This window comes from Oncorhynchus nerka, linkage group LG14 (assembly GCF_034236695.1).
Source record: "Oncorhynchus nerka isolate Pitt River linkage group LG14, Oner_Uvic_2.0, whole genome shotgun sequence".
In the NCBI taxonomy this organism is placed as follows: Eukaryota; Metazoa; Chordata; class Actinopteri; order Salmoniformes; family Salmonidae; genus Oncorhynchus; species Oncorhynchus nerka.
Genome location: NC_088409.1, coordinates 96,334,737 through 96,406,825, shown reverse-complemented (window position 1 = coordinate 96,406,825; position 72,089 = coordinate 96,334,737). Strand labels below are relative to the sequence as shown.

Below are 72,089 nucleotides of genomic sequence, written 5' to 3'. Positions count from 1 at the left end.
TGAGAACACCATTATTTAACCAGGTAGGTCAGTTGAGAACACCATTATTGAACCAGGTAGGTCAGTTGAGAACACCATTATTTAACCAGGTAGGTCAGTTGAGAACACCATTATTGAACCAGGTAGGTCAGTTGAGAACACCATTATTTAACCAGGTAGGTCAGTTGAGAACACCATTATTTAACCAGGTAGGTCAGTTGAGAACACCATTATTTAACCAGGTAGGTCAGTTGAGAACACCTTTATTTAACCAGGTAGGTCAGTTGAGAACACCATTATTTAACCAGGTAGGTCAGTTGAGAACACCATTATTTAACCAGGTAGGCTAGTTGAGAACACCATTATTTAACCAGGTAGGCTAGTTGAGAACACCATTATTTAACCAGGTAGGTCAGTTGAGAACACCTTTATTTAACCAGGTAGGTCAGTTGAGAACACCATTATTTAACCAGGTAGGTCAGTTGAGAACACCATTATTTAACCAGGTAGGTCAGTTGAGAACACCATTATTTAACCAGGTAGGTCAGTTGAGAACACCATTATTTAACCAGGTAGGTCAGTTGAGAACACCATTATTTAACCAGGTAGGTCAGTTGAGAACACCATTATTTAACCAGGTAGGTCAGTTGAGAACACCATTATTTAACCAGGTAGGTCAGTTGAGAACACCATTATTTAACCAGGTAGGTCAGTTGAGAACACCATTATTTAACCAGGTAGGTCAGTTGAGAACACCATTATTTAACCAGGTAGGTCAGTTGAGAACACCTTTATTTAACCAGGTAGGTCAGTTGAGAACACCATTATTTAACCAGGTAGGTCAGTTGAGAACACCATTATTTAACCAGGTAGGTCAGTTGAGAACACCATTATTTAACCAGGTAGGTCAGTTGAGAACACCATTATTTAACCAGGTAGGTCAGTTGAGAACACCATTATTTAACCAGGTAGGTCAGTTGAGAACACCATTATTTAACCAGGTAGGTCAGTTGAGAACACCATTATTTAACCAGGTAGGTCAGTTGAGAACACCATTATTTAACCAGGTAGGTCAGTTGAGAACACCATTATTTAACCAGGTAGGCTAGTTGAGAACACCATTATTTAACCAGGTAGGTCAGTTGAGAACACCATTATTTAACCAGGTAGGTCAGTTGAGAACACCATTATTTAACCAGGTAGGTCAGTTGAGAACACCATTATTTAACCAGGTAGGTCAGTTGAGAACACCATTATTTAACCAGGTAGGTCAGTTGAGAACACCATTATTTAACCAGGTAGGTCAGTTGAGAACACCATTATTTAACCAGGTAGGTCAGTTGAGAACACCATTATTTAACCAGGTAGGTCAGTTGAGAACACCATTATTTAACCAGGTAGGTCAGTTGAGAACACCATTATTTAACCAGGTAGGTCAGTTGAGAACACCATTATTTAACCAGGTAGGTCAGTTGAGAACACCATTATTTAACCAGGTAGGCTAGTTGAGAACACCATTATTTAACCAGGTAGGTCAGTTGAGAACACCATTATTTAACCAGGTAGGTCAGTTGAGAACACCATTATTTAACCAGGTAGGTCAGTTGAGAACACCATTATTTAACCAGGTAGGTCAGTTGAGAACACCATTATTTAACCAGGTAGGTCAGTTGAGAACACCATTATTTAACCAGGTAGGTCAGTTGAGAACACCATTATTTAACCAGGTAGGTCCGTTGAGAACACCATTATTTAACCAGGTAGGTCAGTTGAGAACACCATTATTTAACCAGGTAGGTCAGTTGAGAACACCATTATTTAACCAGGTAGGTCAGTTGAGAACACCATTATTTAACCAGGTAGGTCAGTTGAGAACACCATTATTTAACCAGGTAGGTCAGTTGAGAACACCATTATTTAACCAGGTAGGTCAGTTGAGAACACCATTATTTAACCAGGTAGGTCAGTTGAGAACACCATTATTTAACCAGGTAGGTCAGTTGAGAACACCATTATTTAACCAGGTAGGTCAGTTGAGAACACCATTATTTAACCAGGTAGGTCAGTTGAGAACACCATTATTTAACCAGGTAGGTCAGTTGAGAACACCATTATTTAACCAGGTAGGTCAGTTGAGAACATGAGAACACCATTATTTAACCAGGTAGGCTATTATTTAACCAGGTAGGTCAGTTGAGAACACCATTATTTAACCAGGTAGGTCAGTTGAGAACACCATTATTTAACCAGGTAGGTCAGTTGAGAACACCATTATTTAACCAGGTAGGTCAGTTGAGAACACCATTATTTAACCAGGTAGGTCAGTTGAGAACACCATTATTTAACCAGGTAGGTCAGTTGAGAACACCATTATTTAACCAGGTAGGTCAGTTGAGAACACCATTATTTAACCAGGTAGGTCAGTTGAGAACACCATTATTTAACCAGGTAGGTCAGTTGAGAACACCATTATTTAACCAGGTAGGTCAGTTGAGAACACCATTATTTAACCAGGTAGGTCAGTTGAGAACACCATTATTTAACCAGGTAGGTCAGTTGAGAACACCATTATTTAACCAGGTAGGTCAGTTGAGAACACCATTATTTAACCAGGTAGGTCAGTTGAGAACACCATTATTTAACCAGGTAGGTCAGTTGAGAACACCATTATTTAACCAGGTAGGTCAGTTGAGAACACCATTATTTAACCAGGTAGGTCAGTTGAGAACACCATTATTTAACCAGGTAGGTCAGTTGAGAACACCATTATTTAACCAGGTAGGTCAGTTGAGAACACCATTATTTAACCAGGTAGGTCAGTTGAGAACACCATTATTTAACCAGGTAGGTCAGTTGAGAACACCATTATTTAACCAGGTAGGTCAGTTGAGAACACCATTATTTAACCAGGTAGGTCAGTTGAGAACACCATTATTTAACCAGGTAGGCTAGTTGAGAACACCATTATTTAACCAGGTAGGTCAGTTGAGAACACCTTTATTTAACCAGGTAGGTCAGTTGAGAACACCATTATTTAACCAGGTAGGTCAGTTGAGAGCAAGTTATCATTTACAACCAACGGTGACCTGGCCAAGATAAAGCAAAGCAGTACGACAAAAACAACAACACAGAGTTACAGACGGGATAAACAGACGTACAGTCAATAACACAATATATACATCTGTATACAGTGTGTGCAAATGATGTAAGGAGGTAAGGCAATAAATAGGCTATTAGTGGGGAAGTAATTACAATTTAGCAAATTACACTGGAGTGATAGATGTGCAGATGAGGATGTGCAAGTAGAAATACTACTTTTTCCAATGGTCACTGCACGGCTCTGGCATCCCCACAACCCTAACTATATCCCTGGCATCTCCACAAAACTAACCCTGGCATCCCCATAACCCTAACCCTGATCCTAGCATCCCCACAACCCTAATCCTAAACCCAGACCCTGGCAACCCCATAACCCTAACCCTATCCCTGGCATCCCCATAACCCAGACCCTATCCATGGCATCTCCATAACCCTAACCCTGGCATCCCCATAACCCTAACCCTATCCATGTCATCCCCATAACCCTGACCCTGGCATCCCCATAATCCTAACCCTATCCATGGCATTCCCATAACCCTATCCCTGGCATCTCCATAACCCTATCCCTGGCATCCCCATAACCCAGACCCTATCCCTGGCATCCCCATAACCCTAACCCTATCCCTGGCATCCCCATAACCCTAACTCTATCCATGGCATCCCCATAACCCTAACCCTATCCATGGCATCCCCATAACCCTAACCCAGACCCTGGCATCCCCATAACCCTGACCCTGGCAACCCCATAACCCAGACCCTATCCCTGGCATCCCCATAACCCTGACCCTGGCATCCCCATAACCCCGACCCTGGCATCCCCATAACCCAGACCCTATCCCTGGCATCCCCATAACCCTAACCCTATCCATGGCATCCCCATAACCCTAACCCTATCCATGGCATCCCCATAACCCTAACCCTATCCATGGCATCCCCATAACCCTAACCCTATCCATGGCATCTCCATTACCCTAACCCTATCCATGGCATCCCCATAACCCTGACCCTGGCATCCCCATAACCCAGACCCTATCCCTGGCATCCCCATAACCCAGACCCTATCCCTGGCATCCCCATAACCCTAACCCTATCCATGGCATCCCCATAACCCTAACCCTATCCATGGCATCCCCATAACCCAGACCCTATCCCTGGCATCCCCATAACCCTAACCCTATCCATGGCATCCCCATAACCCTAACCCTATCCATTGCATCCCCATAACCCTAACCCTATCCCTGGCATCCCCATAATCCTAACCCTATCCATGGCATCCCCATAACCCTGACCCTGGCATCCCCATAATCCTAACCCTATCCCTGGCATCCCCATAACCCTGACCCTGGCATCCCCATAACCCAGACCCTGGCATCCCCATAACCATAACCCTATCCATGGCATCCCCATAACCCTAACCCTATCCATGGCATCCCCATAACCCAGACCCTATCCCTGGCATCCCCATAACCCTAACCCTATCCCTGGCATCCCCATAACCCTAACTCTATCCATGGCATCCCCATAACCCTAACCCTATCCATGGCATCCCCATAACCCTAACCCAGACCCTGGCATCCCCATAACCCTGACCCTGGCATCCCCATAACCCAGACCCTATCCCTGGCATCCCCATAACCCTGACCCTGGCATCCCCATAACCCCGACCCTGGCATCCCCATAACCCAGACCCTATCCCTGGCATCCCCATAACCCTAACCCTATCCATGGCATCCCCATAACCCTAACCCTATCCATGGCATCCCCATAACCCTAACCCTATCCATGGCATCCCCATAACCCTAACCCTATCCATGGCATCCCATTACCCTAACCCTATCCATGGCATCCCCATAACCCTGACCCTGGCATCCCCATAACCCAGACCCCCCATCCCTGGCATCCCCATAACCCAGACCCTATCCCTGGCATCCCCATAACCCTAACCCTATCCCATGGCATCCCCATAACCCTAACCCTATCCATGGCATCCCCATAACCCAGACCCTATCCCTGGCATCCCCATAACCCTAACCCTATCCATGGCATCCCCATAACCCTAACCCTATCCATTGCATCCCCATAACCCTAACCCTATCCCTGGCATCCCCATAATCCTAACCCTATCCATGGCATCCCCATAACCCTGACCCTGGCATCCCCATAATCCTAACCCTATCCCTGGCATCCCCATAACCCTGACCCTGGCATCCCCATAACCCAGACCCTGGCATCCCCATAACCCTAACCCTATCCATGGCATCCCCATAACCCTAACCCTATCCATGGCATCCCCATAACCCTAACCCTATCCATGGCATCCCCATAACCCTAACCCTATCCATGGCATCCCCATAACCCTAACCCTATCCCTGGCATCCCCATAACCCTGACCCTGGCATCCCCATAACCCAGACCCTGGCATCCCCATAACCCAGACCCTATCCCTGGCATCCCCATAACCCAGACCCTATCCCTGGCATCCCCATAACCCAGACCCTATCCATGGCATCCCCAAAACCCAGACCCTATCCCTGGCATCCCCATAACCCTGACCCTGGCATCCCCATAACCCAGACCCTATCCCTGGCATCCCCATAACCCAGACCCTATCCATGGCATCCCCATAACCCAGACCCTATCCATGGCATCCCCATAACCCAGACCCTATCCCTGGCATCCCCATAACCGAGACCCTATCCATGGCATCCCCATAACCCAGACCCTATCCATGGCATCCCCATAACCCTAACCCTATCCCTGGCATCCCCATAACCCTAACCCTATCCATGGCATCCCCATAACCCAGACCCTATCCATGGCATCCCCATAACCCAGACCCTATCCATGGCATCCCCACAACCCTAACTATATCCCTGGCATCTCCACAAAACTAACCCTGGCATCCCCATAACCCTAACCCTGATCCTAGCATCCCCATAACCCTAATCCTAAACCCAGACCCTGGCAACCCCATAACCCTAACCCTATCCCTGGCATCCCCATAACCCAGACCCTATCCATGGCATCCCCATAACCCTAACCCTGGCATCCCCATAACCCTAACCCTATCCATGGCATCCCCATAACCCTGTCATCCCCATAACCCTGACCCTGGCATCCCCATAACCCTAACCCTATCCATGGCATTCCCATAACCCTATCCCTGGCATCCCCATCCCTAACCCTATCCCTGGCATCCCCATAACCCAGACCCTATCCCTGGAATCCCCATAACCCTAACCCTATCCCTGGCATCCCCATAACCCTAACCTATCCATGGCATCCCCATAACCCTAACCCTATCCATGGCATCCCCATAACCCTAACCCAGACCCTGGCATCCCCATAACCCTGACCCTGGCAACCCCATAACCCAGACCCTATCCCTGGCATCCCCATAACCCTGACCCTGGCATCCCCATAACCCTGACCCTGGCATCCCCATAACCCAGACCCTATCCCTGGCATCCCCATAACCCATACCCTATCCCTGGCATCCCCATAACCCTAACCCTATCCATGGCATCCCCATAACCCTAACCCTATCCATGGCATCCCCATAACCCTAACCCTATCCATTGCATCCCCATAACCCTAACCCTATCCCTGGCATCCCCATAATCCTAACCCTATCCATGGCATCCCCATAACCCTGACCCTGGCATCCCCATAACCTAACCCTATCCCTGGCATCCCCATAACCCTGACCCCCCATGGCATCCCCATAACCCAGACCCTGGCATCCCCATAACCCTAACCCTATCCATGGCATCCCCATAACCCTAACCCCATATCCATGGCATCCCCATAACCCTAACCCTATCCATGGCATCCCCATAACCCTAACCCTATCCATGGCATCCCCATAACCCTAACCCTATCCCTGGCATCCCCATAACCCTGACCCTGGCATCCCCATAACCCAGACCCTGGCATCCCCATAACCCAGACCCTATCCCTGGCATCCCCATAACCCAGACCCTATCCCTGGCATCCCCATAACCCAGACCCTATCCCTGGCATCCCCAAAACCCAGACCCTATCCCTGGCATCCCCATAACCCTGACCCTGGCATCCCCATAACCCAGACCCTATCCCTGGCATCCCCATAACCCAGACCCTATCCATGGCATCCCCATAACCCAGACCCTATCCATGGCATCCCCATAACCCAGACCCTATCCCTGGCATCCCCATAACCGAGACCCTATCCATGGCATCCCCATAACCCAGACCCTATCCATGGCATCCCCATAACCCTAACCCTATCCCTGGCATCCCCATAACCCTAACCCTATCCATGGCATCCCCATAACCCAGACCCTATCCATGGCATCCCCATAACCCAGACCCTATCCATGGCATCCCCACAACCCTAACTATATCCCTGGCATCTCCACAAAACTAACCCTGGCATCCCCATAACCCTAACCCTGATCCTAGCATCCCCACAACCCTAATCCTAAACCCAGACCCTGGCAACCCCATAACCCTAACCCTATCCCTGGCATCCCCATAACCCAGACCCTATCCATGGCATCCCCATAACCCTAACCCTGGCATCCCCATAACCCTAACCCTATCCATGTCATCCCCATAACCCTGACCCTGGTATCCCCATAACCCTAACCCTATCCATGGCATTCCCATAACCCTATCCCTGGCATCTCCATAACCCTATCCCTGGCATCCCCATAACCCAGACCCTATCCCTGGAATCCCCATAACCCTAACCCTATCCCTGGCATCCCCATAACCCTAACTCTATCCATGGCATCCCCATAACCCTAACCCTATCCATGGCATCCCCATAACCCTAACCCAGACCCTGGCATCCCCATAACCCTGACCCTGGCAACCCCATAACCCAGACCCTATCCCTGGCATCCCCATAACCCTGACCCTGGCATCCCCATAACCCTGACCCTGGCATCCCCATAACCCAGACCCTATCCCTGGCATCCCCATAACCCATACCCTATCCCTGGCATCCCCATAACCCTAACCCTATCCATGGCATCCCCATAACCCTAACCCTATCCATGGCATCCCCATAACCCTAACCCTATCCATGGCATCCCCATTACCCTAACCCTATCCATGGCATCCCCATAACCCTGACCCTGGCATCCCCATAACCCAGACCCTATCCCTGGCATCCCCATAACCCAGACCCTATCCCTGGCATCCCCATAATCCTAACCCTATCCATGGCATCCCCATAACCCTGACCCTGGCATCCCCATAATCCTAACCCTATCCCTGGCATCCCCAGCTCCTCCGCTCTCTCCACTGGCTTCCAGTTGAAGCTCGCATCCGCTACAAGACCATGGTGCTTGCCTACGGAGCTGTGAGGGGAACGGCACCTCAGTACCTCCAGGCTCTGATCAGGCCCTACACCCAAACAAGGGCACTGCGTTCATCCACCTCTGGCCTGCTCGCCTCCCTACCACTGAGGAAGTACAGTTCCCGCTCAGCCCAGTCAAAACTGTTCGCTGCTCTGGCCCCCCAATGGTGGAACAAACTCCCTCACGACGCCAGGACAGCGGAGTCAATCACCACCTTCCGGAGACACCTGAAACCCCACCTCTTTAAGGAATACCTAGGATAGGATAAAGTAATCCTCCTCACCCCCTCCCCCCTTAAAAGACCTAGATGCACTATTGTAAAGTGGCTGTTCCACTGGATGTCATAAGGTGAAAGCACCAATTTGTAAGTCGCTCTGGATACGAGCGTCTGCTAAATGACTTAAATGTAAATGTAAATGTAACCCTGACCCTGGCATCCCCATAACCCTAACCCTATTCATGGCATCCCCATAACCCTAACCCTATCCATGGCATCCCCATAACCCTAACCCTATCCATGGCATCCCCATAACCCTAACCCTATCCCTGGCATCCCCATAACCCTAACCCTATCCCTGGCATCCCCATAACCCTAACCCTATCCCTGGCATCCCCATAACCCTGACCCTGGCATCCCCATAACCCAGACCCTGGCATCCCCATAACCCAGACCCTATCCCTGGCATCCCCATAACCCAGACCCTATCCCTGGCATCCCCATAACCCAGACCCTATCCATGGCATCCCCATTTACCCTCATAACCCAGACCCTATCCCTGGCATCCCCATAACCCAGACCCTATCCCTGGCATCCCCATAACCCAGACCCTATCCCTGGCATCCCCATAACCCAGACCCTATCCATGGCATCCCCATAACCCAGACCCTATCCATGGCATCCCCATAACCCAGACCCTATCCCTGGCATCCCCATAACCCAGACCCTATCCATGGCATCCCCATAACCCAGACCCTATCCATGGCATCCCCATAACCCTAACCCTATCCCTGGCATCCCCATAACCCTAACCCTATCCATGGCATCCCCATAACCCTAACCCTATCCCTGGCATCCCCATAACCCAGACCCTATCCCTGGCATCCCCATAACCCAGACCCTATCCCTGGCATCCCCATAACCCTGACCCTGGCATCCCCATAACCCAGACCCTATCCCTGGCATCCCCATAACCCAGACCCTATCCATGGCATCCCCATAACCCAGACCCTATCCATGGCATCCCCATAACCCAGACCCTATCCATGGCATCCCCATAACCCTAACCCTATCCCTGGCATCCCCATAACCCTAACCCTATCCATGGCATCCCCATAACCCTAACCCTATCCCTGGCATCCCCATAATCCTAACCCTATCCATGGCATCCCCATAACCCTAACCCAGTCCCTGGCATCACGTAGATCTGTTTCGTCAGACAGAGCTACACAACTCTAGATGTGTCTAAAGATTGAGTTCTAATTCACCTGCTCAGACGGTGTAATAGACCTGACACATTGCTATAGCATATGATGTGGTTAGCTGATATGTAAAATACCTATCCAGGCATAGTAAGTTCAGGCATGTGTCAACAACACTTGGGACAGCGGAATGCACCCTATGTGTTGAGGTTAGATGGGGAGCTGTGTATAGCATGGCCTGACAGACTGGCTGCCATAACAAACACCCCCTTGGCTCCTGTGATGTGGACCAAGCGCAGGACAAACATCAAACATTCTGCTTTGTGGAAAACTGACTGAACTTCAAAGGAGTCAAGCTGATTAGAGTTAAGTGACAATGTGTTAGAGATGAGAGGAGGTCTTGAATGGGGCTCTATACTCACAGTGGAGAGATGACAAGGCTGTAAATTATCTGAGAGTTTATATTACCATCTAGCCATGAAGAAAAAATAGCAATAATGATTTGAACTCTCTACACATTCCTTAACCATTTTCTAATCTTACTCCAAACCAGACAACATCTGGAGGATTGTTACCTCTCCATGTGTTTCAACCTGGTGATTGCGTCTGGCTCTCCACCAGAAACGTCCCTTCTCAGCCGGCCCAGCCGGGAATCTGAGCCCCCATTTTGTGGGGCCCAACCCTCCTCCAGAGGGTTAATAAATGAACTTACCATTTACAACACTCCACCAACTACCGGATCTCAGACTCTTTTTAATGTTTCCCCCTCAGGCCGGTGGTTCCTGGTCCTCATGCTGATGCTGTAATAGTCAGGGTTTAATGTACAGACACCCTCCGCCTCCCCTGGACATCGATGGGTCCCCTGCCCATGTCGTCAGGTCTCTACTGGACTCCTGATGTTGTGGGGGTCGGGTTTAATATGTACAGGATTTGGGAGGGGGGGTCACATGGCACGCCTTTACTCCCGTTCCACATCTCTCTTGACGTACAGGGTCTCCTAACCACTGCCGGTTCTGGCAACCATCATGTACGCACACCTGCTCCCCATCATTACGCACACCTGCTCCCCATCATTACACACACCTGCTCCCCATCATTACGCACACCTGCTCCCCATCATTACACACACCTGCTCCCCATCATTACACACACCTGCTCCCCATCATTACGCATACCTGCTCCCCATCATTACGCACACCTGCTCCCCATCATTACACACACCTGCTCCCCATCATTACACACACCTGCTCCCCATCATTACACACACCTGCTCCCCATCATTACGCACACCTGCTCCCCATCATTACACACACCTGCTCCCCATCATTACGCACACCTGCTCCCCATCATTACACACACCTGCTCCCCATCATTACACACACCTGGACTTCATCAGTACCTTGATTACTTCCCCTTTATTTAGCCCTCAGTATCCTCAGTCTTCAGGCAGTATTAGTTATGTTCAGTACGCTTCTCCTGTTTTGTTTATCTGCCTTATTCTCATTATTAAACTCACTTTCTTCACCTGCTTCCTGACTCCCAGCGTATACGTTACAGGGGTTGATTTGAGGTATAGTGGGTGAGGGGTTGTTTGGTGGGCAGGTCTTTAGTCATCAGAGGGACTTGGGCCTTCAGTCAGAGAGCACGATAGAACATCAACAGTGCTGGTCTCTGCTACAGAGAGGCCAAACAGGTTCCGTCTTCCCCTGCCTGTGATGTGCAATCCCTGGGACCAGGACCCCTGCTGTTCCCTGCGCTGGAGATAGACATCTCAGATGGAAAGCTGGGTTGGGGACAGGGGAGATGGGGACAGGGCTGTACCTATAATAGAAGCTCTCTACAGGTGGTATACCTTAAATGACAAAGATTGATAAACAAAGTCATTGGTGTTTTTTTTGAAGGATTCAGTTTGACTAGTCTACTTTTGTCACGAAGAGCCACTGTCCTCCCACACACCCTCTGAAACAATAGAGTTCACTTTTCAGAAGCTTGTTGTAAAATCCTTTTTAAAAAAATGCAGTTATTTGACATCGGCCCTTCTCTCAATTGTACTTGGGAGAACAGGAACGAATGGGAAAATCACGTGTTTAGGTTCCCTCTTAATGATCCACGATGGAAGATAAACTCTGCAAACACAGAATTGGAAAAAAATACACAAACACTCCAACTCAGTGCCTTGTGGTTAGAGTGTCCACCCTGACACTGGAAGGTTGTGAGTTCAATCCCTGATCAAGTCATATCAAAGACTATAAAAATGGGACCTGATGCGTTTCTGCTTGGCGCTCAGCATTAAGGAGATTACATTGGGGGGTGAGGCCCTGCAATAGAATAGTTTCCTGTCCAGGGGGTAAGGCCCTGCGATAGACTAGTGTCCTGTCCAGGGGGTAAGGCCCTGTAATAGAATAGTGTCCTGTCCAGGGGGTAAGGCCCTGTAATAGAATAGTGTCCTGTCCAGGGGGTAAGGCCCTGTGATAGAATAGTTTCCTGTCCAGGGGGTAAGGCCCTGCGATAGACTAGTGTCCTGTCCAGGGGGTAAGGCCCTGTAATAGAATAGTGTCCTGTCCAGGGGGTAAGGCGCAGGGCCTTACCCCCTGGACAGGACACTATTCTATTACAGACTAGTGATAGACTAGTGTCCTGTCCAGGGGGTGTAGTTGTACATCAAGCTGCCTCACGCTACAGAAACAGGAGATGGACCTCTGCTCCTATGAGCTGTTCTGGCTCACACCAAGCCAAGGCTCAAGCAAGGTTACTGACCAACATAATATGTGGGCATTTGATTGAATGAATGATGAATGGGCTTCAACAACGTGGTACCACAGAAGACATGGATATTTAGTTGCAGATGCCATATTAACCAGTTAACTCTGTGTGATTGTCTTCTAGTACACACATACAGGAAGTACTGGAGGAGATGCACCCTTGTGGGGCCCCCATGTTAAGAATCAGTGCCTACCTTAGGGCAGCCCATCAGGAAGTCCAGGATCCAGTTACATAGGGAGGAGTTCAGACCCAGGCACTATGCTATTATATTATTTTTAGGAATCAGGTGACTGAGTCGGCGTATTCATTGATGTTATCTCCCGAGGCAACCCGGAACATATTCCAGTCCACGTGATCAAAACAGTCTTGGAGCGTCAATTCAACGCTGTACAGACCTGACCACCGGAACTTCCCATTTGAGTTTTTGTTTGTAGGCGGGAAGATGAAGAAAGATGGAGTCATGGTCGGATTTGCCGAAGAAGGACGGGAGAGGGCCTTATACCCGTGTCGAAAAGACGTGTAGCAGTGGTCAAGAGTAGAATTTCCACAAATTAGACAGTCGATGTGTTGGTAATAATTTGGGAGCTCGGTTCTCAAATTACTTTTACTAAAGTCCCCGCAACAATGAACGCTGCCTCTGAGAATGCAGTTTCCAGTTTGTTCAGGGTCAATTGAAATACAACAATGAAGATCTTTGAGAGCCTTTTTGGTGTCGGTCTGAGGCGCCACGGCGATCAACACTGAGAACTCCTTTGGGAAGGTAAAAAGAGCAACAAGTCGTGGGAGCAGAACCTCTCAGGTTCCTGTACATTTCCTTCGTCGCACCATGTGTTGTTGGTCATAAAGCAGAACCCACCACCTTTGTTCTTGGCAGAGAGAGCCTACTTCCTATCTGCTAGAAAACTGTAAAACCCACTGGTTATATATAATCAGTCTGGATCTCGGAGGAAAGACAAGTCTCAGAAAAACAGAGTATGTTGCAGGATCTGATGTCCCTCTGGAACATCCCAGCGTAGGGAGAGAAGCTATAAAGCTTGGGAGCGTAAACCAGATGCCACAATAAACCCTCCCCCTACAGGGAACAGAGGTGCTGTTCCTAATGACCCACCCTACCCCCTCCTCTACAGGGAACACAGGTGCTGTTCCTAATGATCCCCCCGACCCCCCTCCTCTACAGGGAACACAGGTGCTGTTCCTAATGACCCCCCACCACCCCCTTCCTCTACAGGGAACAGAGGTGCTGTTCCTAATGACCCACCCCCTACCCCCTCCTCTACAGGGAACAGAGGTGCTGTTCCTAATGACCCCCACCTCTACAGGGAACAGAGGTGCTGTTCCTAATGACCCCCACCACCCCCTCCTCTACAGGGAACAGAGGTGCTGTTCCTAATGACCCCCACCACCGCCTTCCTCTACAGGGAACAAAGGTGCTGTTCCTAATGACCCCCCTATCCCCTCCTCTACAGGGAACAGAGGTGCTGTTCCTAATGATCCCCCGACCCCCTCCTCTACAGGGAACACAGGTGCTATTCCTAATGACCCCCACCACCCCCTTCCTCTACAGGGAACAGAGGTGCTGTTCCTAATGACCCCCTACCCCCTCCTCTACGGGGAACAGAGGTGCGGTTCCTAATGACCCCCCTATCCTCCTCCTCTACAGAGAACAGAGGTGCTGTTCCTAATGACCACCCCACCCCCTCCTCTACAGGGAACAGAGGTGCTGATCCTAATGACCACCCCACCCCCCCTCCTCTACAGGGAACAGAGGTGCTGTTCCTTTAGAACCCCCCCTCCCCCTCCTCTACAGGGAACAGAGGTGCTGTTCCTAATGACCCCTCCCTCCTAATTACCTCCAAACAGTGAGCACCAAAAACTGCTTTGGGACAAAACCCATAGCCTCCAACCTCATAGTGGCCTGGCTGAAGACCCTATTCCAACTACGTGGACCTCTGGGAGCTATATTCTTAGAAAGTGCTCAAAATTGACCCGTTTGATCACAACTCAAAACAACTCAACCACGTTGCTTCAGTTAGCTCAATTAGCTTCACATTGGACGAAACAGGACAAAACACAGGACAAGAAACACGTTCCATTTTTGGTTTAATTTCATCTCCCAGGTACCATTCATTTACACCTAAGCACCAATTAATTTCCACAAAGTCGTTATTAGCTACAAACGACATAAAAATATTATTTACATGAAACCAATAATGCATAATAACTGTATTTACGTTGAGAGACACTTCGTATAATGCCACTGAATACTGTGTAAATTATAATTTCACACCCATAAAAGTTGGTATTAATGCCCATTAAACCATGATAGGGGAGATAGGGATTAACATGACAAACTAACAAAAGCTCATTCAAAAAGATCCATATTTACAAATGTGAGAATTGTATTATGAAAATCTGTATGATAATCCAGTGTAAAATGTATATGAGAAATATATATTTGGCAGTCCATAAAAATATACTGCCTGTATATAAACAAGCAGTAAAGTCAGAAACATTCTCATAATAGTTTTTTACATTTTTATCTCTCTCTGTTATTGCAGCAAATCTGTCACTAAACAACCAAAAAAGAGACATTGAGGCGGTGTCCAGAGGGAACGTAGTGAGTGAGTTTCTCTGTCTTCCTCTCTCTCCATAGGCTGTAACAGTATAGTGTTGGGTCAGAACTGTCAATATGTAGCCTCACTGTCAGACCCAGTCTCTAGACCCTTTAAAAACACGTAGCCTCACTGTCAGACCCAGTCTCTAGACCCTTTAAAAACATGTAGCCTCACTGTCAGACCCAGTCTCTAGACCCTTTAAAAACATGTAGCCTCACTGTCAGACCCAGTCTCTAGACCCTTTAAAAACACGTAGCCTCACTGTCAGACCCAGTCTCTAGACCCTTTAAAAACATGTAGCCTCACTGTCAGACCCAGTCTCTAGACCCTTTAAAAACATGTAGCCTCACTGTCAGACCCAGTCTCTAGACCCTTTAAAAAACAAAACAAAAGAGAACCAGTGGTGAGTTTCCAGACCTCTGACTATGTTACAATAAGAATAACAGCTAGTCCATCTTTTTTGGAAAATAACAGATCTTTTTCTGTACAGTTTCCCTTTCTTCTAGTTCCCTGCTCCGTTCCCTCCTCCTTTCCCTCCTCCTCCTCTCAATAATCCGGTTCTGCTCTTGGCTGATTGATGTGAGCTGTACCGTGGTCAAACTATTCCACAAACCCCGCTCCTCACAAGTCCACATGTGGAAAACAGTCTGTCCTGACATTGTACATTATAGGACACTGTAAAGTTTCTGTGTCTGTTTAGAGTTTATAGTCCAGGGGTTCTATTTTCCCCTTTAGTCAGCGCTGGTCCTCACAGCACACGCATATACGTGACCCGTGAGTCCGTGCCCAGATGGTTTTTGGCCAGGCACTTGTAGGTGCCAGAATCTGCTGTGGTGGGTCTCTGGATGATCAGCGTGCCCTGTGGGTGGAGCAGCTCGCTGCCCGTGGGTCGCCCTTTCCCCGCCGTGGAGAGCACAGAGCGGTCAGGCAGCTCCCAGGTAATCTCTGGCTTTGGGATCCCGATGGCGGCACAGTTGAGTTGGATGGGCGCCCCCGCCACCGCCCTCACGGTGGGAGGGGGTCCCGCGGTGATGCGGGGAGGGTAGGCGATGATGATGACCTGCACTGTGAGAACCGCCTCGCCAGCGTCGTTCCCAGCCCGACACACGTAGTTTCCCCGGTCGTGGAGGGTGGTGTCCCTGACAACCAGGGTCCCGTTCTCCATCAGCTGGTGGCGTCCATGGACCTGAGGCCTGACCAGGGTGTGGCCTCCAGGGATGGTCCAGTAGATGCTGGGTCTGGGGCTGCCATCAGCCAGGCAGTGGAGGAACAGAGGGTCCCCAGACACACTGCGTATGATCCCTCTGGGCCTGGTGAGGATTAAAGGTTTCTGGCCCACCTCCAGAACTATCAGTTTCTCAATGTAGCCCACGGAGTTCTTAGCGGCACAGCGGTACTTCCCAGCATCCTCCTTCGTGGGGTTGTAGATGACGAAGGTTCCGTCGTTGCCTAGGTGTTGGCGTGAGCCCCGGTCGGGGCTGCCAGTGAAGCGGGTCCCATTAGGCAGCAGCCAGATGATCTCTGGTGTGGGGTGACCATCTGCAGAACAGTTCAGCACCGTGGTCTTGCCCATGCGGGTCACCACCTTCTCGTTGAAGGGGTTCTTGAAGATGGGCCGTTGGAGCATGTCAGTGACCTCCAGCTGTACCACCATCACCGCCTCCCCTCCGTCGTTCCTTGCCATGCAGATGAACTCTGCCATGTCCGTCGGACGGACGTTCCGGAATTCCAGCGTTCCGTTGTGGTGGACAATAATTCTGCTGCCGAAATACGGAGCATTCAGGAAGATGTTATCCGGCATGATCCAGGTGATCTTCGGAGGCGGGTCTCCAGCGGCCTTGCAGTCTATGAACTTCCTGGAGTACTTAGCAGCTGTGTCTTTCACCACGGTCCTGTTCTGGTAGTAGCCATTGATCACCGGAGGGTTTCCGTCAATATCCAGCTTGTAAACCTTGCTGTCATCCCCGGCGGTGTTGCGAGCCATGCACACGTACTCACCAGCATCCCTAAGCTTAACGTCCCGGATATCGAGAGACCCGTTGACGTGCATCAGGTAGCGTTCGTTGGAGGCTGCGATCATGTCGTTGGTAGGGAGCATCCACAGGATTTTGGGCTTGGGCTCGCCCGTGGCCTCACAGTCGAAGCGGATGTCACCTCCAGGCTTCACTTGGGCGTAGGTCCGGCTGGGCGTCCGTATCCGTGGCGCTGCCGTCACCACGGTGATGTGGACGTGCATCTCGTCCTTGCCCAGCTGGTTCTCGGCATAGCACGTGTAGTCTCCCTCCTCCGCCATGCCCACCTGTAGACAGACACAGTACTAGCAGTTCAGAGTCAGAGGACTACAAAGACAGAGAAGAAATACATCTAGCAACGTTGAGTTAGCAACATTGAATTAGCAACATTGAGTTAGCAACACTGAATAGAGCCCAATACTCCTAGCAAGCCAATGCATTAACTAATTAGTGTTCAGGTAGATTTCACACCTGGTTGAGATAAAGCGTGCCATTATCAAACAGGATGTATCGACGTGCGCGTCCCCCTCCACTACTGCTGTCTGCCTGCAGGGCGCTGTTGACCACGGTGCCGTCTGGTAGACCCCAGGAGATCTCTGGCTCCGGGGCTCCAGACGCTTTGCAGTCCACCTTCAGTTCGTTGCCGTAGGGGACCTGCTTCTTGCTGTACGTCTTGGGCTCGATCTTGGCTGGCTTCATGGACACAGTGACCTTCATGAGCTGGAGGTCGTCTCCCACCTTGCTGCGTGCCACACACAGGTAGTCCCCGGCGTCCTTGTCACTCACAGAGTCTATGACCAGGGTACCGTTGTCCAGGACCTGGATCCTGTTTCCCATCCTGGATAAAGAGATGTGAAAAATAATTAGGTACATTGGTTATTTCTTTAAAAGTTACTTCGTACTGCAGCACAGCTTGCGGGCTGCCGCAGAATTCTATGGCACGTTATTTAAGTGTCAGCCATTTTTGCCATTAATGCTAGTTAGTTCTAGTTTGACCCCCAGAAGCCATCTTTGAGAAGCATTTGACTGTTTTAAAAAATTGGCTGTATTAGAGAATTTAAAACCTTTTTTTGCAAGAACATAGTATATGGGGATTGATTTTAAGAAATGTAGTTTCATTAATTTGATTCATATTATTGTGTTTCTATTCCAAGAAAAATGAAACACTTAGGGTTTCCTTTAGGAAAATAAGGCACTGTACAACGTGACCGGTCGGGAGGAGGCTACTAAGTGACTACGAGTGAAGAGCAAAATAATCTTAAAATTTCCACACCCTAATTGTGTGAGTCATAATTTGTAGATGACAACAAATTAAAAAGAGTTGAGTAGAGAAAGAATGTTGCTTTATATGATATTACTTCCTATTGATTTTACAATAACATACAGAAGTATAGTAGGTCATGTACTGGGGGAAAAGTTCTGTTTTAAACAGCAGAAGTCATGTCATCACATCAACAAAATCGAATGACTTTTCATCCTTGTGGAGCTTACAGTATATGTCCTCCTGCTTGGTATTTCCATCAATCTCCATAAAACAAACATGGAATGTGTCATTCTTACAGGGGCCAGACGGGCTTACAGCAGATCACTCTATTTGACCTGGCTGGGCTAGGTGGGCTTAGAGCAGATCACTCTATTTCACCTGGCAGGGCCAGGTGGGCTTAGAGCAGATCACTCTATTTCACCTGGCAGGGCTAGGTGGGTTTAGAGCAGATCACTCTATTTCACCTGGCAGGGCCAGGTGGGCTTAGAGCAGATCACTCTATTTCACCTGGCAGGGCCAGGTGGGCTTAGAGCAGATCACTCTATTTCACCTGGCAGGGCTAGGTGGGCTTAGAGCAGATCACTCTATTTCACCTGGCAGGGCCAGGTGGGCTTAGAGCAGATCACTCTATTTCACCTGGCAGGGCCAGGTGGGCTTAGAGCAGATCACTCTATTTCACCTGGCAGGTGGGCTTATCACTCTATTTCACCTGGCAGGGCCAGGGGGCCAGGTGGGCCAGACAGGCTTACAGCAGATCACTCTATTTGACCTGGCAGGGACAGACAGGCTTAGAGCAGATCATTTCACCAGGCGGGCTGGCAGATCACTCTATTTGGGCTTAGGTGGGGGCCAGGTGGGCTTAGAGCAGATCACTCTATTTCACCTGGCAGGGCCAGGTGGGCTTAGAGCAGATCACTCTATTTCACCTGGCAGGGCCAGGTGGGCTTAGAGCAGATCACTCTATTTCACCTGGCAGGGCAGGCTTACAGATCACTCTATTTCACCTGGCAGATCACTCTATTTGGCACCAGACGGCAGATCACTCTATTTGACCTGGCAGGGCCAGACGGGCAGATCACTCTAGAGGCAGATCACTCTATTTGACCTGGCAGGGCCAGGCGGGCTTAGAGCAGATCACTCTATTTGACCTGGCAGGGCCAGGCGGGCTTAGAGCAGATCACTCTATTTCACCTGGCAGGGCCAGGCGGGCTTAGAGCAGATCACTCTATTTGACCTGGCAGGGCCAGGCGGGCTTAGAGCAGATCACTCTATTTCACCTGGCAGGGCCAGGCGGGCTTAGAGCAGATCACTCTATTTCACCTGGCAGGGCCAGGTGGGCTCACAGATCACTCTATTTCACCTGGCAGGGGGCTTAGAGCAGATCACTCTATTTGACCTGGCAGGGCAGGTGGGCTTAGAGCAGATCACTCTATTTCACCTGGCAGGGCCAGCCAGCAGATCACTCTATTTGACCTGGCAGGGACAGGCGGGCTTAGAGCAGATCACTAGAGCAGATCACTCTATTTCACCTGGCAGGGCCAGGCGGGCTTAGAGCAGATCACTCTATTTCACCTGGCAGGGCCAGGCGGGCTTAGAGCAGATCACTCTATTTCACCTGGCAGGGCCAGGCGGGCTTAGAGCAGATCACTCTATTTCACCTGGCAGGGCCAGGCGGGCTTAGAGCAGATCACTCTATTTCACCTGGCAGGGCCAGGCGGGCTTAGAGCAGATCACTCTATTTCACCTGGCAGGGCCAGGCGGGCTTAGAGCAGATCACTCTATTTCACCTGGCAGGGCTAGGTTGGCTTACAGCAGATCACTCTATTTCACCTGGCAGGGCCAGGCGGGCTTACAGCAGATCATCCTAATTTCAGTGTGTCACTTTTTTAGACTGTGTGATTACGTATATATTACAGATCATGTCCTCATTACCTGTGCCACTGGTCCACCACAGCCTTAGAGGGTAGTCTCCAGATTATCCTGGGTTTGGGGTCCCCGGTGGCCGAGCAGTTCAGCCTGAGCTGGTCACCATACGACAGCACCGTCCTGAGGTGTGACGCCTCAACAATCTCAGGAGCCATCTCCTTCTTCTCCACCGTCAGCATCACCACCCTGCGCTCTGACCCTGTAGAGCTGGTGACGATGCACTCGTACTTTCCACTGTCCGTGGCAGCCGTATCGGTCAGGTGGAGCGTCCCGTTAGCGAACACAGACACTCTGGGGTCCACAGAGGTCTTCATGGGCAGCACCGCCATCCCATCATAGAGGACCCAGTGTACGGTGGGCTGGGGGCTGCCCTGAGCGGTACAGGGTAACCACAGGCTCTGCCCCACACCAGCCTGGACCTGCTGTCGTTTGGCCTCCAGGATACCAGGAGGTGCTGCCACCACCTGCAGTCTGACAGTGGCAGTGTCGGCTCCTGCTGGGTTACTGGCGATGCACTTGTAGTGGCCCCGGTCATACACAGACACCTGCTTGATGAGCAGAGTACCCTCTGGGGTCACTGACACTCTGGGGTCTGAGTTGTGGCCCCTGACTTGGGTGCGGTTGGCCAGGATCCAGGAGACCAGAGGGGTGGGGCGGCCCTCCACCTTGCACTTCATCTCCACTGTCTTCCCAGAGTGGGACTTGATCTCCCGTACCTTGGGCTCCAGGATGCGTGAGGGGTAGGCCACTACGGACAGGGTGACCAGGAGCTTGTCCGACCCATGATCGTTCTCGGCCAGGCAGAGGTACTGGCCACGGTCTTTGATGTTGGCGTTCTGGATGGACAGAGTGCCGTTCTGGAACACCTCAAACTTGCCCATCTTGCCCTTGATGGTCATTGTGCTTCCTGAAAGGAAGGGAGGAATGAGAGAGCGAGAGAGAGTGAGAGAGAGTATTAGAGAGGGGGAGAAAGTGTGAGAGAGAGAGGGGGAGAAAGAGAGAGAGAAAATATTAGAGAGGGGGAGAAAGAGAGTGAGAGTAAGAGTATAGAGAGGGGGAGAAAGAGAGCAAGATAGAGGGAGTAAGAGAGAATATGTAAATACAGTATAACTTCAGTACAACTTCATTCCAAAGTTAGTTTTATAACATGCTAAATATTTATACCCTTTTACCTGTGCTTGAAGAGAAGCGTTTCCAACTGATGGTGGGTTCAGGGCTGCCCACGGCTTCACAGGGCAGGAAGGCGTCTGAGTTGGACAGGACAGTGAAGCTAGCCGCGTTGCCTCCCACAATCCTGGGCTTGGTGAGCATGTCCTTGGTAGATGGCTCAAAGCCCACAATGCTAGCGGTTGTCGTATCATAGCCGGTGATGTGGGTATAGGCGTTGGAGATGGCATTGTCTATGTCCTTGCTGCTGTAGGGGCCATTGGTGTGCCCTTGCTCTGCTTCCAGAACAGTCAGTGTGTCAAAAGTCAGGGTCTTGTCTGGGCTTGGTCTGGTCCTTTTACTGGACACCGTTGGCCTGGTTCTCCTGATCGTGGGTCTCTGTGTGATCTGGTAAGGACTGTCTCTCCCTGACGGGAGCCTGATGTTAGTGTTCACTCTGATGGGGTCGGTGTTAGTCTGTACGTGGGTTGACGATGTAGTGTAAGGCCTTGAGGTGGTGGTTGGATGAGGTGTGTTGGAAGTCATTCTGGGCCTGGTGGTGGAAGTGTAGGCTCGTGGACGGTTAGTGGTGGACTCCAGCTCATCTGTCCAGTTCTCATCTTCGTATGAGTCGGAGTCTGTGGTAGTTTCTCCCACGGAGGTCAAGTCCGTGGACACAGTCACTGCAGACCTTTCTGATTCCCTGGAGGGCGTGTACAGGGGCTTGGAGACGGAGACGGTCCGTGTGGGATATGTGGTGGTCTCCATGGTGGTCTCAATGATGGTTTCTGTTGTTTCTGTGGTGGTGCTGGGCGCTTCGGTAGTTGTTATGGTTTTTCTGAAAGTCCACCTGCCCCTGAAAGGCCTCCTGCCCCCTGACCCTTCATTCGGTCTCCGGTTTCCCCCAAATCTACGGGATAGGTACCCCCCTGACCCTCCGGATTCAGACCCAGAGGATGAGGCCTCATCTGTGTCTTCTCTTGGGGCAGGTTTTTCTGTGGGGGGAGTAGCGATAGTCTGGGTGTCTGGGGAAGACTCTGTGGTGTTGTAGTACCTGTAGTGCCAGGCTGGTGTTGTAGTTCCACGGCTAGTGCCAGGCTGGGATGTGGTAGAGGCCTCAGAGTCAGGCGATGAATCTCCATAGTCATCGTCTGCTGAGCTTTCTGGGGTTTCTCTGTGTTTACCTGCTCTAGACGGTGACTCGGTCACAGGTTCAGCCAGAGACCGCTGGGTGGGCAGTGCAGTTGTAGTTGTAGTTGCGGTGGTGGTGGGTTGGACCGTTGTTGTACCCTCTGTGGTGGTGGAGGGCCTGGCTGGTTTACGTAGCCCGTTGAGTTTCTCCTTCTGCCTCGCCCTGTTCCCAAACAGCCTGTCCCAGTTGATCTTACCACGGACGACCTTGGAGGCGGTTGTGGTTGTGATGGTGGAGGTTGTTGGTTCATCTGTTGTGCTCGTCATAGGATGGTGTGTTGGGTCAGACTCTGGGGCTTCAGAGGAGGTCATGTCATCCCTGGATACCTCAACTCTGGACTGAGAGTCAGTGGAGGTGGGCTGGGTGGTGGTGGTGGGGGCTTCTGTTGAGTATGTGGTGGTGGGAGTGTCCAGTGTTGTAGAGATGGGCCTCTCTGTTCTTCCTAGAGAGGAGCTAGGGACTTTAGGCGATGATTTAGGCAATGTTTTTGGTGTGACGAGCCTCTGACCGCTCGTCTTCTTCTTCCCATCCTCATCACAGTCACAGTCTGAAATAGCAACAATAATAACAATGAATCATCATCATCATAATCCTCATCATCATGATCTTTAGGCTGTTCCTCAAAGCTCAAGAGTCTCACCAACAAAGCTAATGTCAACATCAAAGACAAGAAAAGACATAACACATTTGAACAACATGACAAGTATAACAATATTTAAGTATATAAAAAATGATTTTAAATACATTTAATGTCAATTTTATTTGTATTTCATTAACATTTAATTTGATTAAATACATTTAAAATTATGTAAATTGGGATGCTTTTTTAAAAAAAATCTTAGTATATTAAATAAAGAGCAAAACAAATATACGTTGAATACACTTTTTATTTTATTTTTATATTTTATGTATATTTCTCATGAATTAGAAGTACTAAAATTGTATTTGAATTATATCTCCTGTATTTTCTTTACAAAGAAAGTGCATTTATTTCAATACATGTTTCAAGTATAATTTTACAAATAGACTTTCTTTAACCACATTAGTTATTGTAATTAGCCATGTAAAGGTAACTTTCATTTACCAAGGCATCTTTTCAGCCAGTGCTATTTACAAAGCAGTTGTGGCTGGAGCGGCAAACTACAAGTTACGCTTTTGATAACTTCATCAGTGGTATTTCACACTTTAGCTGTTCACATGGTGATAAATTAACATTTCAATAAAATGTGTAATGTGTCAAATGTGATGTGTAATTAAAAGTACAACATTATTCAGTTATTCAGTTTGAAAATGAACATCAAAAACATTTGAATTACCTAAATATAAAGAACGATATCATATTATAAATGGAAACTTCAGCTGCAGAAAAGGATGCTGGGTAATATGCAAAACATTTTGCAAATGCGTTTTTGAAAGTATATTTTAATATATTTTGTGGACATTTATGTTAAATATACTTTAAAAAAAAAGTATACTTAAGTATATTTACTTGAGATATTAAAAAGTATAGTCTCAGGAAGCATTTTCCTTAGCTGTGCATGCTACCTTATGTGGAATAAACAATCGTTATCATTGTCAACTTTCTATGCACTCTTCTGAACTGGAATTAAGAAAGTATTTCAAAACTCATTATTGCCACTAAAATTACAACCTTGCAAAGTTCTTCATACCCATTGGATTTCTTAAAATGTTACAAAGTGGGATTAAAATTGATTTCATAAAAAAAAAAAGAATAGTCAACAATCGAAGCAAAGATTTTATTTAACATTTTGTAAATATTGATAGATATTAAATAACTAAAATATAGTTGTTGCATAACTACTCAGCTCCCTGAGTCAATACATTATAGAAACACTTTTGGCAGTGATTACATTGGCGAGTCTTCCTGGGTAAGTCTCTGAGAGCCAATCCAATCCATACATGGATTGCCCAATATTAACCCTTTATCCTGTTCATAGTTCTTCCAGTCCTGTCAAGATGTCGGGGATCATGGCTAGACAACCATTTTCAAGTCTTGTCATATATGTTCAAGTAGATTCACTGTCTTCTTGGTAAGCAACTCCAGTGTAAATTTGGCCTTGTGTTTTAGGTTATTGTCCTGCTGAAAGGTGTTGGAAAGCAGACTGAAGCAAAGTCCTCTTCTAGGATTTTGCCTGTGCTTAGCTCCAAACCGTTTCTTTTTATCCTGAAAAACTCCCCAGTATTTGCAGATTGTCAAGCATACCAATGCCATGATGCAGCCACCACCATGCTTGAAATAAGGCAGGAGTTACTCAGTGTTGTGTTGAATTTGCCCCAAACATAAGGCTTTGCATTTAGGCCAAAAAGTGTATTCCTTTGCAGTTTTTTTTAACAGTATTACTTTAGTGCCTTTTTGCATACAATACTATTTTTATTTTGTATATTTGTACTCTTCTTTTCACGTTGTAATTTCTGTCATTATTTTGGAATCACTACAGTGTTGCTGATTTCACCGTTACAGCCATTGAACTCTGTAACTGTTTTAAAATCACCAATGGCCTCAATGTAACATCCCTGAGAAGTTTCATTCCAGCTCATTTCAGGAGTATGACTGTATATCTTTGATGTGTCTGGGTGGTTTAATACATAATCCACAGCATAATTATTAATATCTTGCTATCTTTAAGTGGTTTTAAAACCTCTTGAGTGTAGGGGGCAGTATTTTGATGTTTTGATGAAAAACGTACCCAAATGAAACTGCCTATTTCTCAGGCCCAGAAGCTAGAATATGCATATACTTGTCAGATTAGGATAGAAAACACTGGAAAGTTTCCAAAACTGTCAAAATATTGTCTGTGAGTATAACAGAACTAATATTGCAGGCGAAAACCTGAGGAAAATCCAACCCCCAAAGTGAAGGTTTTTCCTGAAAGTGCTCTGTTCCATTGCATGCCTTCATTCCATTTAAAGGGATATAAGCCAGATTCATTTTCTTATGGCTTCCACATGGTGGAAGTTTCAGGCTTTTATTTTGAAAAATTAGCGAGAAACATCACATCGCGTCATTGGATGGCTGGGTGCCAGAAGCGTTTTGCTTGCGCCAACAGAGTGGAGCAGACATTTTCTCTCTCTCTCCCATTGAAGAAGCTAGAGTCCGGTTGAAATATTATTGATTACATATTGTAAAAACAACCTGAGGATTGATTATAAAAAACGTTTGACATGTTTCTGCGAACTTTACGGATACTATTTTGAATTTTCGTCTGCCCCGTCGTGACCTCTCGAGCCTGTGGATTTCTGAACATAACGTGACAACCAAATGGAGGTATTTTGGATATAGAAATAATCTTTATGGGGCAAAATGAATATTTATTGTGTAACTGGGAGTGCAAACATCCGAAGATCATCAAAGGTAAGCAATTCATTTTATTGCTTTTCTGACTTTCGTGACCAATCTACTTTGCTGCTAGCTGTTTGTAATGTTTTGTCTGCTGAGAGAGATGTCCGAACATAAACGCTTGGTATGCTTTCGCCGAAAAGCTTTTTTGAAATCTGACACGCCAGGTGGATTAACAACAAGCTAAACTGTGTTTTGCTATATTGCACTTGTGATTTCATGAAAATTAAATATTTTTTGTAATTTAATTTGAATTTGGCGCTCTGCAATTCAGCGGATGTTGACGAAAATGATCCCGCTAACGGGATGTGTGTGTCAAGAAGTTTTAAAATGACCATCCGTAAAGAGATATTCAATGTCTGATTTGATATTGTTACCCATCAACCAATCACTGCCCTCTCTTTATGAGGAAGGGTTAGTCATTAAACCCTTATTATTTCTCATAGAGTGAGTCCATGTGTAATTTGTTAAACCACATATGAAATGTAACTCAGTAAAACCGTTGAAATTGTTGCATGTTGCGTTTATATTTTTGTTCAGTATATATTTATAGATATTTAAGATATACCAGAAAAGTACATTTCGCACTTGAATTATATTATTTAAATTTGTTGTATATTTAAGTATACTTTAGCATACGTGTAATATACCACATTTTGTCATTTGGGATAACGTACCTGTGGTCAGATCCATAGTGTAGAAACTACATATCATATTTGAACAACATGACATAAAGTACCTGTGGTCAGCTCCATAGTGTAGGGTACTGTGTTGTTGCCTTGCTTCTTCACCGTGGTGGGCTGTTTGAGTTTGTTCAGGATGGACTGGATGTCTGTGATTCGGTTGGGCTTGATAAACCTCCTCCTGCCAGGATGGTTCCTCCTCCGGCCCCCTCCTCCTCTTCCTCCTCCCCCTCGGCCATTCTTAGGGGGGATGATGTGGATCTGCTGGCGGGAGATGATGGTGGAGCCTGCAGGCAGACGGGGGGACTTGATCCTCTGGGTGGTGTGGAAGGTGATCTCATCCTGCTCTCTCTCGGTGGTGGTGACTGCAGTGAAGGTGGTCTGGCTGTCTGGGTCAGTGGCTGTGTGGATCTCAGGCCCTCTAGGGGGTGACCTGGGACTGTCCATCATGGGGGTGACGTTGGGGTCGGCGACAAGCGATCGCGCCGCCCCGGTGGAGGTCTCTGGTTCTGCAGGTGCTTCTCCGGAGAATAGGATCTGGGTCTCATCTGTGGTGTCGGTCACGGTGAGGCGGAGAGTGACGGGTAGCCTCAGGGGTACCGTCATGTTCCTCTCCAGAGCGTACGACTCAACATTAGACCCACTAGACCTACTGATACTGGGAATGTTTGGTGTGACTGCCTCACTCTGAGTTCCACTGATATTCCCTGTGATGTCGGGTCCGTGGGTGAATGTGGACTCTATGGGTGTGGCGTCTGACCGGCTGTATGACTCTGTCGTCACTCTGTCAGTGTTTTCTGTTGTTACAGTGAAACTAGTCCGAATGTCATCTGGGATCTCCATGGTTGTCATGAAACTGGTTTCACTGTTGTTGGTGGTTGCCATGACATTATTCTGATTGTTTACGTTCTCTCTGCTTGCAGTTACTCTCATCTTTCTTTCATCTGGAGTATCTGTGGTTGTCATGACGCTGGTTGGTAAAACAACGAGTCCATCTTCATGAGACAGACCCTCCCCAGATCCAGCATCCCCGTCCGCAGACATGTCAGTCTCAGAAACTCCTTTTTCTTTCTCCCTCTCTGTCTTCATTGTTGAACCACCTTGAGCCTTCTTCATGAACTCTGCAAATCTCTGGGGGTCTACTTTCCTGGAGGCTTGATCAAAGACCCTCCTGTTGCTCCATATGCGTCTACTGCTGGCTGGGCCCCTCCGCCTCCCCCCTGAGCCTCCTGATCCTCTGCCCTGAGAGGAGGACCTGAGTCTGGGGTACGGCCTATCTGATGTGATGGTCCTGGACTCCTTAATGGTTCTGTCAGAAGGGCTGGAGGAAGGGATCTCACTGTGGGAATCCTCCCTCTCTTCTATGCCCCCGCCAACCTCAAGCTCAACCCCAGCTTCCACCCCTGACCCCTCTCTATCCACCACTGTCACCTTCCTGTACCCCTCCCCAGTAACTGTCACCTGGGAAGTCAGCAGGTCCACCCCCAGGTAGTTAGCACTGAGACACCTGTAAAACCCCCGGTCTCTAGAGGTCAGATCTTTTATTCCTAGAGTCCCGTTCCTATAGAGCTTCCTGTTCCCATAGGATTTATCCAGTACTGTGTGGTCAGGTAGAATCCACTGGACCGAGGCATCAGGGCTGCCTGCGGACCCACAGTCTAGAACCAGGCTCTGGCCCAGAGGCCGTGAGAGCTTGACCCCGTTGACCTCCTCCTCCTCCACATCGGGAGACAGCACGGTGACCCGGAAGCTGAGCACGTCTGCGTCCAGGTAGTTAGTGGCGATGCAGCGGTAAAGGCCAGTGTCTGAGGTGTCTGTTCCTCTCAGGGTCAGCCTCCCATCAACGGTGATCACTATCCTGCGGTCCTCACTGGAGTAGGGCGCCCGCACCTTACTGCCGTCCGATAAGATCCACTCTACAGAGGGCTTTGGCTCCCCCAAAGTCTGGCAGTTGAGCTCCACCACCCCACCTGTAATTACAACAAGAATCATGTGAATAAATTGATTTTATAATGCACATTGCTATATTGTAGCTCTGAGAGTATGTTACATACATCATATGGACACATTTCTGCTCATTCACAACACATTGTTTATTGTAGGACCCACCTATGAGGACTCAGTCATGAACAAGACACGTATTAACCATACATTGCTTTGATGTAGCCCTTTTCAACAAGCATCAAAAAGCATTGTATGGGGGCTGTATCTCTGCCCAACACCCACCTATGAGGACAGAGTGCTCAGTCTGAGTCTGGTTGTCTCGTTTGATGATGGTCCAGCTGTAACGGTCCTTCCTCTGCGACACCTTGTTCTCCACACGCAGGTTAACCACTGACCTGTACTTAATGTGCAGAGTGGAGAATGTGGTCGTGGTACGGTCCAGCTGAAAGTTAACCTCTCCCTGCATCAACCACGCGGGTGAAGTTATAATATCAGCCTCGATATCTGTGTGGATTTCATCATGTCCCTCCATTGGTCTGATCTGGGTGTACTTGTAGATCATGTCTGGGGTCCTGGAGAGCATCAACCCTCGCTCTAGCTTCATGGGAACGTCACTGTACGTAGCCAGGATGCGCCAGAGCTGTTGGATGTGCTCATAGTCAATATTACAAACCAGCCATGTAGAGATGGTGGTGGAGAGCATGGTCACGTTTTTCTCCCCCTCCTCCACCTGGGTTAGAGTCAGGTTCTCCATGGCTGATGGTCTCTGGACTGTGCAGGTAAGGCTAGCGTCATTGTGGAACTGATCTGTCAGGTTCATCTGCAGGGATCCAATGGGAGCGATGAAGTCCCGGGGAGAGACAGGGGTGTAATCCCCCTGGTCCAGGCTGACGTTCCTCTGCTTCAGATGGGGATGGATCCAGGGTTTGGTACAGGTGAAGGAGTCACGGGGAAGCTGGATGAGGCTCCTGCCTCGAATGGGAGAAGGGGTCTCACAGACGGGGCAGGCTTCACCTCTGGCATACTTCCTGTCTCGCTTGCATTTCAGCACACCTGGAAAACAAGGTCATTACTGAATCGATATGTCGTTTTTAAGTCATGATTTATTAAGGGGTTGGTTCCCTATTTCCCATGCTTTCAAATGTTGTTTATGATAATGCTCTAAATCACAAAGTTGGTTTTAAGAAATTATCCAGGAGTGTCTAAATTTAGATTTAGATCCATCTCCATTTGCTTATTTATTACATTTTTGATAAAAACATTAGAGCCTTTGTTCCTGTTTTTTAGTATTTTTAAGTACCACTTGATGCTGATATTGAAAAAAGTGAAAAAGACGTATTTCCAGCAATAAAGATGCATCTGTCTTCTTTGGAGAAGCAGGGTTTTCCTGCTGGAAACTGTCCCACGCAACATCAATTTACTGAAGAAACACATGTTTTCACAGTATAAATTCATGCATGTAGAGAATCCACCAGATCTTTATTTAACTAGGCAAGACAGTTAAGAACAAGTTCTATTGACAATGATGGCCTAACAGGTTAACAATGGGTTAACTGCCTTGTTCAGGTGAAGAAGGACAGATTTTTACCTTGTCAGGTCCGGGAGTCAATCCCAGCAACCATTTTGGTTACTGACCCAACGCTCTAACCACTCTGCTACCTGCCGCCCTGATCTTGCCTGGTTTAATCCATTTTTTTAAAAATGTACATTAACTGTCAACAGGACGTACTCAGTTAAATCAAACATTCAGAACGTTGCAGACAGAAATCTAATGTAACCTTACCTGAATTTATCTCAGCCCACTCTGGGAACCAAGCCATGCGACAGTCGCAGGACCACGGGTTGCCATGGAGATAGATGTTCTCCAGCTGAGAGCAGCCAGTGAAGACATCTTTGGGGAGGCTGGCGAGGAGGTTGTCAGACAGGTGGATGTTCCTGACGGAGGATACCTTGAACACTTGGCTGTGCCTCAACGTGATGAAGGTATCCGGGTGGAGCTGCTGGAGTAGGTTGCCCTCCAGGTGGACCAGCTGTAACATGGTGAGACCGTAGAACGCCTCCGGGTTGATGAACTCGATGAGGTTGTGGTCCATGTGGAGTCGTACCAGGCCCTCCAGGCCTTGGAAGGTGTCCTTGTTGATCTCTTTCACTCTGTTATAGCTCATCTTCAGGACCTGAAGGCACATCATTGAAAAATACAAGTTATAGTCATACATAGAGACCCCTGGAGTGAGAGTCTACCACGGCTAACGTGTTAAAGGCGCTTCATTAGGAAAAACAGTGTTGTAAAAATCATCCGGGCCAGAGGTGATGTGAGGTTGTTCTGCCTGGGAGCACTTCCAGAAGTCAGCTGTTGTGAATGTTTTTTAAATAAGAGTAACTCAAAGCAGTTGTAAAGTGATGCATGTCCAAGGTCTTTTATAAACCCCTTCCTCAGTTAACCCTCAGGGCCTACAAACTTCTTTGGAATAAAATATGAACACCACGGACAAAAGACACAGCTGTTTATTTGGTGATATATTTTCCAAGATGAATTACCTGTGGAGTTGAAAGATGTTACTGGAAGGAAGAACTTTGGCTCCACTAGCTTGGTGGGAAAAAGTCTACTCTGTCAAATAATGATATGAGGTTATGAATGGAGTATGTTATACATTTAACAAAATCATTGTCATGTCTGCCAATGTGGATATGAGCAAATGTGAATCAAATGAGACAACGTATTACAAACATAAAGGATCCTTTGTATCTCAGTTGGTAGAGCATGGTGCTTTTCAATGCCAGGATAGTGGGTTCAATACCCAGGACCACCAATTGTTTCAAAAATGATGTGGGTGTGGCTTTGGATACAAAATGTCTTCTAAGTGGTGTATATATAGGGGTAATAAAAGAAACAACACCAGAAAGTGTGTTAATAGGATGTTGGACCACCACCAAGCCAGAACAGAACACCTTGGCATATATTCTACAAGTGTCTGGAACTCTATTGGAGGGATGTGACATCATAAATCCATCCTTTGTTGTTGGTGGTGGAAAATGCAGTCTCAGGCGCCTCTCCAGAATCTCCCATAAGTGTTCAATTGGATTGAGATCTGGTGACTGAGACGGCCATGGCATATGGTTTACAGTGCATTCAGAAAGTATTCACAGCCCTTGACTTTTTCCACATATTGTTGTTACAGCCTGAATGTAAAATTGATTTTTTTAAATCTTGCTGGCCTACACACAATCCCCTAATAATGTCAAAGTGGAATTATGTTTTTCAAAATTGTTACAAATTAATAAAAGTTCTAAAGCTGAAATGTCTTGAGTCAATAAGTCCCTTTGTTATGGGAGGGAGGTTCTCCAATTCCTTGCCAAGAAGGGCACCTATTAGTAGATGGGTAAACATTTGAACAATTCTGACATTGAATATCCCTTTGAGCATTTTGGATGGTGTATCAATACACCCCAGTCACTACAAAGATACAGGTGTCCCTCCTAACTCAGTTGCTGGAGAGGAAGGAAACCGCTCAGGGATTTCACTAGGACGTCAATGGTGACTTTAAAACAGATACAGAGTTTAATGGCTGTGATAGAAAACTGAGGATGAATCAACAACGTTGTAGTTATTCCACCATTCTAACCTAATTAACAGAGTGAAAAGAAGGAAGCCTGAACAGAATAAAAACATTCCAAAACCTGCTTCCTGTTTGCAACAATGCACTAAAGTAATACTGCAGAAAATGTGGTGAAGCAATTTATTTTTTGTCCTGAATGCAAAGTTTGGAGATAATCCAATACAACACTTTACTGAGTATCACTTTCCATATTTTCAAGCATAGTGGTAGGTGCAACTGGGTCCTGGACTTCCTGACGGGCTTCCTCCAGGTGGTGAAGGTAGGAAACAGCACCTCCACTATGGTGATCCTCAACACAGGGGCCCCACAAGGGTGCATGCTTAGCCCCCTCCTGTACTCCCTGTTCACCCATGATTGCGTAGCCATGCACGTCTCCAACTCAATCATCAAGTTTGCAGATGACACAACAGTGGTAGGCCTGGTTACCAACAACGGCGAGACAGCCTACAGGGAGGAGGTGACGGCCCTGGCGGAGTGGTGATAGGAAAATAACCTCACCCTCAACGTCAACAAAATGAAGGAACTGATTGTGGACTTCAGGAGACAACAGAGGTAGCACGCCCCCGTCCACATCGGACTGCGACATTGATCATCCTAATATTTCTATATTTCTTAATTCCATTCTTTCACTTTAGATTTGTTTGTATTGTTGTGTATTGTTAGATATTACTGCACTGTTGAAGCTAGGAACACAACCATTTCCCTACACCCACAATATATGTCTATGCAACCAATAAAATGTGATTTGATTTTATGGGTATGCTTGTAATTGTTAAGGACTGGTGAGATTTGACGTGACGAAGAAAACGGAGCGATTTCTCCTACACAAAGAATCTTTCAGGAAACCTGAACATTTGCTATCTAACTGAGAGTCTCCTCATTGAAAACATCCAAAGTTCTTCCAAGGTAAATGATTTTATTTGAATGCTTTTCTTGTTTTTGTGAAAATGTTGCCCGCTGAATGCTAACGCTAAATGCTACGCTAGCTATCAATACTGTTACACAAATGCTTGTTTTGCTATGGTTGAAAAGCATATTTTGAATATCTGAGATGACAGTGTTGTTAACAAAAGGCTAAGCTTGAGAGCTAATATATTTATTTAATTTCATTTGCGATTTCATGAATAGTTAACGTTGTGTTATGCTAATGAGCTTGCGGGATAATTACACACCTGCATACAGGTTTTTTTCGTAGCTAAACGTGATGAACAAAACGGAGCGATTTGTCCTAAACAAATAATATTTTTGGAAAAACTGAACATTTGCTATCTAACTGAGAGTCTCCTCATTGAAAACATCTGAAGTTCTTCAAAGGTAAATTATTTTATTTGAATGCTTTTCTTGTTTTTGTGAAAATGTTGCCCGCTGAATGCTAACGCTAAATGCTACGCTAGCTATCAATACTGTTACACAAATGCTTGTTTTGCTGTGGTTGAAAAGCATATTTTGAATATCTGAGATGACAATGTTGTTAACAAAAGGCTAAGCTTGAGAGCTAATATATTTATTTCATTTCATTTGCGATTTTCATGAATAGTTAACGTTGCGTTATGGTAATGAGCTTGAGCTTGAGGCTGTATTCACGATCCCGGATCCGGGATGGCTAGAATCAAGAGGATAACCTCTGCTAGCTCTTATTAACTCAGGTACCACACCTGTGTGAAAGCCCCTGCTTTCAATATACTTTGTATCCCTCATGTACTCACGTGGTTCTATTACCTGTATATCGACAGGTGTTTTATGACAGTGCTGTCATGGGTTATACCTGTAAGGACTTGAGGTCTTGAAAGGCCCTGTCAGCGATGCTGTGAATGGTGTTGCTGTGGAGCATCAGCAGCTCCAGGTGTTTCAACCCAGACAGATCATTCTCCCTCAATGCTGTTAAACTGTTATACCTGAAGACAGAAAAGTGAGAAAACAGTGAATAATTTATTATTTCTCAAAATGCTACATCAACGGTCTAATATATAACTAAAATATACTGTTATGTGCATTCATAGAGGGTGAGAAAACTGAGAGAGAGAAAAAGAGAGATCAGGGGGAGAGAGAGATCCGGCCTCACCCTACTAGAATCTGAATTCAAATGTCTACTGTTTGCTGATGAACTGGTGTTTCGGGTCCTCAACCAAGGAGAGCCTACAGCAGCACCCAGATCTTCTGCACAGATTCTGCCAGACCTGGGCCCTGACAGACCTGGGCCCTGACAGACCGGGGCCCTGACAGTAAATCTCAGTAAGACAAAAAAAAAATGGCGTTCCAAAAAAAGTCCAGGAACACAAATAAATCTATAATAAATAAATCTAGACACTGTCGAAAGGAACATAAATTTCCACCAATTAGGAACTGGCTAAAAATACTTGAATCAGTTATAGAACCTATTGCCCTTTATGGTTGTGAGGTCTGGAGTCCGCTCACCAACCAAGAATTCACAAAATGGGACAAACACCAAATTGAGACTGCATGCAGAATTCTGCTAAAATATCCTCCGTGTACAACGTAAAACACCAAATAATGCATGCACTGCAGAATTAGCGAAACCCACTAGTGATCAAAATCCAGGAAAGGGATGTTAAGGATAGGGCTGACTACTGCCCCCTTTGGAGGAATTGCGTGCCCATAGTAAACAGAAAAAAAATCTGTCCAAAATTGCTAATATATGCATATAATAATAATTATTGAATAGAAAACACTCTAACGCTTCTAAAACCGTTCAAATTATGTCTGTATGTAAAGCAGAACTCTCAGGGCAGCCATTCTCCCAAACTCTCTCTTGTCATCAGAAAAGTTGGCCCAACTTTGACGTCATCGCCCCCACCCTTCCCAAGCAGCTACAGACCTGTCCAAAATTGCTATGTCTTCAGCGCGATGTCTGCTTTCAATGGGGCTTGCCATTGTGAGAATCGCGCGCCCACGAGACTTTTGGCGGGCTGAAACCTTCGGGTCACGCGAAAAAACAAGTACTTTCATGCACGCGTCGGCTCCGGAGCTCCCTTTCTTCCAGGATTGACCAAACGATGTCGGTGTTTCTGTTCGTGCTAAGGATTGTTTTCCACGTTTATAACATGCTAAAGCTTGATTCTGCACTTAGTTTGACCAGTTTAGTCGACATATAATATGTAATTTTGAAGTTTTGGTGCGCATCCACTAGAATTTTGGCTGCATTTCGACCGGAATTTGTCGCGTTTGATAACCTAAAGACACAGACTTCAAAACCAAACAATGTTTTTGGTAAGTATAACTCCTTCCAGGTCTTCTGATGGAAGAACATCAAAGGTAAGGGAATATTTATGTGGTAAATTTGGGTTTCTGTGGACTCCAAGATAGAGGAGACGTAATGCTAATTTCTGAGCGCCGTCTCATATTATAGCCTAGTGAACGAATTCTGTAACGTTAAAAATAAATGTAACACAGCGGTTGCATTAAGAAGAAGTGTATCTTTTCTAACTATATGTAGAACATGTATATTTAGTTAAAGTTTATGATGTGTATTGCTTGTTATCTGACGTTATCTGACGGAGCTATCATCATTTCTCCGGACATTTGAGTAGCATTATTTGAACATGGCGTCATTGTAAACAGAGATTTATGGATATAAATAGCATATTATTGAAAAAAACATAAATGTACTGTGTAACATGTTATATTACTGTCATCTGATGAAGATTTTCAAAAGGTTAGTGAATTATTTTTTATTTTATTTTCTTTTAATCCTGCGTTTGTTGATTGCATATTTTGTTCAACTTGGCTATTCAAATTAGCTGTGTCTTTGGTGGTGGTTTGACATAAATATGTGCTATGTTTTCGCCGTAAAACATTTTAGAAATCTGACTTGCTGGGTAGATGAACAATGTGTTTATCTTTCATTTGAGCTATTGGACTTGTTAATGTGTGGAGGTTAAATATTTCTAAGAATATTTTTGCGTTCCATTGCGCCACGTTCCAGCTGAACGTGGGAGGGTTCGTTCCCAAATGGGTACCATTTGGTTAAATTCTACAACCACCTAGAAAGAAGAGATTCCCAAACCTTCCATAACAAAGCCATCACCTACAGCGAGATGAACCTGGAGGAGAGTCCCCTAAGCAAGCTGGTCCTGGGGCTCTGTTCACAAACACAAACAGACCCCACAGAGCCCCAGGACAGCATCACAATTAGACCCAACCAAATCACAAGAAAACAAAAGATAATTACTTGAGACATTGGAAAGATTTGATAAAAAAACAGGTCAAAGTGGAATGTTATTTGGCCCTAAATAGAGAGTACACAGTGGCAGAATACCTGACCACTGTGACTGCCCCAAAATTAAGGAAATCTTTGACTATGTACAGACTCAGAGAGCATAGCCTTGCTATTGAGAAAGGCCAGCCGTAGGCAGACCTGGCTCTGAAGAGGAGACAGGCTATGTGCACACTGCCCACAAAATGAGGTGGAAACTGAGCTGCACTTCCTAACCTCCTGCCAAATGTATGACCATATTAGAGACACATATTTCCCTCAGATTACACAGACCCACAAAGAATTCAAAAACAAACCCAATTTTGATAAACTCCCATATCTATTGGGTGAAATACCACAGTGTGCCATCACGGCAGCAAGATGTGTGACCTGTTGCCACAAGAAAAGGGCAATCAGTGAAGAACAAACACCTTTGTACTATATACAACCCATAACTATTTGCACATCATTACAACACTGTACACAGCCATAAAATGACATTTGGAATGTCTATATTCCTATGAAACTTTTTTCAGTGTAATGTTTACTGTTTTTTTTGTTATGTTTATTTTAATTGAGTTTATTATCTATTTCATTTGCTCTGACTATGTAAACATATGTTTCCCAATAAAGCCAATAAAGCCCTTTTAATAAACATTGAAAAAGAGAGCGGAGAGAGAACAGAGAGAGAGCGGAGGGAGAGAGAGAGAGGAGAGAGAACAGAGAGAGAGCAGAGGGAGAGAGAGAGAAGAGAGAGAACAGAGAGAGAGCGGAGGGAGAGAGAGAGCGGAGAGAGAACAGAGATAGAGCGGAGGGAGAGAGAGAGGAGAGAGAACAGAGAGAGAGCGGAGGGAGAGAGAGAGCGGAGAGAGAACAGAGATAGAGCAGAGGGAGAGAGAGCGGAGAGAGAACAGAGCGAGAGCAGAGGGAGAGAGAGAGCGTAGAGAGAGCAGAGGGAGAGAGAGAGCGGAGTGAGAGAGAGAGAGAGTCTGACTCTCACCCTAAGTTAATTCTTTCCACAGCCGTCTGGATCTGGCCTGGTATTGCGGTCAGATATCTGAAGGTACAGTGCACTTCGGTGGGAACGTAGCACGCGCACGATTTGGGGCAGCCGCTGGTTATTGGTAGCAGAGCGACCAAGACAAACACAGAGGTCAGCAGCCATCGCCGCAGGTATGAGGGGCCGTAGGTACACACACTCATTCTGGAGAGGGAGAGCGCTTCACACTCAGTCACACACTGCATGGCTCAGGTCCTTCTCCTCTCATTAATGAATGTCAACCTGTTGGAGAGACACAGGGTTGGTTGGTTAGAGAAGGACTAATTACACATGTGCAAAGAATGCAGTGTATTCTGTGTCAAAGAGAACGTGAAGTACAAATAAAATGAGAGACGTGGAGAGAGAGAGAGAGAGAGAGAGAGAGAGAGAGAGAGAGAGAGAGAGAGGGAGAGAGAGAGAGAGAGAGAGAGAGAGTTTATTAGAGAGGGGAGAAAGAGAGAGAGAGAGAGAGAGAGAGAGAGAGAGAGAGAGAGAGAGAGAGAGAGAGGGAGAAAGAAAGAGAGAGAGAGAGAGAGAAAAGAGGGAGAATAGACAATAAGATAGAAAGGAGATAGAGAGATGTGTGTGTATGTCTGTGTCCATATTTTTAAGTTGGCAAATACAAAGCAATGATAAATCAGCACAAATAGTTTTTTGACAATATCTACACAATTGCTAAATCAATGTAGATAATATCCCAACTCTCCTTTTAGATGAAAGGCCCAGGCACTTCAACATCGATGAACATTCAAAGAGTTATGAAAACAAGGTTTGAAATAAGGTAATTGAGAGTCAAATCCTAAAAAAATATATATATATTACATAAAAATGTGAAATATAATCTTTCTCAATGCACCGAGAGAGAAAGGTTGTGCGAAAAGTCTACAAGGTACCACGGTGTTGTAGTCTAATAATCCCCCTCCATTCCTCGTGCTCCTTTTCTAAACCTCATCAACACTTCACCTCTGAGACTTATTTAGAAAATACACTATGAGTCCATGCTATTGAAACACCTTGTTCCATAAATGAAGTTATCTAAAGTCACCAATTAGCATGATGTTTAGATTAGTTAGTTTACTTCCAGGTTTGATTTTTAGGTTTTCTTCTATGTTCAGAAATATTTTCTAGAGACACACAGTAAACAACTGATATGAAATAATATGGTATTTATACTTCAAATTCAAACACTGTGTTTCTAATTACCATATAGTAGTCTGTCATCCAATTAAAAGTTATCCACACTTCACCGCATCTACCTGTGTCAAAGCCAAATGAATCCAAATCCTTGAATCACATGTCACGTTAATCTGTTATTTAGGTAGTGTTGGATCCTAGTAGCCAGTCGTAGGAGAAATTATTCTGGTTGCAAGCCATTCCCGTTACAAGACCACTCCTGTGTGTCTGGAACACAGGGAACTGTGAGTGCTGGAGGATGAATGGTCTGAGTGCTCATGTCTAGCTTCCACCCACCCTTGCCTCCCCCGCTCCAGGGCGAAGATTTCCCTAGGTACAGATCTAGGATCAGCCCCCCACCCCCCTTTCTCTCCAATCCAAGGACATGTAGCCTGGTGGTTAGGAGCGGTTAAGAGCATGGGCCTGTAACCCGAAAGGTTGCTGGTTTGAATCCCCGAGCCTACCGCAGGGGAAAAATCTGTCAATCTGCCCTTGAGCAATGCATTAACCCTTAGTTGCCCTGGATAAGAGTGTCTGCGAATTTAAGAAAATGTTAAATAAGAAAATGCAAACCTGACCCAAGTTCAGCATCTCAAATCAAATTTTATTGGTCACATACACGTGTTTAGCAGATGTTATTGCAGGTGTAGCGAAATGCTTGTAGGGGCAACATCACTCTCCTTTGCATTGCTACTGTGCTTGTAAACTTTCAGTCATTGTGCAAATGCTAGTAAGCATTGGCTCGCAAAACTACGACAAACTTCCTTTATACTGCTTGCAGAGCCATAGTTATTGGCCAAAAGGCAGACAAGCAGGGGAAATATGCTTTCCATCACAATGCTAATGCTAGTCCCGGATGTAGCGCATAGTGTTCAGACAAGCAAGGGAAATATGCTTTCCATTACAATGCTAATGCTAGTCCTGGATGTAGCGCATCGTGTTCAGACAAGCAGGGGAAATATGCTTTCCATCACAATGCTAATGCTAGTCCCGGATGTAGCGCATCGTGTTCAGACAAGCAGGGGAAATATGCTTTCCATTACAATGCTAATGCTAGTCCTGGATGTAGCGCATCGTGTTCAGACAAGCAGGGGAAATATGCTTTCCATCACAATGCTAATGCTAGTCCCGGATGTAGCGCATCGTGTTCAGACAAGCAGGGGAAATATGCTTTCCATCACAATGCTAATGCTAGTCCCGGATGTTGCGCATCGTGTTCAGACAATCAGGATGCAGTGGTGAAAAAACAGATTGCTGCAACGTGATTGGCTGAAAGTACGCATATTTTCCCTGTTTTTTCTTCTTCTCCACGAGGAGGAAAACGATGTCTTCGCAGCCTAAATGAACCGGTCTGTCACACTGGCTCAACTGTACGAAAATGACACTCTGTTTCCAATCTGTTCTACGTTCATCTAATTGGCTTCAAACATGAATTCCTATGGTTATATTGATTACTAGACTATGAACAGCTTTACCCAATTGATTTGTGTAAGTAAGCATTTCACGGTAAGGTCTATACCTGTTTGTTTGTTTCCAGAGCATGTGATAAATAAAATTGCATTTGATCTGGGTGACCTGGTAAAGAGAGACAACCAGAGTAAACATCCACAGCTCAAACACACGACCTACCGTGTGTGTTCAACACCATCATCACGTCTCTCTCCCTGCTACTCACGGCAACATCGCTGACACAACGATCCACTGTATTGGGAAGTGAGACACAAACACAACTCAAACTGCAAACAACAATCCGATCAAACCCCACCAACAGCTTCAAAGGATAAGGGTCCCGGCCAAAGGTGCAAACCGTAGAAATACAGTAAGTGACATCATTGATACAACTTCCGGGTTGGAGCGAGCGGTCGCATCCGAGCGCTTTGGTCTGCAGGTAGTATAACTTTTCATTACATTTCATTATTTCATTATAGTACAACGGTTTGATTTGTCTAATCTTAGCAATTTCTTCTTAGCTAGCTACATAGCCGTCTTTGTATCAAAGATAATTGCGTAATTATCGTATTTCGTCGTCCTAACGTAGTCTACACTGCTATCTGCCCAGCAGCTAGCCAGCTAGCCAGCTAGCAAACGTCCACCGTCTTCCGAATAGCAGCACTGTAAAAACTATTACACTCAACTGAACGACTTGATTGGTGTAGTGTTAGCTAGCTACATAGTTGTCTTTGCTGTCTTCGTATTCAAGATAATTGTGTAGTTTAGAGTGTGTAGTCTTAGAGTGATTATCTTAATTTACCGAGGTTAGCTAGCCAGCTACTTGTCGTCCTTAACGTAGGAGACACTGCTAGCTAGCCAACAGCTAGCCAACGTCTACCGAAAAGAACTTCCTCACTCAACAACCCGGTCGCATTCGCTCCACAGGTAGTATCACATTTTCATTTCATTTCATTACAGTACAACAGTTTGATTTGTTTGATCGTAGCTAGCTACATAGCTAGCTACATAGCCGTCTTTGTATCAAAGATAATTGTGTAGTCTAGAGCGATTTTCTAGGTTAGCTAGCCAGCTATTGTCGTTCTGTGTTTTAACGCAACGTAACGTAATCAACACTGCTAGCTAGCCAGGTAGCCCCCGAATAGCACCACTGTAGAAACTATCACACTCAACGGAACGACTTGATTAGTGTAGTGCCAACAACGCAGCCACTGCCAGCTAGCCTACAAAGTCAACAACGCAGCCACTGCCAGCTAGCCTACTTCAGCAGTACTGTATCATTTTCATCATTTTAGTCAATAAGATTCTTGCTACGTAAGCTTAACTTTCTGAACATTCGAGACGTGTAGTCCACTTGTCATTCCAATCTCCTTTGCATTAGCGTAGCCTCTTCTGTAGCCTGTCAACTATGTGTCTGTCTATCCCTGTTCTCTCCTCTCTGCACAGACCATACAAACGCTCCACACCGCGTGGCCGCGCCACCCTAATCTGGTGGTCCCAGCGCACGACCCACGGGAGTTCCAGGTCTCCGGTAGCCTCTGGAACTGCCGATCTGCGGCCAACAAGACAGAGTTCATCTCAGCCTATGCCTCCCTCCAGTCCCTCGACTTCTTGGCACTGACGGAAACATGAATCACCACAGATAACACTGCTACTCCTACTGCTCTCTCTCGTCCGCCCACGTGTTCTCGCACACCCCGAGAGCTTCTGGTCAGCGGGGTGGTGGCACCGGGATCCTCATCTCTCCCAAGTGGTCATTCTCTTTTCCCCTTACCCATCTGTCTATCGCCTCCTTTGAATTCCATGCTGTCACAGTTACCAGCCCTTTCAAGCTTTAACATCCTTATCTTTTATCGCCCTCCAGGTTCCTCGGAGAGTTCATCAATGAGCTTGATGCCTTGATAAGCTCCTTTCCTGAGGACGGCTCACCTCTCACAGTTCTGGGCGACTTTAATCTCCCCACGTCTACCTTTGACTCATTCCTCTCTGCCTCCTTCTTTCCACCCCTCTCCTCTTTGACCTCACCCTCTCACCTTCCCCCTACTCACAAGGCAGGCAATACGCCGACCTCATCTTTACTAGATGCTGTTCTTCCACTAACCTCACTGCAACTCCCCTCCAAGTCTCCGACCACTACCTTGTATCCTTTTCCCTCTCGCTCTCATCCAAAACTTCCCACACTGCCCCTACTCGGATGGTATCGCGCCGTCCCAACCTTCGCTTCTCTCTCCCCCCGCTACTCTCTCCTCTTCCATCCTATCATCTCTTCCCTCTGCTCAAACCTTCTACAACCTATCTCCTGATTCTGCCTCCTCAACCCTCCTCTCCTCCCTTTCTGCATCCTTTGACTCTCTATGTCCCCTATCCTCCAGGCCGGCTCGGTCCTCCCCTCCCGCCTCCGTGGCTCGACGACTCATTGTGAGCTCACAGAACAGGGCTCCGGCAGCCGAGCGGAAATGGAGGAAAACTCGCCTCCCTGCGGACCTGGCATCCTTTCACTCCCTCCTCTCTACATTTTCCTCTTCTGTCTCTGCTGCTAAAGCCACTTTCTACCACTCTAAATTCCAAGCATCTGCCTCTAACCCTAGGAAACTCTTTGCCACCTTCTCCTCCCTCCTGAATACTCCTCCCCTCCCCCTCCTCCCCTCTCTGCAGATGACTTCGTCAACCATTTTGAAAAGAAGGTCGACGACATCCGATCCTCGCTTGCTAAGTCAAACGACACCGCTGGTTCTGCTCACACTGCCCTACCCTGTGCTCTGACCTCTTCTCCCTCTCTCTCCAGATGAAATCTCGCGTCTTGTGACGGCCGGCCGCCCAACAACCTGCCCGCTTGACCCTGTCCCCTCCTCTCTTCTCCAGACCATTTCCGAGACCTTCTCCCCCTTACCTCACCTCGCTCATCAACTCATCCCTGACCGCTGGCTACGTCCCTTCCGTCTTCAAGAGAGCGAGAGTTGCACCCCTCTGAAAAACCTACACTCGATCCCTCCGATGTCAACAACTACAGACCAGTATCCCTTCTTTCTTTCTCTCCAAAACTCTTGAACGTGCCGTTCTTGGCCAGCTCTCCCGCTATCTCTCTCAGAATGACCTTCTTGATCCAAATCAGTCAGGTTTCAAGACTAGTCATTCAACTGAGACTGCTCTTCTCTGTATCACGGAGGCGCTCCGCACTGCTAAAGCTAACTCTCTCTCCTCTGTTCTCATCCTTCTAGACCTATCGGCTGCCTTCGGTACTGTGAACCATCAGATCCTCCTCTCAACCCTCTCCGAGTTGGGCATCTCCGGCGCGGCCCACGCTTGGATTGCGTCCTACCTGACAGGTCGCTCCTACCAGGTGGCGTGGCGAGAATCTGTCTCCTCACCACGCGCTCACCACTGGCGCCCCCAGGGCTCTGTTCTAGGCCCTCTCCTATTCTCGCTATACACCAAGTCACTTGGCTCTGTCATAACCTCACATGGTCTCTCCTATCATTGCTATGCTGACGACACACAATTAATCTTCTCCTTTCCCCCTTCTGATGACCAGGTGGCGAATCGCATCTCTGCATGTCTGGCAGATATATCAGTGTGGATGACGGATCACCACCTCAAGCTGAACCTCGGCAAGACGGAGCTGCTCTTCCTCCCGGGGAAGGACTGCCCGTTCCATGATCTCGCCATCACGGTTGACAACTCCATTGTGTCCTCCTCCCAGAGCGCTAAGAACCTTGGCGTGATCCTGGACAACACCCTGTCGTTCTCAACTAACATCAAGGCGGTGGCCCGTTCCTGTAGGTTCATGCTCTACAACATCCGCAGAGTACGACCCTGCCTCACACAGGAAGCGGCGCAGGTCCTAATCCAGGCACTTGTCATCTCCCGTCTGGATTACTGCAACTCGCTGTTGGCTGGGCTCCCTGCCTGTGCCATTAAACCCCTACAACTCATCCAGAATGCAGCAGCCCGTCTGGTGTTCAACCTTCCCAAGTTCTCTCACGTCACCCCGCTCCTCCGCTTTCTCCACTGGCTTCCAGTTGAAGCTCGCATCCGCTACAAGACCATGGTGCTTGCCTATGGAGCTGTGAGGGGAACGGCACCTCAGTACCTCCAGGCTCTGATCAGGCCCTACACCCAAACAAGGGCACTGCGTTCATCCACCTCTGGCCTGCTCGCCTCCCTACCACTGAGGAAGTACAGTTCCCGCTCAGCCCAGTCAAAACTGTTCGCTGCTCTGGCCCCCCAATGGTGGAACAAACTCCCTCACGACGCCAGGACAGCGGAGTCAATCACCACCTTCCGGAGACACCTGAAACCCCACCTCTTTCAGGAATACCTAGGATAGGATAAAGTAATCCTTCTCACCCCCCTTACTAGATTTAGATGCACTATTGTAAAGTGGCTGTTCCACTGGATGTCTTAAGGTGAACGCACCAATTTGTAAGTCGCTCTGGATAAGAGCGTCTGCTAAATGACTTAAATGTAAATGTAATCATTGTATTTGGGAGACAGCCAAGGAATGGACACACAACAAGGTGAAGCGAGAGTCTGGCAAGTTCTGATACAGGGAGAGTCTGGCAGGTCAAGGTAAAGGGAGAGTCTGGCAGGTCAAGGTAAAGGGAGCGTCTGGCAGGTCAAGGTAAAGGTAGAGTCTGGCATGTCCTGATACAGGGAGAGTCTGGCAGGTCAAGGTAAAGGGAGAGTCTGGCAGGTCAAGGTAAAGGGAGAGTCTGGCAGGTCAAGGTAAAGGGAGAGGCTGGCAGGTCAAGGTAAAGGTAGAGTCTGGCAGATCCTGACAAAGGGAGAGTCTGGCAGGTCAAGGTAAAGGGAGAGTCTGGCAGGTCAAGATAAAGGGAGAGTCTTGCAGGTCAAGGTAAAGGGAGAGTCTTGCAGGTCAAGGTAAAGGGAGAGTCTGGCAGGTCAAGGTAAAGGTAGAGTCTGGCAGGTCAAGGTAAAGGTAGAGTCTGGCATGTCCTGATACAGGGAGAGTCTGGCAGGTCAAGGTAAAGGGAGAGTCTGGCAGGTCCTGGTAAAGGGAGAGTCTGGCAGGTCCTGGTAAAGGGAGAGTCTGGCAGGTCCTGGTAAAGGGAGAGTCTGGCAGGTCAAGGTAAAGGGAGAGTCTGGCAGGTCAAGGTAAAGGGAGAGGCTGGCAGGTCAAGGTAAAGGTAGAGTCTGGCAGATCCTGACAAAGGGAGAGTCTGGCAGGTCCTGGTAAAGGTCAAGGTAAAGGGAGAGTCTGGCAGGTCAAGATAAAGGGAGAGTCTTGCAGGTCAAGGTAAAGGGAGAGTCTTGCAGGTCAAGGTAAAGGGAGAGTCTGGCAGGTCAAGGTAAAGGTAGAGTCTGGCAGGTCAAGGTAAAGGGAGAGTATGGCAGGTCAAGGTAAAGGGAGAGTCTGGCAGGTCAAGGTAAAGGGAGAGTCTGGAAGGTCAAGGTAAAGGGAGAGTCTGGCAGGTCAAGGTAAAGGGAGAGTCTGGGCAAAGGTCTGGCAAGGTAAAGGGAGAGTCTGGCAGGTCAAGGTAAAGGGAGAGTCTGTCAGGTCAAGGTAAAGGGAGAGTCTGGCAGGTCAAGGTAAAGGGAGAGTCTGGCAGGTCAAGGTAAAGGGAGAGTCTGGCAGGTCAAGGTAAAGGTAGAGTCTGGCATGTCCTGATACATGGAGAGTCTGTCAGGTCAAGGTAAAGGGAGAGTCTGGCAGGTCAAGGTAAAGGGAGAGTCTGGCAGGTCAAGGTAAAGGGAGAGTCTGGCAGGTCAAGGTAAAGGGAGAGTCTGGCAGGTCAAGGTAAAGGGAGAGTCTGGCAGGTCAAGGTAAAGGTAGAGTCTGGCATGTCCTGATACAGGGAGAGTCTGGCAGGTCAAGGTAAAGGGAGAGCCTGGAAGGTCAAGGTAAAGGGAGAGTCTGGAAGGTCAAGGTAAAGGGAGAGTCTGGCAGGTCAAGGTAAAGGGAGAGTCTGGCAGGTCAAGGTAAAGGGAGAGTCTGGCAGGTCCTGGTAAAGGGAGAGTCTGGTAGGCCCTGGTAAAGGGAGAGTCTGGAAGGTCAAGGTAAAGGGAGAGTCTGGCAGGTCAAGGTAAAGGCAGAGTCTGGCAGGTCAAGGTAAAGGGAGAGTCTGGCAGGTCAAGGTAAAGGGAGAGTCTGGCAGGTCAAGGTAAAGGTAGAGTCTGGCATGTCCTGATACAGGGAGAGTCTGGCAGGTCAAGGTAAAGGGAGAGTCTGGCAGGTCCTGGTAAAGGAGAGTCTGGCAGGTCCTGGTAAAGGGAGAGTCTGGCAGGTCCTGGTAAAGGGAGAGTCTGGCTTGCAGGTCAAGGTAAAGGGAGAGTCTGGCAGGTCAAGGTAAAGGGAGAGTCTGGCAGGTCAAGGTAAAGGTAGAGTCTGGCAGGTCCTGGTAAAGGGAGAGTCTGGCAGGTCAAAGGTCTGGCAAAGGTAATCCTGGGAGAGTCTGGCAGGTCCTGGTAAAGGGAGAGTCTGGTAGGCCCTGGTAAAGGGAGAGTCTGGCAGGCCCTGGTAAAGGGAGAGTCTGGCAGGCAAGGTAAAGGGGGAGTATCCTGGTAAAGGGAGAGTCTGGCAGATCCTGACAAAGGGAGAGTCTGGCAGGCCCTGACAAAGGGAGAGTCTGGCAGGCCCTGGTAAAGGGAGAGTCTGGCAGGTCAAGATAAAGGGAGAGTCTTGCAGGTCAAGGTAAAGGGAGAGTCTTGCAGGTCAAGGTAAAGGGAGAGTCTGGCAGGTCAAGGTAAAGGTAGAGTCTGGCAGGTCAAGGTAAAGGGAGAGTATGGCAGGTCAAGGTAAAGGGAGAGTCTGGCAGATCCTGGTAAAGGGAGAGTCTGGCAGGTCAAGGTAAAGGGAGAGTCTGGCAGGTCAAGGTAAAAGGAGAGTCTGGCAGGTCAAGGTAAAGGGAGAGTCTGGCAGGTCCTGGTAAAGGGAGAGTCTGGTAGGCCCTGGTAAAGGGAGAGTCTGGAAGGTCAAGGTAAAGGGAGAGTCTGGCAGGTCAAGATAAAGGCAGAGTCTGGCAGGTCAAGGTAAAGGGAGAGTCTGGCAGGTCAAGGTAAAGGGAGAGTCTGGCAGGTCAAGGTAAAGGTAGAGTCTGGCATGTCCTGATACAGGGAGAGTCTGGCAGGTCAAGGTAAAGGGAGAGTCTGGCAGGTCCTGGTAAAGGGAGAGTCTGGCAGGTCCTGGTAAAGGGAGAGTCTGGCAGGTCCTGGTAAAGGGAGAGTCTGGCAGGTCAAGGTAAAGGGAGAGTCTGGCAGGTCAAGGTAAAGGGAGAGGCTGGCAGGTCAAGGTAAAGGTAGAGTCTGGCAGATCCTGACAAAGGGAGAGTCTGGCAGGTCAAGGTAAAGGTAGAGTCTGGCAGGTCCTGGTAAAGGGAGAGTCTGGTAGGCCCTGGTAAAGGGAGAGTCTGGCAGGCCCTGGTAAAGGGAGAGTCTGGCAGGCCCTGGTAAAGGGAGAGTCTGGCAGATCCTGACAAAGGGAGAGTCTGGCAGGCCCTGACAAAGGGAGAGTCTGGCAGGCCCTGGTAAAGGGAGAGTCTGGCAGGTCAAGATAAAGGGAGAGTCTGGCAGGTCAAGGTAAAGGGAGAGTCTGGCAGGTCAAGGTAAATGGAGAGTCTGGCAGGTCAAGGTAAAGGGAGAGTCTGGCAGGTCAAGGTAAAGGGAGAGTCTGGCAGGTCAAGGTAAAGGGAGAGTCTGGCAGGTCAAGGTAATTGGAGAGTCTGGCAGGTCAAGGTAAAGGTAGAGTTTGGCAGATCCTGATGTAGCTCTGGTAATCTGATGACCAGGGAAAGACAGCGCTGACAGAGCCAGTTATTAAATACATGGCTTTGACAACTGGCAACACATCCAGTGAGTCTAATTCACCTCATTTGGCACTATAGCTCCTCTGTGGGTTCACTGTCTAATCACATGACTGGGCTGTGGTAAAGTCATGTTCACCAATGAAATATCCATATTCAGTGTTGGGATTAGTTACTTGAAAAATAACTCGTTACATTTAACAAAAGTAACATGTTACTTTACAATACTACTTTGTGTAGAAAGTAATACATTATATTATTAGTTACATTACTTTGCGTTTTTTATTATGAAAAAAAACAAACAACTCTCAATCACACCGTTTGTTTTGACTGACAACGGAGGGAGTAAGGCGATCCGCCCAGTACCAAAGATAGGTTACTATAGTAACCTATAGGGGGAGTGATTTCCTTTTCTAGTTAACACCTGCTGCACTATCATATGGAATGCATAGCCTAGTGGTTAGAGCGTTGGACTAGTAAGCGAAAGGTTTTATGTTCAAATCCCTGAGCTGATGAGGTACACATCTATCATTCTCCCCCTGAACAAGGCAGTTAACCCACTGTTCCTAGGCTGTCATTGAAAATAAGAATTTGTTCTTAACCTCATAGTCCGCCCCATCCCGCATGCGGTATCGTTACTACAGCCTCAAGCTCATTACCATAACGCAACGTTAGCGATTTCTAAAAATCGCAAATGAAATCAAATAATTATGCCTGCTCTCAAGCTTATCCTTTTCTTAACAATCCTGTCGTCTCAGATTTTCAAAATATGCTTTAGAACCAGAGAAAATCAATAATTTGTGTAAGAGTGGTGATAGCTAGCTTAGCATTTAGCGTTAGCATTTAGCACGCAACATATTCACAAAAACCAGCAAAGGAATCAAATAAAATAATTTACCTTTGAAGAACTTCAGATGTTTCAATAAGGAGACTCTCAGTTACATAGCAGATGTCCAGTTTTTCCTGAAAGATTCTTGTGTAGGACACATCGTTCCGTTTTGTTACTATGCATTTGGCTACCGAAACTAACTGACTTGCCTAGTTAAATAAAGGTAAAAAATCTGCACAGATTTATTTTCATTCAAAGTCTTTCACTCAAACGGCTAGCTCTGGTTATAGACCTCACGGACCTCACGTACGAATCTATAGAGATGTATAGTTATTTGGGAGAAAACCTGCTTCCATTCTCTCTTTTCAGAGAGAACTTGGTTTCTTTCACTCGCCACGAGACGGACAAGTCCCGTATGGGCTTTGCTATCACATAAGTGATCAATGGCAATGGTTAGTTACATCCTCTGTACATTTCTGTGGACAGCAGCTATTGTTGACCTTTCTCAAAACAGTCTTTCTCCGGCTTCGCTCGAGAACTAAATGAGGAAACAAGTCAAGATTGAATCATAGAAACACTGTAGAGATATGTAGAGATATGTAGAGATATGTAGAGATATGATTCTGAAAATGTAACACGCGTTTGTTTGACTGTAATAATATGACCAAATATGACAAAGTACTCCGTTACTCATAAAAGTAATTTGAGTAATAGCTAGTTACTCCCAACACTCCCCATATTAAGTGTAGTTGTAACTACAAGTTATTTGACCACAGAAGAAGAGGGATTGAGGCTTGAGTAAGCAACAGACATGCTAGTCCAACAGCAACAATGTGTTTGTACACCTGCATCCTCAACACTCACATTGACCTTGTAGTTATCCATTAGCATCGTTAGTTTCTGTTTTCTCAGGCCTCTCTGAATGGTCCGGGGAGACACTGGGGAGAGAAACAGATTGAATATCAGTCCAACTGTGTTAGGTCAGAGGTCAAACCAAGACATTCTGACTGCTAGACATAGAGGCAGGAAGATGGGGTATCGGTTTTCTGATTCTGAAAACCAGTCACGAAGTTGAGCTGCTTCGAGCTTGCTTGCCTGGCTTTCATTGATAATTATTTAAGTTTCCTCTCCAAGGTGATCTTGTTGCTAACCATAATTACTCAGTGATTCTTATCCCCCTATAAAAACCCTATTCAGACAGCAGGCCAGAAACTGAATCTGAGTCTCCTTAGGATGATGATAATTGGGCGAATCAGAGCATGATCCAATACATCTTTCACTTTCAGACTTTCTGAACATATGCATAAAACAGCAGTGATTAAGCAGAGAGGGAGAAGCAGCAGAATGGAGAGAGAGAGAGAGAGAGAGAGAGAGAGAGAGAGAGAGAGAGAGAGAGAGAGAGAGAGAGAGACAAAGTTTCACGTATGTGAGAAGCTTCTGTAGATGTCTATGTGTTTGCAGATATTTATGAATAGATACAAGGTTAACTGACCAGCTTCACTACCACTCGTCACTGATCAGCTTCACTACTGTTCGTCAGCATATTCCCACACAGCAGTGCCGACCATACACACGCTCTGTCTGTGCGTGTGTGCGCTTGTGTGTGCGCTCGTGTGATCTGTATGTACTATATGTGTGTGTGGGACGGTAGCGTCCCACCTGCCCAACATCCTGTGAAATTGCAGAGCGCGATATTCAAACTACAGATTTATAAATATTTAACTTTCATAAAATCACAAGTGTAATACATCAAAATAAAGCTTAACTTCTTGTTAATCCAGCCGCTGTGTCAGATTTCAAAAAGGCTTTACGGCGAAAGCACACCATGCGATTATCTGAGGACAGCGCCCCGCATGAAAAACATATTTCAACCAGGCAGGTGCGCCACAAAAGTAAGAAAGAAATAGCGATATAATAAATGCCTTACCTTTGATGATCTTCTTCTGTTGGCACTCCAAAAGTTCCCAGTTACATCACGAATGGTCCTTTTGTTCGATAATGTCCTTCTTTATATCCATAAAAACTCAGTTTAGCTGGCGTGCTTCAGTCAATAATCCACCCAGCTTCCTTCCATCAAAATGCAAACTTTTCCAAACAAGTCAAACAACATTTAGAATCAAACCTTGGGTACCTTAGGGACCCTCATACGTAAAAAAAAAAGAAGATAATATTAAATACGGATAATCGTTATTGTCTTTATCGGAGGGTAGAAGGATGGCTTGGGGGTAGAAGCTGTGTAGAAACCTCTTCCACGCGCTTGGAAACACTACAGCCAAAACAGGAGCCATCTAGAAAAACTACAATTTCTGGCAAATTTTTCAAAAAACCAGCATGAAACTCTTTCTAAAGACTGTTGACATCGAGTGGAAGCCCTAGGAACTGCAATCTGGGAGGACAGCCATTGAAAACAGTGGTAGGCTGAATTACATTTTTTGGAGGGATGGTTTGTCCTTATCAGTTCTGTTATACTCACAGATATAATTTTAACAGTTTTAGAAACTTTAGAGTGTTTTCTATCCAAATCTACCAATTATATGCATATCCTAGCTTCCGGGCCTGATTAACAGGCAGTTTATTTTGGGCATCCGGATGTGAAAAATCTGCCCCCTACCCAAGAGAGGTTAAACACTCCAACCCAGAACCACATCCATCTTCTTCACCTGCGGGATCGTCTGAGACTGTCCACCTGGACAGCTGATGAAACTGTGGGTTTGCACAACCAAAGAATTCTTCATCTCAGCTTCATTTCTCTGATCACATGGCTCAGTGTGGCTCAATCTCTCTGTTTGAAGATCTGTTTCCTACCTCTCTTTAGGGAGAGAACCTGTTTCCTACCTCTCTTTAGGGAGAGAACCTGTTTCTTATCTCTCTTTTTTGGGAGAGAACCTGGTCCCTTTCTCTCTTTTGGGAGATAAACTGGTCCCTTTCTCTCTTTTGGGAGATAAACTGGTCCCTTTCTCTCTTTTGGGAGATAAACTGGTCCCTTTCTCTCTTTTGGGAGATAAACTGGTCCCTTTCTCTCTTTTGGGAGATAAACTGGTCCCTTTCTCTCTTTTGGGAGATAAACTGGTCCCTTTCTCTCTTTTGGGAGATAAACTGGTCCCTTTCTCTCTTTTGGGAGATAAACTGGTCCCTTTCTCTCTTTTGGGAGATAAACTGTTTTCTTTTTGGCTTTTATTTATCTTCTGATGTTGGAACACTACAAATGCATTTCCTAAAAGATGTTTCTTCAGGTCCCCATTACCAAAAGATTGTAGTGTGAAAACAATAGGAGGAGACGAATAAAGAGCCCGATATCTACAGGGATCAATCATACACATTCATTCTCAGTTGATGAGAATATCAGACTGAATTTCGGTGGACATTGAGAAAAACATTTTTTGAAAGGAATTTCTCAAATTTTTTTGAGCCATCCCTCTAATTGACAGCCATTGGCTCACCACATCATTTATGACAGCAAATCCTGTGAGCCAGTTCATCGAAACTGAATACCCAGTGAGTCTGTCTCATACTCGCAGGCCACACCATCTTGCCAAGTCCACATGTGAATACGCACATCAAGCTGCTCTTCATTCTGTGTGTGTGTGTTTGTGTCTGTCTGTCTGTCTGTTGGCCAGGCTGGGCTGTGGAGGGGCAGGGCAGGACGGCTGTTAAAAGTCACATGTGGCTGGTAGTCTTTGAGGAATCTGTAAGCACACACAGTGTTGACCCGACTGACCCTTCAGAGAGCAGAGTGCTGGCTGGCTGAAGCCTGTTTGGGAGGCCCATGAATAGGGCTGGGTGCAGCCTGGCTGGAAGGCCTAGGAATAGGGCTGGGTGAGGCCTGTTTGGGAGGCCCAGGAATAGGGCTGGGTGAGGCCTGGCTGGGAGGCCCATGAATAGGGCTGGGTGAGGCCTGGCTGGAAGGCCTAGGAATAGGGCTGGGTGAGGCCTGGCTGGAAGGCCTAGGAATAGGGCTGGGTGCAGCCTGGCTTGGAGGACTAGGAATAGGGCTGGGTGAGGCCTGGCTGGGAGGCCCATGAATAGGGCTGGGTGAAGCATGGCTGGAAGGCCTAGGAATAGGGCTGGGTGAGGCCTGTTTGGGAGGCCCAGGAATAGGGCTGGGTGAGGCCTGGCTGGGAGGCCCAGGAATAGGGCTGGGTGCAGCCTGGCTGGAAGGCCTAGGAATAGGGCTGGGTGAGGCCTGTTTGAAGGCCCAGGAATAGGGCTGGGTGAGGCCTGGCTGGGAGGCCCAGGAATAGGGCTGGGTGCAGCCTGGCTGGGAGGCCCATGAATAGGGCTGGGTGCAGCCTGGCTGGGAGGCCCATGAATAGGGCTGGGTGAAACGTGGCTGGGAGGCCCATGAATAGGGCTGGGTGAGGCCTGTTTGGGAGGCCCAGGAATAGGGCTGGGTGCAGCCTGGCTGGGAGGCCCATGAATAGGGCTGGGTGCAGCCTGGCTGGGAGGCCCAGGAATAGGGCTGGGTGCAGCCTGGCTGGGAGGCCCATGAATAGGGCTGGGTGAGGCCTGGCTGGGAGGCCCATGAATAGGGCTGGGTGCAGCCTGGCTGGGAGGCCCAGGAATAGGGCTGGGTGAAGCCTGGCTGGGAGGCCCATGAATAGGGCTGGGTGCAGCCTGGCTGGGAGGCCCATGAATAGGGCTGGGTGAAACGTGGCTGGGAGGCCCAGGAATAGGGCTGGGTGAAACGTGGCTGGGAGGCCCAGGAATAGGGCTGGGTGAAACGTGGCTGGAAGGCCTAGGAATAGGGCTGGGTGGGAGGCCCATGAATAGGGCTGGGTACAGCCTGGCTGGGAGGCCCATGAATAGGGCTGGGTGCAGCCTGGCTGGGAGGCCCATGAATAGGGCTGTTTGCAGCCTGGCTGGGAGGCCCATGAATAGGGCTGGTTGAAACGTGGCTGGGAGGCCCATGAATAGGGCTGGGTGCAGCCTGGCTGGTAGGCCCAGGAATAGGGCTGGGTGAAACGTGGCTGGGAGGCCCAGGAATAGGGCTGGGTACAGCCTGGCTGGGAGGCCCATGAATAGGGCTGGGTGCAGCCTGGCTGGGAGGCCCATGAATAGGGCTGTTTGCAGCCTGGCTGGGAGGCCCATGAATAGGGCTGGTTGAAACGTGGCTGGGAGGCCCATGAATAGGGCTGGGTGCAGCCTGGCTGGGAGGCCCAGGAATAGGGCTGGGTGAAGCCTGGCTGGGAGGCCCATGAATAGGGCTGCCTGGCTGGGAGGCCCATGAATAGGGAGGGCCCATGAATAGGGCTGGTTGAAACGTGGCTGGGAGGCCCATGAATAGGGCTGGGTGCAGCCTGGCTGGTAGGCCCAGGAATAGGGCTGGGTGAAACGTGGCTGGGAGGCCCATGAATAGGGCTGGGTGCAGCCTGGCTGGGAGGCCCATGAATAGGGCTGGGTGCAGCCTGGCTGGGAGGCCCATGAATAGGGCTGGGTGCAGCCTGGCTGGGAGGCCCATGAATAGGGCTGGGTGAGGCCTGGCTGGGAGGCCCAGGAATAGGGCTGGGTGAAACGTGGCTGGGAGGCCCATGAATAGGGCTGGGTGAGGCCTGGCTGGGAGGCCCAGGAATAGGGCTGGGTGAGGCCTGGCTGGGAGGCCCATGAATAGGGCTGGGTGAGGCCTGGCTGGGAGGCCCATGAATAGGGCTGGCTGGGAGGCCCATGAATAGGGCTGGGTGAGGCCTGGCTGGGAGGCCCATGAATAGGGCTGGGTGAGGCCTGGCTGGGAGGCCCATGAATAGGGCTGGGTGAGGCCTGGCTGGGAGGCCCATGAATAGGGCTGGGTGAGGCCTGGCTGGGAGGCCCATGAATAGGGCTGGGTGAGGCCTGGCTGGGAGGCCCATGAATAGGGCTGGGTGAGGCCTGGCTGGGAGGCCCATGAATAGGGCTGGGTGAGGCCTGGCTGGGAGGCCCATGAATAGGGCTGGGTGCAGCCTGGCTGGGAGGCCCAGGAATAGGGCTGGGTGGCCTGCCTGGCTGGGAGGCCCAGGAATAGGGCTGGGTGAGGCCTGGCTGGGAGGCCCATGAATAGGGCTGGGTGCAGCCTGGCTGGGAGGCCCAGGAATAGGGCTGGGTGAATAGGGCGTGGCTGGGAGGCCCAGGAATAGGGCTGGGTGAAGCCTGGCTGGGAGGCCCAGGAATAGGGCTGGGTGAAGCCTGGCTGGGAGGCCCATGAATAGGGCTGGGTGCAGCCTGAGGCCCAGGAATAGGGCTGGGTGAGGCCTGGCTGGGAGGCCCATGAATAGGGCTGGGTGCAGCCTGGCTGGGAGGCCCATGAATAGGGCTGGGTGAAGCCTGGCTGGGAGGCCCAGGAATAGGGCTGGGTGCAGCCTGGCTGGGAGGCCCATGAATAGGGCTGGGTGAAGCCTGGCTGGGAGGCCCATGAATAGGGCTGGGTGCAGCCTGGCTGGGAGGCCCATGAATAGGGCTGGGTGAGGCCTGTCTGGGAGGCCCATGAATAGGGCTGGGTGAGCCTGGCTGGGAGGCCCATGAATAGGGCTGGGTGCAGCCTGGCTGGGAGGCCCATGAATAGGGCTGGGTGCAGCCTGGCTGGGAGGCCCATGAATAGGGCTGGCTGGCTGGGAGGCCCATGAATAGGGCTGGGTGCAGCCTGGCTGGGAGGCCCAGGAATAGGGCTGGGTGAAGCCTGGCTGGGAGGCCCATGAATAGGGCTGGGTGCAGCCTGGCTGGGAGGCCCATGAATAGGGCTGGGTGAAGCCTGGCTGGGAGGCCCATGAATAGGGCTGGGTGAAGCCTGGCTGGGAGGCCCAGGAATAGGGCTGGGTGCAGCCTGGCTGGGAGGCCCATGAATAGGGCTGGGTGAAGCCTGGCTGGGAGGCCCATGAATAGGGCTGGGTGCAGCCTGGCTGGGAGGCCCATGAATAGGGCTGGGTGAAGCCTGGCTGGGAGGCCCATGAATAGGGCTGGGCCTGGCTGGGAGGCCCATGAATAGGGCTGGGAGGCCCATGAATAGGGCTGGGTGAAGCCTGGCTGGGAGGCCCATGAATAGGGCTGGGTGCAGCCTGGCTGGGAGGCCCATGAATAGGGCTGGGTGAAACGGGCTGGGTGCAGCCTGGCTGGGAGGCCCATGAATAGGGCTGGGTGAAGCCTGGCTGGGAGGCCCATGAATAGGGCTGGGTGAAACCTGGCTGGGAGGCCCATGAATAGGGCTGGGTGCAGCCTGGCTGGGAGGCCCATGAATAGGGCTGGGTGCAGGCCCATGAATGGGCTGGGAGGCCCATGAATAGGGCTGGGTGAGGCCTGGCTGGGAGGCCCATGAATAGGGCTGGGTGCAGCCTGGCTGGGAGGCCCAGGAATAGGGCTGGGTGAAACCTGGCTGGGAGGCCCATGAATAGGGCTGGGTGCAGCCTGGCTGGGAGGCCCATGAATAGGGCTGGGTGAAACGTGGCTGGGAGGCCCAGGAATAGGGCTGGGTGAAACATGGCTGGGAGGCCCAGGAATAGCGCTGGGTGCAGCCTGGCTGGGAGGCCCATGAATAGGGCTGGGTGCAGCCTGGTTGGGAGGCCCATGAATAGGGCTGGGTGCAGCCTGGGTGGGAGGCCCATGAATAGGGCTGGGTGAGGCCCATGAATAGGGCTGGGTGAGGCCTGGCTGGGAGGCCCATGAATAGGGCTGGGTGCAGCCTGGCTGGGAGGCCCATGAATAGGGCTGGGTGAGGCCTGTTTGGGAGGCCCATGAATAGGGCTGGGTGCAGCCTGGCTGGGAGGCCCATGAATAGGGCTGGGTGCAGCCTGGCTGGGAGGCCCATGAATAGAGCTGGGTGAGGCCTGGCTGGGAGGCCCATGAATAGGGCTGGGTGCAGCCTGGCTGGGAGGCCCAGGAATAGGGCTGGGTGAAGCCTGGCTGGGAGGCCCATGAATAGGGCTGGGTGCAGCCTGGCTAGGAGGCCCATGAATAGGGCTGGGTGAAACGTGGCTGGGAGGCCCAGGAATAGGGCTGGGTGAAACGTGGCTGGGAGGCCCAGGAATAGCGCTGGGTGCAGCCTGGCTGGGAGGCCCATGAATAGGGCTGGGTGAAACGTGGCTGGGAGGCCCATGAATAGGGCTGGGTGAAACGTGGCTGGGAGGCCCAGGAATAGGGCTGGGTGAAACGTGGCTGGAAGGCCTAGGAATAGGGCTGGGTGGGAGGCCCATGAATAGGGCTGGGTGGGAGGCCCATGAATAGGGCTGGGTGGGAGGCCCATGAATAGGGCTGGGTGGGAGGCCCATGAATAGGGCTGGGTGGGAGGCCCAGGAATAGGGCTGGGTGGGAGGCCCAGGAATAGGGCTGGGTGAGGCCTGGCTGGGAGGCCCATGAATAGGGCTGGGTGCAGCCTGGCTGGGAGGCCCATGAATAGGGCTGGGTGCAGCCTGGGTGGGAGGCCCATGAATAGGGCTGGGTGCAGCCTGGGTGGGAGGCCCATGAATAGGGCTGGGTGCAGCCTGGGTGGGAGGCCCATGAATAGTGCTGGGTGGGAGGCCCATGAATAGGGCTGGGTGAGGCCTGGCTGGGAGGCCCATGAATAGGGCTGGCTGGGAGGCCCAGGAATAGGGCTGGGTGGGAGGCCCATGAATAGGGCTGGGTGAGGCCTGGCTGGGAGGCTCATGAATATGGCTGGGTGGGAGGCCCAGGAATAGGGCTGGGTGGGAGGCCCATGAATAGGGCTGGGTACAGCCTGGCTGGGAGGCCCATGAATAGGGCTGGCTGGGAGGCCCATGAATAGGGCTGGCTGGGAGGCCCAGGAATAGGGCTGGGTACAGCCTGGCTGGGAGGCCCATGAATAGGGCTGGCTGGCAGGCCCATGAATAGGGCTGGCTGGGAGGCCCATGAATAGGGCTGGGTGAGGCCTGGCTGGGAGGCCCAGGAATAGGGCTGGGTACAGCCTGGCTGGGAGGCCCATGAATAGGGCTGGCTGGGAGGCCCATGAATAGGGCTGGCTGGGAGGCCCATGAATAGGGCTGGGTACAGCCTGGCTGGGAGGCCCATGAATAGGGCTGGCTGGGAGGCCCATGAATAGGGCTGGCTGGGAGGCCCATGAATAGGGCTGGCTGGGAGGCCCAGGAATAGGGCTGGGTACAGCCTGGCTGGGAGGCCCATGAATAGGGCTGGCTGGGAGGCCCATGAATAGGGCTGGGTACAGCCTGGCTGGGAGGCCCATGAATAGGGCTGGCTGGGAGGCCCATGAATAGGGCCCATGAATAGGGCTGGCTGGGAGGCCCATGAATAGGGCTGGGTACAGCCTGGCTGGGAGGCCCATGAATAGGGCTGGCTGGGAGGCCCATGAATAGGGCTGGCTGGGAGGCCCATGAATAGGGCTGGGTACAGCCTGGCTGGGAGGCCCATGAATAGGGCTGGCTGGGAGGCCCATGAATAGGGCTGGCTGGGAGGCCCAGGAATAGGGCTGGGTACAGCCTGGCTGGGAGGCCCATGAATAGGGCTGGCTGGGAGGCCCATGAATAGGGCTGGCTGGGAGGCCCAGGAATAGGGCTGGGTACAGCCTGGCTGGGAGGCCCATGAATAGGGCTGGCTGGGAGGCCCATGAATAGGGCTGGCTGGGAGGCCCAGGAATAGGGCTGGGTACAGCCTGGCTGGGAGGCCCATGAATAGGGCTGGCTGGGAGGCCCATGAATAGGGCTGGCTGGGAGGCCCAGGAATAGGGCTGGGTGAGGCCTGTTTGGGAGGCCCAGGAATAGGGCTGGGTGGGAGGCCCATGAATAGGGCTGGCTGGGAGGCCCAGGAATAGGGCTGGGTACAGCCTGGCTGGGAGGCCCATGAATAGGGCTGGGAGGCCCAGGAATAGGGCTGGGTGAGGCCTGGCTGGGAGGCCCATGAATAGGGCCCATGAATAGGGCTGGGAGGCCCATGAATAGGGCTGGATGGGAGGCCCATGAATAGGGCTGGCTGGGAGGCCCAGGAATAGGGCTGGGTGGGAGGCCCAGGAATAGGTCTGGCTGGGAGGCCCAGGAATAGGGCTGGGTGGGAGGCCCATGAATAGGGCTGGCTGGGAGGCCCATGAATAGGGCTGGGTGGGAGGCCCATGAATAGGGCTGGGTGGGAGGCCCAGGAATAGGGCTGGCTGGGAGGCCCATGAATAGGGGCCCAGGAATAGGGCTGGGTGGGCCTGGCTGGGAGGCCCATGAATAGGGCTGGCTGGGAGGCCCATGAATAGGGCTGGCTGGGAGGCCCATGAATAGGGCTGGCTGGGAGGCCCATGAATAGGGCTGGCTGGGTACAGCCTGGCTGGGAGGCCCATGAATAGGGCTGGCTGGGAGGCCCATGAATAGGGCTGGCTGGGAGGCCCAGGAATAGGGCTGGGTACAGCCTGGCTGGGAGGCCCATGAATAGGGCTGGCTGGGAGGCCCATGAATAGGGCTGTCTGGGAGGCCCAGGAATAGGGCTAGGTACAGCTTGGCTGGGATGCCCATGAATAAGGCTGGCTGGGAGGCCCATGAATAGGGCTGGCTGGGAGGCCCAGGAATAGGGCTGGGTACAGCCTGGCTGGGAGGCCCATGAATAGGGCTGGCTGGGAGGCCCATGAATAGGGCTGGCTGGGAGGCCCAGGAATAGGGCTGGGTGAGGCCTGTTTGGGAGGCCCAGGAATAGGGCTGGGTACAGCCTGGCTGGGAGGCCCATGAATAGGGCTGGCTGGGAGGCCCATGAATAGGGCTGGCTGGGAGGCCCAGGAATAGGGCTGGGTGAGGCCTGTTTGGGAGGCCCAGGAATAGGGCTGGGTGGGAGGCCCATGAATAGGGCTGGCTGGGACGCCCATGAATAGGGCTGGCTGGTAGGCCCAGGAATAGGGCTGGGTGGGAGGCCCATGAATAGGGCTGGCTGGGAGGCCCAGGAATAGGGCTGGGTGAGGCCTGGCTGGAAGGCCCATGAATAGGGCTGGGAGGCCCAGGAATAGGGCTGGGTGAGGCCTGGCTGGGAGGCCCATGAATAGGGCTGGGTGGGAGGCCCATGAATAGGGCTGGATGGGAGGCCCATGAATAGGGCTGGCTGGGAGGCCCAGGAATAGGGCTGGGTGGGAGGCCCAGGAATAGGTCTGGCTGGGAGGCCCAGGAATAGGTCTGGCTGGGAGGCCCAGGAATAGGGCTGGCTGGGAGGCCCATGAATAGGGCTGGGTGGGAGGCCCATGAATAGGGCTGGGTGGGAGGCCCAGGAATAGGGCTGGCTGGGAGGCCCATGAATAGGGCTGGGTGGGAGGCCCATGAATAGGGCTGGCTGGGAGGCCCATGAATAGGGCTGGCTGGGAGGCCCAGGAATAGGGCTGGGTGGGAGGCCCAGGAATAGGGCTGGCTGGGAGGCCCAGGAATAGGGCTGGGTGGGAGGCCCATGAATAGGGCTGGCTGGGAGGCCCAGGAATAGGGCTGGGTGGGAGGCCCATGAATAGGGCTGGCTGGGAGGCCCAGGAATAGGGCTGGGTGAGGCCTGGCTGGAAGGCCCATGAATAGGGCTGGGAGGCCCAGGAATAGGGCTGGGTGAGACCTGGCTGGGAGGCCCATGAATAGGGCTGGGTGGGAGGCCCATGAATAGGGCTGGCTGGGAGGCCCATGAATAGGGCTGGCTGGGAGGCCCATGAATAGGGCTGGCTGGGAGGCCCATGAATAGGGCTGGGTACAGCCTGGCTGGGAGGCCCATGAATAGGGCTGGCTGGGAGGCCCATGAATAGGGCTGGCTGGGAGGCCCAGGAATAGGGCTGGGTACAGCCTGGCTGGGAGGCCCATGAATAGGGCTGGCTGGGAGGCCCATGAATAGGGCTGGCTGGGAGGCCCAGGAATAGGGCTAGGTACAGCCTGGCTGGGAGGCCTGAATAGCTGGCTGGGAGGCCCATGAATAGGGGCTGGCTGGGAGGCCCTGGCTGGGAGGCCCAGAATAGGGCTGGGTGGGAGGCCCAGGAATAGGCCCATGAATAGGGCTGGCTGGGAGGCCCAGGAATAGGGCTGGGTACAGCCTGGCTGGGAGGCCCATGAATAGGGCTGGCTGGGAGGCCCATGAATAGGGCTGGCTGGGAGGCCCAGGAATAGGGCTGGGTGAGGCCTGTTTGGGAGGCCCAGGAATAGGGCTGGGTGGGAGGCCCATGAATAGGGCTGGCTGGGACGCCCATGAATAGGGCTGGCTGGTAGGCCCAGGAATAGGGCTGGGTGGGAGGCCCATGAATAGGGCTGGGAGGCCCAGGAATAGGGCTGGGTGAGGCCTGGCTGGGAGGCCCAGGAATAGGGCTGGGTGAGGCCTGGCTGGAAGGCCCATGAATAGGGCTGGGAGGCCCAGGAATAGGGCTGGGTGAGGCCTGGCTGGGAGGCCCATGAATAGGGCTGGGTGGGAGGCCCATGAATAGGGCTGGCTGGGAGGCCCATGAATAGGGCTGGCTGGGAGGCCCAGGAATAGGGCTGGGTGGGAGGCCCAGGAATAGGTCTGGCTGGGAGGCCCAGGAATAGGGCTGGGTGGGAGGCCCATGAATAGGGCTGGCTGGGAGGCCCATGAATAGGGCTGGGTGGGAGGCCCATGAATAGGGCTGGGTGGGAGGCCCATGAATAGGGCTGGCTGGGAGGCCCATGAATAGGGCTGGCTGGGAGGCCCAGGAATAGGGCTGGGTGGGAGGCCCAGGAATAGGGCTGGCTGGGAGGCCCAGGAATAGGGCTGGGTGGGAGGCCCATGAATAGGGCTGGCTGGGAGGCCCATGAATAGGGCTGGCTGGGAGGCCCAGGAATAGGGCTGGGTACAGCCTGGCTGGGAGGCCCATGAATAGGGCTGGGTACAGCCTGGCTGGGAGGCCCAGGAATAGGGCTGGGTACAGCCTGGCTGGGAGGCCCATGAATAGGGCTGGGAGGCCCATGGCTGGCTGGGAGGCCCATGAATAGGGCTGGGGCACAATGGGAATATTGTGGTTTAGGAAAATATCAACCTACAGGAGACTGCACCTCTCTTTAGTCCTCAACATTATTTTCTTGTACCTGGAGATTTTTTCTTCCTATATATAAGCACTTTTTATGTCCTGTTTTCCCTTGTAAACTTTTAAATGGTGGTCTAGTGTGAATATGTACACACAAACATACTTATTAGTAGCTGTAATTTAGCTATTATTTTGCCAGTGATTCATGGTCGAACGTTATTGCAGTCGATGTGTATTTTCTTAGTACAACCTTAATGTAATCCAACTGTTCAGATTCTGAAACTAAAACACCACATAAGATCGCAGGGCAAATAAATAGAGAGAGAAAATAGTTCTTACTGGTATGAATCTGTGTCACAGGATTTCACTGTCATTTACCCAGCTGCTTTTCATTGTGTCATTACCCAGCTGGTGTTCATTGTGTCATTACCCAGCTGGTGTTCATTGTGTCATTACCCAGCTGGTTTTGTCACTGCTGGTTTTCACATTAGCTGGTTTTCATTAGCTGGTTTTCATTGTGTCATTACCCAGCTGGTTTTCATTGTGTCATTACCCAGCTGGTTTTCATTGTGTCATTACCCAGCTGGTTTTCATTGTGTCATTACCCAGCTGGTTTTCACTGTGTCATTACCCAGCTGGTTTTCATTATGTCATTACCCAGCTGGTTTTCACTGTGTCATTACCCGGCTGGTTTTCATTGTGTCATTACCCAGCTGGTTTTCATTGTGTCATTACCCAGCTGGTTTTCACTGTGTCATTACCCAGCTGGTTTTCATTTTGTCATTACCCAGCTGGTTTTCACTGTGGTTTTCATTATGTCATTACCCAGCTGGTTTTCATTTGTCATTACCCAGCTGGTTTTCATTGTGTCATTACCCAGCTGGTTTTCACTGTGTCATTACCCAGCTGGTTTTCATTACATTACCAGCTGGTTTTCATTGTGTCATTACCCAGCTGGTTTTCATTGTGTCATTACCCAGCTGGTTTTCACTGTGTCATTACCCGGCTGGTTTTCATTGTGTCATTACCCAGCTGCTTTTCATTGTGTCATTACCCAGCTGGTTTTCACTGTGTCATTACCCAGCTGGTTTTCATTTTGTCATTACCCAGCTGGTTTTCATTGTGTCATTACCCAGCTGGTTTTCATTGTGTCATTACCCAGCTGGTTTTCATTGTGTCATTACCCAGCTGGTTTTCACTGTGTCATTACCCGGCTGGTTTTCATTGTGTCATTACCCAGCTGGTTTTCATTGTGTCATTACCCAGCTGGTTTTCACTGTATCATTACCCAGTTGGTTTTCACTGTGTCATTACCCAGCTGGTTTTCATTTTGTCATTACCCAGCTGGTTTTCATTGTATCATTACCCAGCTGGTTTTCATTTTGTCATTACCCAGCTGGTTTTCATTGTATCATTACCCAGCTGGTTTTCACTGTGTCATTACCCAGCTGGTTTTCATTGTGTCATTACCCAGCTGGTTTTCATTTTGTCATTACCCAGCTGGTTTTCATTGTGTCATTACCCAGCTGGTTTTCATTGTGTCATTACCCAGCTGGTTTTCATTGTGTCATTACCCAGCTAGTTTTCATTGTGTCATTACCCAGCTGGTTTTCATTGTATCATTACCCAGCTGCTTTTCATTGTGTCATTACCCAGTTGGTTTTCACTGTGTCATTACCCAGCTGGTTTTCATTGTGTCATTACCCAGCTGGTTTTCATTGTATCATTACCCAGCTGCTTTTCATTGTGTCATTACCCAGCTGCTTTTCATTGTGTCATTACCCAGCTGGTTTTCAGGTTAAAGCTAGCCCACACGAACATAAGATGAAGATAAGGTGCAACTGGAAAACGGATATGGATTTGACTGCCCTAAATACACCACCATCAAGCAGCTTAGGGAAGAGATCCTCTGGCTGTTAGCTCGGCTGAGAGAAAAGGATAACCTGCTTTCTAAATTCATCGACCTTGATATAATCCAGGAAAACGCAATCTCACTTTGAAATGCCTCCTATAGCAAAGCTGTCGATGAGTTGGGTAGTGTTGATCTGTCCCAATCCAACGGACAGATGTCAAGGTCAACTCCGCGGCCCCTTGGGAGACTGGACACTCGCAAGGTGTAGGAGTTTGGAGAGGCAGACTGGCCGCCCTTTATCTATCTGAGAAGATCCGATCCAGCTATCAAAGAGCTTTGCTCCACTTGAGATGGACCTACGAGCCCCGGGAGATAGCACGGATCCTGGGTGTATACCAACAGCCGGAGGCTGCCAAGTGACACGCTCCCCCCACGGCCACCTCAGTTCAGCAGGTCACTTCCCCATCGGATTCCATCACGGTCACCATTATTGTGTGTAGCTTGATGCTGAGAGATGTTGGCCTGCCTACGGTCCGTGGACCGACCAAGGTCCACTGTCACTCAGGAGCCCGTGTCCATGACATCAACTTCCTTCTGCCCACGGTTCTAACCAACTACTCCAATATTAACACCATCGTCACTCACATAGGTTTTAATGACCTTCGTTTTAGGTGATCTGAGGAACTGACATCACTAATAAACATTTTTTTTTAACTTGTTCAGGCTAGGGTCTATATTTCTCCATTTCTGCCTGACAGATCTGCAAAATAAACTGCCTGTTGCTCAGGCCCAGATGCCAGGATTTGCATATAATTGGTACCATTGGAAAGAAAACACTCTGAAGTTTGTAGAAATGTTAAAATAATATAGAAGACTATAACACAATAGACATGGTATGAGGTAAATCCCAAGAAAAATGTAATCAGAATCTTTTTTTTTGAGAACCCATGCTCTTCCATTAGAACGTTTAAGGGAAATAAATGTAATCTAGCTCCCAGTATGCAATTCCTATGGCCTCCACTGGATGTCAGTAGTCTTTGTTCAAGGTTTCAGGCTTGTTTCTTCCCAAACGAGGAAGAATTATGAGATTTAGTGCTGGGATACAGACTTGGAAATCAGTCTGTGTGCGCCCAATGAAGAGGACGCGCACCTTCTAATATCGTTTTCCTATTGAACATACTTCTTTCCGTAATGAAATATTACAGTTTAATTACATTTTATGGTACCTGAGAATTGCATAGAAACGTATTTTGACTTGTTTTAACAAAGTTTAGCTGTAGCTTTTTTAATTTCTTTCTCTGCATGTTGAACGAGTGGATTACTCAAATCGATGGCGCCAACTAAACTAACTTTTTGGCATATAAAGAAGGATTTTATCTAACAAAACAACACCACATGTTATAGCTGGGACTTTTTAGATGACAAATCAGAGGAAGATTTTCAAAAAGTAAGTGAATATTTAATCGCTATTTGTGAATTTATGAAATCTGTGCTGGTGGAAAAATATTTTCATGTGAGGTGCCGTCCTCAAACAATCACATGGCTTTCACTGTAATAACTACTGACAGACAGGGTCTGGTAGTGCCCCAATCCCAGCAACATCAAACATTTTTAGAGACTGACAGACAGAGTCTGGTAGTGCTCCAGTCCCAGCAACATCAAACTGTTTTAGAGACTGACAGACAGTCTGGTAGTGCTCCAGTCCCAGCAACATCAAACTGTTTTAGAGACTGACAGACAGTCTGGTAGTGCTCCAGTCCCAGCAACATCAAACTGTTTTAGAGAATGACAGACAGGGTCTGGTAGTGGTCCAGACACAGCAACATCAAACTGTTTTAGAGACTGACAGACAGGGTCTGCTGGTGCTACAGTTCTCCTTGTCAGAATAACCAACAGAGGACTTGGAAAGCATATCAACTACTGTAGGAATGATTATAGTTATTGTGAGTAACCTAATTTATCTTCCTTTATCTCCACCTTCTAGTGAGTTTATCCAAACTGTCATTTTCCTACCATTCTGATAGATTGGAGACGGTCAGAAAACGTGCTTTTAATGTTCATAATTTGGTTGTTATTTGAGGCAGATGCCCCATGGGGCAGAGAGGCCCACACTCATTGAATATGACACTTTTAAATGTCAGATCAATTAAAAGTAAAACTTTTCTTGTGAATCACCTGATTACTGAGCACAAAGATCATTGCATGTTTCTCACTGAAGCAAGGCTGTCATCAGACTGTAGTGCCGCTCTTATTCAATGCTCTCAGCTGTAAGGACAGCAGAATACCACCCTGCATCCCACTGCTGGATAGCTTCTGAAAGGGGCTTTCTTCTGGGCCCACCCATAACAGCCATACTCTGGACCTGGTTATTACCAAGGGGCTTTCTACTGGTTCCACCCATAACCACAGCCATACTCTGGACCTGGTTATTACCAAGGGGCTTTCTACTGGGCCCACCCATAACCACAGCCATACTCTGGACCTGGTTATTACCAAGGGACTATTTACTGGTTCCTCCCATAACCACAGCCATACTCTGGACCTGGTTATTACCAAGGGACTATTTACTGGTTCCTCCCATAACCACAGCCGTACTCTGGACCTGGTTATTACCAAGGGGCTTTCTACTGGGCCCACCCATAACCACAGCCATACTCTGGACCTGGTTATTACCAAGGGACTATTTACTGGTTCCTCCCATAACCACAGCCATACTCTGGACCTGGTTATTACCAAGGGGCTTTCTACTGGGCCCACCCATAACCACAGCCATACTCTGGACCTGGTTATTACCAAGGGACTATTTACTGGTTCCTCCCATAACCACAGCCATACTCTGGACCTGGTTATTACCAAGGGACTATTTACTGGTTCCTCCCATAACCACAGCCATACTCTGGACCTGGTTATTACCAAGGGACTATTTACTGGTTCCTCCCATAACCACAGCCATACTCTGGACCTGGTTATTACCAAGGGACTATTTACTGGTTCCTCCCATAACCACAGCCATACTCTGGACCTGGTTATTACCAAGGGGCTTTCTACTGGGCCCACCCATAACCACGGCCATACTCTGGACCTGGTTATTACCAAGGGGCTTTCTTCTGGGCCCACCCATAACCACAGCCATACTCTGGACCTGGTTATTACCAAGGGGCTTTCTATTGACGTATCCTCTATCGTGGATTTTGCTTTAATTGATCACCACTGTTTACTTTGTTACTACCTGTTGCCCATAGCACAGGATAATAGTGAACACATTATTACGAAACACTATCTTACCTCTGAAGTTGCTACAGATTTTACTGAGTGTATGAGCAATACTCCACCACCTATTCTGCCATCCTCGTGTGAGGGTTTAGTTCATAACTTTAATAGCAAATTAAGGGCAACCATTGATGCCATAGCTTCAGTAATGTTGAAAAAGACCACTTTCACTGCGTTTCATTCCATGTCTGAAACAGGCTGTGTAAATAAAGCTTGATTTGATTACCCAGCTTAGTGTAAGAATTTAAAATCTAAAATATATTTTGAATTGTTTAACACTTTTTTTGGTTACTACATGATTCCATATGTGTTATTTCATTGTTTTGATGTCTTCACTTATAGTCTACAATGTATAAAATAGTTTAAAAAAAAAGAAAAACCCTTGAATGAGTAGGTGTGTCCACCAAGGACCAAGCGGCGTGGTAACAGACAGCGGCAGCAGGAGCAGCAGGAGGAGTAACAGCAGCAGCAGCAGCAAAAGCAGCAGCAGGAGAGGCAACAGCAGCAGAAGAAGCAGCAGCAGCAGCAGGAGAGGCAGCATTATCTGGACTATACAACTTGGGAAGAGATAGACAGGTGGGCGGTAGACCCAGGGAGAGTGCCGGAGCCCGCCTGGGATTCCCTGAAGCAGTGTGGGGGGGTTACAGGAGAATGAGGTTGGCGAAATGAGCACGGCGGCACGGTAGGAAGCCCGAGAGACAGCCCCAAACATTTCTTGGGAGGGGGCACAGGGAGAGTGTGGCAGAGCCAAGCCAGGAGTCAGACCTGAGCCAACTCCCCCTGTTTACCTTAAGGAGCCATGGATGGAATCAGAGCTGTCGGCGAAGCTGAGGGCTGAGTCTGAGAGGGTCGAGGAGTTATTGGACTGATTGGAGGAGAGTGAACGGATGGGAGATGAGGAGACACTCGAGGAGTTGTTAATAGAATTGGAGGAGAGTGAAGAGAGAGAGCTGTTGATTTGGCGTAGTATGCAAGGCATTCGCCCTGAGGTGCGTGTCCCCAGCCCGGTACCACCAATGCCGGCACCCCGCACCAGGCTGTTTCTCCGTCCCATCAATACAGGTGCACCCGCCTGTCCGGCGCTACCAGAGTTTCCGCCCCTCAGTCCAGAGGCGCCAGAGCCCCTCAGTCCAGAGGCGCCAGAGCTCCTCTGTCCAGCGCGGCCAGAGCCTTCCTCATCTCCAGCGCTGCCGGAGTCTCCCACCTGTCCGGCGCTGCCAGAGCTTCCGCCCCTCAGTCCAGAGGCGCCAGAGCTCCTCTGTCCAGCACTGCCAGAGCCTTCCTCCTCTCCAGCGCTGCCGGAGTCTCCAGTCTGCCCAGCGCCGCCTGAGCTGCCCGTCTGCCCAGCGCCGTCTGAGCTGCCCCTCTGTCCAGCGCTGCCAGAGCCTTCCTCCTCTCCAGCGCTGCCGGAGTCTCCAGTCTGCCCAGCACCATCTGAGCTGCCCGTCTGCCCAGCGCTGCCTGAGCTGCCTGTCTGCCCAGCGCCATCTGAGCCACCCGTCAGTCAGGGGCTGCCAGAGCCACCTGCCAGTCAGGAGCTGCCAGAGCCGCCAGTCGGCAAGGAGCCGCCAGAGTCGCCAGTCTGCAAGGAGCCGCCAGAGCCGCCAGTCTGCAAGGAGCCGCCAGAGCCGCCAGTCAGCAAGGAGCCGCCAGAGCCGCCAGTCGGCAAGGAGCCGCCAGAGCCGCCAGTCTGCAAGGAGCCGCCAGAGCCGCCAGTCAGCAAGGAGCCGCCAGAGCCGTCAGTCAGCAAGGATCTGCCAGAGCCGCCATTCAGCCAGGATCTGCCAGAGCCGACAGTCAGCCAGAAGCTGCCAGAGCCGTCAACCAGCCTGAACTACCTCTCAGTCCTGAGCTACCTCTCAGTCCTGAGCTACCTCTCAGTCCTGAGCTACCCCTCAGTCCTGAGGAACCTCTCAGTCCTAAGCTACCCCTCAGGCCTGAGCTACCCCTCAGTCCTGAGCTACCCCTCGGTCATGAGCTACCTCTCAGTCATGAGCTACCTTTGTCCCGAGCTGCCGCTCAGTCCGGAGCTGCCCCTCAGTATAGTGGGGCCCTTTGTTAGGGTTCCTAGGCCAAGGTCGGCGGCGAGGGTCGCCACTCAAAGGACGCTAAGGAGTTGGACAAAGACAATGATGGAGTGGGGTCCACGTCCAGCGCCAGAGCCGCCACAGCGGACAGATGCCCACCCAGACCCTCCCCTATAGGTTTAGGTTGTGCTATCGGAATCCGCACCTTGGTGGGGGGGTAGTGTCACGTTCTGACCATAGTTCTTTTGTGTTTTCCTTGTTTTAGTGTTGGTCAGGACGTGAGCTGGGTGGGCATTCTATGTTTGTGTGTCTAGGTTGTTTTTCTGTGTTCGGCCTAGTATGGTTCTCAATCAGAGGCAGGTGTTGTTAGTTGTCTCTGATTGAGAATCATACTTAGATAGCCTGGGTTTCACTGTGTTTTGTGGGTGATTGTTTCCGTGTCTGTGTTTTACTGGAGTGTTCAGTTTATGTGCTTAATAAAAAACCATGGACACTTACCACGCCGCATATTGGTCCTCCGATCCTTCTCGCCTCTCCTCTTAAGACGAAGAGGAGGAAAACCATTACAGATATGGAAAGTTGCTGAGTGATATGGAAAGTTACTGAGTGATATGGAAAGTGATTGAGTGATATGGAAAGTGATTGAGTGAGAAAAGGGGAAGTGCAGAAAGTTCATATTCTGTTGAAACATGTTATTGTGGAATATGTATGTAACAAAGGAGAGATGCAAAAGGTAACGGTCTAGTTTCAGTTCTTGAGAAGGCAGATCAGTTGCCGAGCAACCAGGACCATGAGGGATGTGGAACTCAACAGGAGTTAAGGTCAACAGATGAACAGAGAAGACACTTCTGGGAGGCGGGCCACAGGAGCCCACCCTGAAGATCATCTGATAACAGTCCTATCGCTCTATCTGACACACACACGCACACGCACACGCGCACGCGCACACACACACACACACACACACACACACACACACACACACACACACACACACACACACACACACACACACACACACACACACATACATACACACACACACATACACACACACACACACACACACACACCAGTAAGAGGAATCTACTGTGTTTCTGCATAACAACAGAGGAGTGTTTATCTTAGACATGCAAGGAGGTGACTCTGCCTGGTTAGACATGCAAGGACATGACTCCGCCTAGTTAGACATTCAAGGAGATGACTCTGCCTGGTTAGACATTCAAGGAGGTGACTCTGACTGGTTAGACATTCAAGGAGGTGACTCTGCCTGGTTAAACATTCAAGGAGGTGACTCTGCCTGGTTAGACATTCAAGGAGGTGACTCTGCCTAGTTAGACATTCAAGGAGGTGACTCTGCCTGGTTAGACATGCAAGGACATGACTCCGCCTAGTTAGACATTCAAGGAGGTGACTCTGCCTAGTTAGACATTCAAGGAGGTGACTCCGCCTCGTTAGACATTCAAGGAGGTGACTCTGCCTAGTTAGACATTCAAGGAGGTGACTCTGCCTGGTTAGACATTCAAGGAGGTGACTCCGCCTGGTTAGACATTCAAGGAGGTGACTCCGCCTAGTTAGACATTCAAGGAGGTGACTCCGCCTGGTTAGACATTCAAGGAGGTGACTCCGCCTGGTTAGATGAACAGATGTGGTCGTGTATTACAGGTGTAAACAGGTGTTTTACAGGTGTGAACAGGTGTATTACAGGTGTGAACAGGTGTATTGGTGTATTACAGGTGTGAACAGGTGTATTGGTGTATTACAGGTGTGAACAGGTGTATTACAGGTGTGAACAGGTGTATTGGTGTATTACAGGTGTGAACAGGTGTATTGGTGTATTACAGGTGTGAACAGGTGTATTGGTGTATTACAGGTGTGAACAGGTGGGGTAGTGTATTACAGGCGTGAAAAGGCATGGTAGTGTATTACAGGTATGAACAGGTGTATTGGTGTTACAGGTGTGAACAGATGGGGTAGTGTATTACAGATGTGAACAAGGTGTGGTAGTGTATTACAGGTGTGAACAGGTTTGGTAGTGTATTACAGATGTGAACAGGTGTGGTAGTATATTACAGGTGTGAACAGGTGTGGTAGTATATTACAGGTGTGAACAGGTTTGCTAGTGTATTACAGCTGTGAACAGGTGTGGTAGTGTATTACAGGTGTGAACAGGTGTATTGGTGTATTACCTGTGTGAAAAGGTGTATTGGTATATTACAAGTGTGAACAGGTGTGGTAGTCTATTACAGGTGTGAACAGGTGTGGTAGTGTGTTACAGGTGTGAACAGGTTTGGTAGTGTATTACAGCTGTGAACAGGTGTGGTAGTGTATTACAGGTGTGAACAGGTGTATTGGTGTATTACCTGTGTGAACAGGTGTATTGGTATATTACAAGTGTGAACAGATGTGGTAGTGTATTACAGGTGTGAACAGGTGTGGTAGTGTATTACAAGTGTGAACAGGTGTGGTAGTGGAATAACAGGTGTGAACAGTTGTGGTAGTGTTTTACAGGTGTGAACAGGTGTATTGGTATATTACAGGTGTGAACAGGTGTATTGGTATATTACAAGTGTGAACAGGTGTATTGGTGTATTACAGGTGTGAACAGGTGTATTGGTGTATTACAGGTGTGAACAGGTGTATTGGTGTATTACAGGTGTGAACAGGTGTATCGGTGTATTACAGGTGTGAACAGGTGTATTGGTGTATTACAGGTGTGAACAGGTGTGGTAGTGTATTACAGGTGTGAACAGGTGTATTGGTGTATTACAGGTGTGAACAGGTGGGGTAGTGTATTACAGGTGTGAACAGGTGGGGTAGTGTATTACAGGTGTGAACAGGTGGGGTAGTGTATTACAGGTGTGAACAGGTGTATTGGTGTATTACAGGTGTGAACAGGTGGGGTAGTGTATTACAGGTGTGAACAGGTGGGGTAGTGTATTACAGGTGTGAACAGGTGTATTGGTGTATTACAGGTGTGAACAGGTGTATTGGTGTATTACAGGTGTGAACAGGTGTGGTAGAAATATTACAGGTAAGAACAGGTGTATTGGTGTATTACAGTTGTGAATAGGTGTGGTCGTGTATTACAGGTGTAAACAGTTGTATTACAGGTGTGAACAGGTGTATTGGTGTATTACAGGTGTGAACAGGTGTATTGGTGTATTACAGGTGTGAACAGGTGTGGTAGTTTGTTACAGGTGTGATCAGGTGTATTGGT

The 72,089-nt window shown here is 49.2% G+C and overlaps 1 protein-coding gene across 1 annotated transcript; it reads right to left on the bottom strand.

The window, feature by feature from the left end:
- Positions 1 to 14,691: 14,691 nt before the first annotated feature.
- On the bottom strand, positions 14,692 to 37,855 carry LOC115119386 (immunoglobulin superfamily member 10-like). The gene is made up of 9 exons (XM_029648159.2): positions 37,579 to 37,855; positions 34,131 to 34,260; positions 30,532 to 30,922; positions 29,031 to 29,801; positions 26,861 to 28,774; positions 21,598 to 23,310; positions 20,432 to 21,332; positions 17,707 to 18,073; positions 14,692 to 17,522 (listed from the first exon to the last, which is right to left on the bottom strand). Exons 1-9 carry the CDS (start codon positions 37,821 to 37,823, stop codon positions 15,972 to 15,974), a joined length of 7,983 nt encoding a protein of 2,660 aa, XP_029504019.2. The 5' UTR covers positions 37,824 to 37,855; the 3' UTR covers positions 14,692 to 15,971.
- Between the last annotated feature and the right edge of the window lie 34,234 nt (positions 37,856 to 72,089).

Excerpts from the sequence above, each read along its gene's own strand:
- LOC115119386 (XM_029648159.2), bottom strand. The coding sequence starts at position 37,823 with ATGCAGTGTGTGACTGAGTGTGAAGCGCTCTCCCTCTCCAGAATGAGT. Across the intron at positions 18,074-20,431 it reads GTGGTGGACCAGTGGCACAG|GATGGGAAACAGGATCCAGG; the intron begins GTAATGAGGACA and ends CTCTTTATCCAG. Across the intron at positions 17,523-17,706 it reads GCACGCTTTATCTCAACCAG|GTGGGCATGGCGGAGGAGGG; the intron begins GTGTGAAATCTA and ends GTCTGTCTACAG.